Genomic DNA, 72,089 nt, shown 5'->3' on the forward strand with positions numbered 1-72,089 from the left:
TATTAATTGATTTAATATATATTTAACACATGAGATTAAAGAAAAAAAACCTTAGATTTAAAATATTATTTCTCATCTTTCTAAACGCTAATAAAATTGTCAATACGTATTGAATAAATTTTATTTTTTAACAGTTTTATTATGAGATCATAAGAATTAGGTTGAACTAAACTAATTTTTATTATATATGTTGGATTATTAAGTTTTAAATTATGTTTTTTATATATATTTTTCTTTTTAATGAAATTAAGTTAAATGGTAGTTAAAATGGATTGGATGGATCCAATCCAATCCAATAAAAAATCAGTCAATGCATCCAATGGTTGAAACCTATCTAATCCAATACATCCATTGAATCAGATTGGATCGGATGACTCAATTCGATTGGATTGGATCAAATGACAAAATTCAATATCCAATAAATAATTTGATTGGATCAGTTTGGTTGGGTTGGGTCCAAATCTATTGGATGTAATCCAATGATACCCTTGTGTCATTTAGCGATGAAGATGCGTCCCATGTTCATTATCCACATAACGACCCCTTGGTCGTCAAAGTACAAATAGTGAACATGACGGTGGCATGTACCATGATAGATAATGTAGCCTCCTCAAATATTTTTTTCAAGTCAACCTATGAAAAGATGAGCCTCCAGCTCAAGGATCTAGTTCCATGTGTGCATTTGATTTATGGCTTCTCTGGCCATAGCATCGCACCCTTGGGAGGTGTTCGTTTCCCCCTTACTATGGGGAAGGCAACTACCAACACCACAGTTATGGCACAATTAATTATAGATGTGCTATTAGCCTTCAACGGCATCATTGGCCAACTAGCACTGTACGACCTGAAAGTAGTAACATCTATATTCCACCCTCTATGTGAAATTTCCTACTAGGAATGGGGTAGGGTGCATAAAGGGGATCAACGAATAGCCTGCCAATGCTAAAACATTGCGCTAATAAAGGCAAAAAAAAGATCGGTTCGTCCAAAGCTCCAAGGCCAAATAAACTGAGAATAAATAGGGATCTGCCCAAGGCGGGGATGACAAGATGGGTCCTTGCTTTAGGGACGCTAGTGCAGGAATCGACCAATGGAAGAATTAGAAGAAGTATAGATTGACCCAAACATGCCAACCCGAATAATCAAGATGGAAGAGATTTGTTGCAAGAAATAAAATCTACTTTGATCTAATTTTTGAGAGCAAACCTCGATGTATTCGCATGGTCACATGATGACATGGTTGGAATTGATCCATTTGTAATTTTTCACGCCCTCAATATAGACCCCCACAACTTTTGTCTAGTACAAAAAAAGGAGATTATTGGACAAGGAAATAGCATGGGCACTCAAGAAGGAAGTAGAAAAGCTCTGAGCCAACAAGTTTATTATAGAGGCATTCTATCCTGTTTGGGTATCCAACCTAGTGCTAGTACTAAAGCCTAATGGAAAATAGGGAGTCTATATAGACTTCACTGACCTCAACAAACCATGCCCAAAGGACTGTTTTTCGCTTTTGAGGATCGACCAACTAGTAGATGCCACTGTTAAGCATGAGATCTTAAGTTTCATTGATGCATACTTTGGCACAACCAGATCAAAATGCATCCACCGGACCAAGAGCACGCAAGCTTCCAAAGGGATGTTAGTTTGTACTCCTACAAAGTTATACCATTTGGTTTAAAAAATGCTTGAGCAACCTACCAGCATTTGGTCAATCAGATGTTTAAAGACCAAATAAGGCATAACATGGAGGTATTATGTAGATCTCATTCTCGTCAAATCTAAAAGGGTTAGGGCATATAGGGGACCTAGATAATTATTTTAAGATACTTCAAAAGTACATCATGAAGCTCAACCCCCTCAAGTGTTCATTTGGGGTAGGCTCTGGAAAGTTCCTAGCTACATTGTCAATGCACGAGGAATTGAGGCCAATCCAAAAAAATACAAGCCTTTTTAGATATGAAGTCACCAACAAAGATCAAAGAAGTACAAAGTTTGATTGGTCAGATAGCAGCCCTCAACAGGTTTGTGTTAAAATCAACAAACAAGTGTATTCCTTTTTTCAATATCCTCTGAAGAAACAAGAAATTTGAATGGAGCGAGGAGTGTGAAGAAGCTTTTTAAGAGCTCAAGAAAAGACTTGCACAACCTCCCATCCTATTAAAACCTCTGGACGGAGAAGAATTGGAGATATACCTACCAATAACTGAATTTGCAGTTAGCGCTGTGCTAATTTGAGAAGAGGAAGGTGCCCAACATCCTATCTATTATGTCAGAAAAAAGCTCATCGATGCTAAAATTTATTATCCTCCAATCAAAATACTAACCTATTACCTTCTACTAGCCTCAAGAAAGTTGTGACCATACTTTCAGGCTCATCCTATCAAGGTTTACATCGACCAACCACTACGACAAGTATTGAAAAAATCCAAAGCCTCTGGTCGATTACTTAAATGGTCAATCGAGCTAGGACAGTATGAGATCACTGTTGGGAATATTTTGCTAGGATCTAGATTTACTAACAAGTATGTTGAATTAACATCCTAAATATGAATTCTCTAAAACAATGAAATAAACACATAAGGGTTTAAGAAAACTTTACATTGATCGCAACGGAATATAATGACTCCTTCCGTTCAAGATCTCTAGCCCTTGATTCCTTTCTGTAGCAGAGCATTATCAAGATCTGAACCTGGATCTCTTTCTCTCCTTCGGTTTTGGTTACCACCGTCTTACTCACTATGATTGAGTACTTGACTTGCTATGTCTGGGCATGTCACTCACTCACTATGGGTTCGAATATGGAAGAACAATGAAGGAGGTTTGAAATCACTAAGGAAGGAACTCTCACATCTAGGTTGAAGCCAATAGTCAAGATGAGATTAGTTGGATGAGTGAGAGTATCATGTTCATTTTATAGTGTTTCAACTAGGGCTTAGGGTTGAATTATATGGATTAAAAAAGAATAAAATATTGGACAAAAATAACTCTAAGGCCGTACACTTAAAGTGGATCAGTTTCTAGTTAGATTTTTGCCACTTTATTTCAACCACTTATTCTTCTTTCAATAATACCATATTTTCCAATTCAATCCTATAAATGCCAAAACTATTTATTTAATAATTATAATTAATTACTAAATAAAATTGCCATTTGCGTAATTTATTAATTAGACCATGCAAAGTCTCTTAATTAACAAAATGACCCCAAAACCTCTTTTTTCACAATTAAGCCCTTGCTTAGTGAGAATTCTTAAATAAGATATAGTCTAATTTTAGAATTATAATATTAATTAAAATTAATTGACTGAGTCTGCAAGCAATATTATCTCAACTAGTGAGGGGACCATGGGCCTATATAACTGAGCTTTCAATAAGTAGATCTAGAATTCACCAAGTAAATTCTCAACTTATTAATTCCGCCTTGCGCCACTATAGATTTGGAATTGAATAGCACTCTCTGTTATATAGAACGCTCTATATGTACCACGATATAGATACGTTATGATTATCCATTGTTACAATCTTAATAGTCAATGATCATCTATAAATGATCTACACTGAATAGGGACAAATTTACCGTTCTACCCTTCAATGTATTTTATCCTTAAAACACTTAACTACCTATAAATGATATTTCAATAAACTAATATAATTACTGAAATGAGATCTCAATCATTTATCTCTATTCAGCCAAGCTCAAAAGAAATTATCGTTTCACTTCTAAATACCTATAGAAGCTATAGATTCCATATCTATGATTAGCGCTCCCACTTAATTGAACTACCATGTTCCCAAGATGTAAGTATCCACCAGAACCAAAAGTTAGCTTCCACGAACAACTCTAAGAACATAAATAATACAACTAAGTTTAACCTAACCATATCAGGATTAAGATCTATAGATCTAAGATCAACCATTGATATTGACTTAGAAAGATATAATGGTAAATTTATGATATCTTCTCCAAGATCAATATCGGTCCCTTCCAATGTATACTCTATACATCCGATAATGGTAAACTTTGTCAATGCCCTGGAAAGGACATAACTCTTATCCAAGGTGTAAGTATACCTTATCGCTGATTATCATGTCAGTCTAAATCCAGTGAACTGACAAATCATGGAAATTAAACTTTTGAACATATAATCATGAACAAATATATACATATTTATATATGTTCTGGACTTAATAAAATTTATACATTAAACATAATCATGAAACAAATCATGTGAACCATGCAACATAAAAGTGATTTCTGATCTTTTATTTAGTAAATTTGATTATATTGAAATGAGTTTTATTTATAGCACAAAACCCAACAATCACTTACCAGCCAAGAGTACCAATAAAAGGTTAGGATCTCACTAACTTCGTGGCTGAATGTACTAACTGTTAGGTTGTCTGCCCTAAATAAAACTCATTTCAATATAATCAAATTTAATAATTAATAAAAGATCAAAAATTATTTTATGTTGCATGGTTCACATGATTTATTTCATCATTGTATTTAATGTATAAATTCTATTAAGTCCATAATATATATATTCATGATTATAGTGTCGTCAGCACAGTGGAATATAATCATGGTTATATGTTCAAAAGTTTAATTCCCATAATTTTTCAGTTCACTGGATTTAGACTGACATGATAATCGGCGATAAGGTATACTTACACCTTGAATAAGTGTTATGTCATTTATAGGACACTGGCAAAGTTTACCAGTATCGGGTGTATGGAGTATAAATTAGATTGGACCGCTATTGAACTTGGATAAGATATCATAAACTTACTGTTATATCTTTCTAAGTCAGTATCACTAGTTGATCTTAGGTCTATGGATCTTAATTCTGATATGGTTAAGTTCAACTTAGTTGTATTATTAAAGTTTTTCAAGTTGTTCGTGGAAGCCAACCAAATAGTTCTAGCAGATGTTTACATCTTATGAACATAGTAGTTCAATTGAGTGGGAGCGCTAATCATAGATTTGGAATCAATAGCTTCTATAAGTATTTAGAAGTAAAACAATGATTTTCTTCGAGATTGGCTGAATTAAGATAAATGATTGATGCCTCATTTTAGTAATTCTATTAGTTTACTAAAATATCATTTATAGGTAGCTAAGTGTTTTAAGGATAAAATACATTGAAGGGTAGAACGGTAAATTTGTCCCTATTCAGTGTAGATTATCTATAGAGGATTTTTGATTTAACAATGGATAATCACAACGTATTTATATCTTGGTACATAAGTTAGGGAATTTACTTAGTAAATTCTAGATCTACTTGTTGGAAGCTCGGTTATATAGGCAAATGGTCCCCTCACTAGTTGAGATAATACTGCTTGCAGACTCAGTCAATTGATTTTAATTAAACAATTTTAATTTTAAAATTACGCTATGTCTTATTTATGAATTTTCACTATGGAAGGGCTTATTTGTGAAGAAAATAGGTTTTGGAGTTAATTTGTTAATTAAGAGACTTTGCATGGTCTAATTAATAAATAATATAAATGGCAATTTTATTTGATAATTAATTATAATTATTAAATAACTAGTTTTGGCATTTATATGATTGAATTAGAAAATATGATATTATTGAAAGAAAAATAAGTAGTTGAAATAAAGTGGCAAAATTGTAACTAGAGAATGGTCTTTTAAGTGGCCGACCACTTTAGTGATTTTTTTCCCAATATTTTATTTTTTTTAATCCACATAATTCAACCCTAAGCCCTAGTTGAAACACTATAAAAGGAACATGATGCTTTCATCTCATCCAACTCTTTTAACCTGATGAGAGACACCTTCTATAGTGATTTGAACCCTCTTTCATTGTTCTTCATCCAGTTCACCCTTACTGATAGAGTGTCATGCCCACACATAGCAAGTCAAGTACTCAATCATAGTGCGAAAGACGATGGTAACCAACCCGAAGGAGAGAAAGAGATCCAGGCTCAGATCTTGATAATACTCTACGACAGAAAGGAATAAGGGTCCAATGTAAAATTTTCTAAACTCTTATGTGTTTAATGTCATTATTTTAGAGATATTCATATTTAGGATGTTAATCAACATACTTGTTAGTAAATCTAGATCCTGGTAAAATATTCCCAACATTAACAACCAAGAACCTGCTACTAGAACTAGTGTTGAGCCAGAGCAAGGACAAGAGCGAGAACAACTATAACAAAAGACAAAACAAGAACCAATATGGAAGCTACAAGTGGATGGGTCATCTATCGAGCAACTCTTTTGTGCAGGAATTACCCTAATCACACCAAGGAGACAACAAAGGCACGGAACTATAAAATTTGGGTTTCCAGCCTCGAATAATGAAGCAGATTATGAAGCACTCATTGTTGAACTAAAATTCACTCGAGAGATACCCGCTGAATACTTAGACATTTATAGTGATTCATAATTGGTCGTCAATCGTGTTTTGGGAGAATATATGGCTTGAGGGAAAAAATGTCAGCTTACCTCAGCAAGATTAAAGATCTATTAGCATAATTCAAGGGGTGCACAATAAAGCAAATCCCAAAGGAAGAAAATGCAATTGCAGACGCTTTGGCTCGACTAGGGTTGTAGCGTCCCCGCTTCAAGCCTCCATTGGGCCCTTACGCCCACAGACTAATGGCTCTTATACACGAGTACGCCACTCTAGTTGCTTCCTGGATTGATCACTCACACGCATCCTGGGAAAACTTCCCAGGAGGTCACCCATCCTTGAAATTGCTCCAAGTCAAGCACGCTTAACTGTGAAGTTCTTTCGTGATGGGCTACCGAAAAACAAGATGCACCTTGTTGATATAGGTAGTACCAATCAATCCATTTAAGCCCTCTTTAACTGTGTAGTCCCATACCTACACAGTCTCCGAATCATCCCACTTGACCTTCCCCAGGCGGTGTGGGATTGCACAGCTTACCCGATATTTCCCCTTACGGATCACGGGACTACTGACTGTCACAATCACCCCCCTTACGGGGTCCGACGTTCTCGTCGACCACACTTCCGGCTGGGTCAAGGCTCTGATACCATTTGTAGCGTCCCTGCTTCAAGCCTCCATTGGGCCCTTACGCCCACAGACTAATGGCTCTTATACACGAGTACGCCACTCTGGTTGCTTCCTGGATTGATGACTGACCCTACAGACCAACACAAGTGTTTCTAGCGTGCTTTGTCCTCACTCACACGCATCCTGGGAAAACTTCTCAGGAGGTCACCCATCCTTGAAATTGCTCCAAGTCAAGCACGCTTAACTGTGGAATTCTTTCGTGATGGACTACCGAAAAACAAGATGCACCTTGTTGATATAGGTAGTACCAATCAATCCATTTAAGCCCTCTTTAACCGTGTAGTCCCATACCTACACAGTCTCCGAATCATCCCACTTGACCTTCCCCAGGAGGTGTGGGATTGCACAGCTTACCCGATATTTCCCCTTACGGATCACGGGACTACTGACTGTCACAAGGGAGTTGTGCAATAGTTGACAAGGCAAACCTAGTCCCCGTTGAGTACCATGGAGAGCCTAGCATTGCTTGCCCTGATGGCATCAACATGCTAGACAATACTCTACTTGGATGACCCCAATCGCAACTTACCTCGAATCAAGAACATTACCAAGTGATATAGATTACAAATTTTATATTCAAATTTTTATGTTACAATATATATGTGTTTGACACATTATATCTCATAATATAACTTCTAAATATTTATATTACTTTTATAATAATACATTTGTGACAATATAATCTATCAATTATATTATCAAATAATATAACAATAAATACAACATCATAAAGTTAAATTTGAAAAGTAAATAGCTAAAATAAATATACAAAATATTAATAATTCAAGATTAATATATAGTAATATTTTATGAGAATAATAATTCATAAATTAAAATAACTATAGAGATGAGGTAAAAGAGAAAAATAAATGTGGACGTAGATAAAATCTAGTGATTCCACATCTCTCCTCAGAAAGAGGATATCCCAATTTTGAATACTCCATCCACCAATGTCAAAAAAAAAAATGATATATTATTATTATTATTTATTCAAATAATATTAAACTATTCAAAATAAGTAAAAAAGAAAAGCAAAAAATGGGATATTATTTTAGGGAAATTTGAATATCTATGCATTAATTGGGGGATAATTTTTTCCCTAATTGAATACATATGAAAATTGAAAATATGTGATAATTTTATCTAAAACCCAATACTACCCCTCTCATAACTCAACCCCATCTCTCTCTTCGTCTATCTCTCTCTCTCAACCGACCGAACCACAACCCCCAATCTCCCTCACCACCGCCCAAAACGCCGGCCCCTCACCACCATCCACAACACCGTAAACACAAACCAACACACAAAGACCACCGGAGAAGAAGAAGGTCCGATGCCGCGCACAAAGACCATTTTTTTTGGGTTTTTATGCCTCGCACAGAGATTGGGCTATTTCGAATCTGGGGAAGAAGAGGGTCTGATGGTCCGACTGTGTGGGTCCGATGGGTCCTGATGCATGGGTCCGATGGGCATTTTTTTTTGGGGTTTTCAAGTCGGGTCCGATGGGCCCAATGTCGTCCGATGGGTCCCGATGCATGGGTCCGATGGGCATTTTTTTTGGGGGTTTTGAAGTCGGGTCCGATGGACTCAATGCCCGTCCAATGGGGTCCGATGGGCCCATCGGACCCGACCATAAAACCCCAAAAAAATTTGTCTTCGTGCGCGGCATCGGACCTTCTTCTTCTCTGGTGGTCTTTGTGTGTCGGTGCGTGTTTACGGTATTGTGGACGGTTGTTACGAAAATTCTGTTTATTACGCAAGTGTACGTATCAAGTAGTATCTCACGCAAGTGAGGTCGAACCACAGGGAATTGGATTAAGTACTACTAAACTATACTTATGATTCTATTTGGTAAAATAATAAGTTTGCAATTTTAAAAGTAAATAACTCAGAAATTAAAGAGAAAATAAACGAAGATTAATCAAGATGAGAGATTAGGGAGGTGACTCCTGTTCATAAGTTACCTATGTTAATACCTAATTGCTATCCTTATCTCAATGTGAAAGACAGATTATAAATTAACCTAACTCTTTTCAGATCTTTTAGGTTCTAAATAATATGTTCTCTAATTAACTTCTTAACTAGATCAACACAAAATCAGCATTAAGCAATAATCTATTAGTCACTAAGGCTATGTAAATACTTTCGTTTTACATCAAAACCTAAACTATCCAAATTTTAGCATTCCCAATTCTCACTTTTCAGATTTCGAATTAGGATCATAGAACATGTAAAAGGTGATCAAGCTTGCACATGAAATTAAACACAAATAAAGATAGTATTCACACATAAGATGAAGGAATGGCAATTATTTATTAACTAGGCATAAACTTAAACAACAATCATCATCCTCCCTTATTGGAAAATTTAGTTCATAATAACTCTAAAAACATCCATGATTAATTCAGAAATAAAAACAAACATAAAGAAGAATAAAAAGGGTAAAAGAAAGAAACTAGAAGGTGGTATCGCTCCGGGTCTTCAAGATAGCTTCCTCTCCACTTGCCTCCACTATTAGGTCTGTTTTTGCTTAGTTCTGACCTTCAATGTCGTATTCCTTATATAGGGATGAGTGGTGAGCCTCCAATTGAGTGAAAAATCAAAATTAGGTCAAATCTGCGATTTCCGTACCTAGTCGCGACTAGCATTTAAGCTGGTCGCGACTACAGGCAAAACTCGAAAAACCGAGTTTCTGCCAAACTCACGAAGTCGCGACCAGGGTCGCGACCAGGAAAAAGGGTCGCGACCTGACTCTCTGGATGTCGCGACTACTGATGCTTCTGGAACCGAATTTTCCAATTTTTTCCAAGTTTGTCCCAGTTTTTCGCCATTTGACTGAATTCAAACTTTAACACCCCGGGAACCTGAAATAATGAAAATCAAGCGTAAAACTGCTCCAAAAGACACCAATAGAAGAGATAATGCTAACTTTAAAGACCCGAAATATAGGTTAATTATAACCTAACAACGGTGGTGAGGGGCCGGCATTTTGGGCGGTGGTGAGGGGTCGGCGCTTTGGGCGGTGGTGAGGGGGATTGTGGGTTGTGGTTCGGTCGGTTGAGTTGAGAGAGAGAGAGAGATAGACGAAGAGAGAGATGGGGAAGAGAGAGAGAGAGATGAGGTTGAGTTATGAGAGGGGTGGTATTGAGTTTTAGATAAAATTGTCACATATTTTCAATTTTCATATGTATTCAATTAGGGAAAAAATTATCCCCCAATTAATGCATAGATATTCAAATTTTCCATTATTTTATTAGTAATAGGGTAGAAGATTAGACGATATTTTCCCTTAAAAGGCATATAGAGAGGATATATTTCATATCATTGTTTTATTATTATTTATTTATTTGTAATAGATAATATTATATGGACACGATTTTGTCCCGTGATGTTCTTTCACGGAATATATTCCGTGATGTACGACAGCCGTTAGATGGATGAGTTATTTGATCTGAGGGCTGAGGTTAATCTAAGGATAATTAGGGTTAAAAAATAGTAATGCACCCTGAGACCCATCTAATGTACTTTGAGACTTATTTAATGTACCATAGAATACATTCCGTAAAAGTACATCACGAGATAAAATCGTGTCCCTAATATTATATCACCATAGTTTAATTTTAGAGCTTTGATGATTTCAATACTACACTAAGTTTAGTTTGCAACATAATAATTTGGACTTCCTTTAAGAAGAAATACAACGTATATACAGTGGCTTTGACTTTTAGGAAAGACATTTAAGTGTAAAACTGCAAGTTTGCACGTCATGATTAATTTCGTTAAGCCACTTATTTATAATTATTTTTTTATTTTAAGATTTTTTTTTTTTCGTAAAGTTAGGTTTTATTAACTTACATTGGGATGTATAATATAGTGTATAAACTTTTTACAACGTAATTAATATAATTTCATTATATTTTAATTAGTGGACGGTGTTATATTAAATCAATGTAAATTATATATTATAAATGGCAACACATGTTATTTTACTCTAAAGTTGTTGTTGTTCTATTATTTTATGCAATGAGAAATACTTTTTAGACATTTTTAATGTTAAAAAGAAAAAACTAATTATTTAAGCTTAACTTTTATATACAATACATCATTATAATTTCCAAATCAATTATAATTATTTTATTATTATTATTTGTTAGACATTATGATATTCTTATTTCTAATTCGTTTAAAAAGAATTTATTACACATATATATGTAGAGGTGTTCACAAAGTATCCGATCCAATCCAATCCGCACGATCCAATCCAATCCAATCCGCAAAATGCGGATATCCGCACTTGTGCAGATTGGATTGGATTGAAAAATCCAAAATCCGCACTTGTGCGGATTGGATGTTGTTTGACCTCAAAAAGTAACCGATCCAATCCGATCCGCACTTAATTATATATATTTTTAAAAAATTATAATATATAATATATATTAATCAAAACAAGACACAAACTTCTAATTTCTTAATCTTTTTTAGTAATATATTGAGTTGGTACATTTTATTTATTTTATAAAAAAAAACACAAGAAAAATAATTCTTATTCACATAGACACATACACATAAATTTAAATATATGTATACTAGCTTATTTATTTTAGTAAGAGATACATATATATTTTAGTGTAAATCTAAAGATAAGTACATATATATTGATATATAAATATATATATATGTATATTGGTTTGATTTGTATATAAATAGAGATAGAAATAGATTATTATTGGAGATTAAGAAACAATAGTCTTTTTTTAATTTTTTTCTATGAAATATTAAATAATTTATTATTAAAAAAATAACCGATCCAAAATAACCGATCCAATCCGCACTATTGCGGATTGGATTGGATTGAATTTAAACTCTTATGCGGATCGGATTGGATCCAAAATATGAAATCCGCACTTAGTGCGGATTGGATGTTGTTTGACCAAAAAAGTGCGGATTGGATCGGATGAACACCCCTATATATATATGTAATTAATTGCAAACATGGCATGTAGAACAAGTGTCTCTCGTTTAATAAAAGTCATTACATTATATAAAAAAAAGTGGCTGACTATTTATATAGTCACTTGGCTGGTGTGCCTTTATTTAAGATTTTTTATTTTATTTTTTACAAATTCAAAACAATTAATTTCATACACCACTTTTGATAATTATGCATATTTATTTTATTTGTATGGCAAATAAAAAAAAAAGGAGATTTTTTGAATATGGAGAAAGAGTCAAAGAAAGTGAAATTTTGATATAATATTGGTAAGGGTTTTTTTTATAAATATGGCTTTTTTGTAAGTGGTTTAGAAATATATGGAGAAATAAAGAAATTTTATAAAATCTGGAAAAATGAATAAAAAATTTAAAATATGGAAATAACTAATTAATATATATAATATCTCTCAACTAATGATTTGGCAAGTAGAAAACCCCTATTTTTTTCATTGTTTTCCTTAAGCCAAGATTTTCTCCTTTGTTTTTTTTTTTTTTCTTAGCAACAATCAAATTCTTTTTTATTGAAAAAATTAGTAATAGTCTAATTTATTGTTTGACACCCTATAACAAATTTCTAAAGTTTTTTATAACTTTTAATATTCTACACAAATATTTATGAAGTTTTGTCATTGATCTTAACTTTTTTTTTTTTTTTAAATTTGGATTTTAAGTTTGCTAGTGCCACACATAATGAAATAACCTATATATTTAGCTATTTACCCTAATTAATATGAAAAAAAAATAGAATGTTAATTTTCAATATATTAAAAAAAAAAAAAGTAACCTAGTAGTCATATAAGTGATACTTTTTAAGACCATATAGTTAATTTGGAACCTTAAAAAAAGCAATAACAAAAAAAAATCATAGTAAAAAAAAAGTAAAAAAAAAAAAATATCCTGATACTTTTTGGACACTATAGAAGTAACTGTAAAAGTAACTTGGAACAATTAATAAAGATAATGATAAAAGGAACCTACTTATTTTAACATTATTAAAGTAACCTAAATAATTACATGCATAACAAATAGTAACCTAGTACTTTTAAATGCCATAAAAATTAACATATGCTAGAGATAACATCACAAAGTAACCCGATATATTTTTAATACCACTACCATTACACAAGTAGTTTATTGGCAATATAAAAAAGTAACATAATATTTTTTAAACGCCACTACTATTACAAAGTAACTCGATGATTCTAAAGTAACCTGGTACCTAGAATATTGAATTTAGTTGTGTGCTACATGTTGACTGATTTTAATGCAAACATAACATTTTTTTTTTTCCTTTTTGTCTTTTATTATATTTTTGAAAGTAACTTGGTACTTGAAATATTAAATTTTCTTGTTATTCTATATTTCTTTTACACATGTAACCTATTAATAACATCAAAAAGTAAACTGATATTTTCTAAAGTAACTTGGTACCTGGAATATTGAATTTTGTTAGTAACATAATTTTCCATCTTTTGTCTTTTATTTTGCTTTCTAGAGTAATTTGGTACCTAAAATATGAAATTTTGTTGATGTGCTACATTTTTTACACATATGTAACCTATTCGCAACCTCAAAAAGTAACCCAATATTTTTTAAAATAATTCAATACCTGAAATATTAAATTTGGTTGATGTGTTATATTTCTTACACATGTAACCTATTGACAAATCAAAAGTAACCTGATGTTTGCTAAAGTAACCTGGAACCTTAAATATTAAATTAGGTTTAATGTGTTATATTTTGACTGATTTTAATGCAAAAGTAACATGTTTTTTTGTTTTTGTCTTTTTGTCTTTTATCCTGCTTTCTAAAGTAACTTGGTACCTAAGAATTTAAATAAAATATCATTGCATTCCTTTATAAAATATAATATCAAAATGTTAATTTATATTCAAATAAATAAAAAAAAATACTTTGTAATAATTAAGTCAAAAATAAAATAAACCTTCTACGTATATTAATAAATAGATTTCTTTAAAGAAAAAATAAAATAGAAATTTAAGCTAAGAAAGAATGATTATGTAGAGTTAAAATAAATAAAATAATTATAATATAAAAGTAATATAAATGTATATATATATTAATGATTTGCTTTAAAAAATATTAGAAATCTCTAAACATAGGTTAATAAAATGAAAATGTGGCTTTATTTAATAAAAACTTAAAAATATGGAAATCTTTTTCCATACAACTAACTTAAATTGTAAAAAAGCCATAAGTTAAGTAAATCTCTAATTTTTCCATATTTATGAAATTTAAGAAAAAAATGCCATATTCTACGTAATTTCCTCTATTGGTAATATCAATACTTTTACCCACAAGAGATTTAATGGTAATATTAATCTTTTTGTATTAGTTTTTCATATTTACAAAATAATTTTTCTCCATTTCAAAAAAAAAAAATTAGATTCCGAAAACAGAAAAAATAAAATCGGTTAATGACTGTTTCCAAAAATCCCTTTTATTTCTGAACTGCAGTTAGTTTTTCATTTCATTTTTCACTAATTAAAAATAAAAAAGAGTAATTTTTTATTTTATTTTTATGAAATCGAGAAAACATTTAATTAACCCTGTACGGACCAAATTACCAAACTAGATGAGAAGGTTTTACAGGTGAAGGTTGGTCAACGAGGAAGGGTATATTAGTCATTTCGTATTAAGTCTTTTGTTTTGTTTTTAATTTTTGGAAAAAAGAAAAAGGGAACCGAAGAAGAAAAAGATAAGGGACCCCGGGACCCTACCTACTCTCTGAGAGTCTTCAGAGAAAAAACTGACCTCTTCAGGCGCACACAATCAAACCAAACATAATACCCATAAGAACTTCCCTAATTTCTTCTCTTCTAATCATTCAAACCATCTTTTCCTCTTCAATCTTCTGGGATTCTTTTTCTATTGCAGGTTATACATAAATATACGTTTATGTAAGGTGAGACAAAGCTTTCTTTTTCTTCTGGGTTATTTTTTTTTTTAATTATTATTGTAAAGATGAAATTTATTTGATTTACTGAAATACCCATTTGTTGTTTTTTCACTTTTTATTTGGATTTGTGTTATATGTTTTAGTTGTTTGTATCTAATTTTTATTTTTTTAATGATAACCTATGTTTGTGAATTGATCAATTTGGTTATCAGTTCTTGATTTTGATCACAACCTTTTTCATGAATCGTTTGTTTGTGAGTGAATTTGATCATTTCAGTTTCTCTTATTTTTTGTTTTTATTACGGTTTCTGAAAGCTGACTTTTTTGTTTATATCTTTGATTTTGGATTGATTGACTAGATTTCCATCCAGTGGACCGACCTATGTATTGTTTTTGGGTTTATTGTCTGTCTCCAAAGGAAAAAAGGTTAACTGATTTCATGCTGAAAACTATTGCTCTTGATGAGCAGGCAAAAGATATTAAGATTGCCGGTTATCTTTTGTTTTAGCTGTTTTGGTTGTGTTTGACTCTTCTTTCTATAATTCACTTTAGTCAAAATATGACAATATATGCTGACACCATTTTTGCCTCTGTTGAAAATAAAGCTGTGAAATTTGTGGAAATGGCACATCTAGTAAGGGAAAAAGAGATGTGATTTGTTAAAGAAATTTTAACTAGTATTAAGGCTCTTGAGGTTGGTTGAATGACCAAAATTCTAATCTTAGGGAGAATTTAGGGATCATTCCTCTATAGATATTGTGTTAATTAGAACTAGTTTTGTCTTGATAACCACTTCATTAATTTTGTTATGATATTCAGGGAATGCTTTTAACAAAAGAAATTCAATTAAAGGTTTTCAATTAATTTTAGGAGTACTAGGATCTTTAGAAGCCTTTGTTGTATAAATGGTGGAATTGACTACTAGTTCATTGTTTGAACTTGAAGAATGATGCTATGCACTTCTTCCCTCCCCAAATCTGAATGTTGGATTATTGTTTCCTTCTAATCTAATATGGACTGAGCTAGAGTAGTTTTCGTTTATACTTAACTGGCATCTTGAAATATTCTTTGATTGAACAACATGAGTATCATGCCTTATGTATAATATTTTACCTGTTTATAGTCTACATCTCACTTACACTTAAAAACTTATATTATCTATTTATAACATGCAGCCTTATACGAAAGTGTTCTTTACTGGATCGAGGTATTGCTGTTTCTTCTTGTAACTAGCCGATCGCTTGGCTTGGTGTTTCTGATACATGTGCAAAACACAGGCCATGCTCTTGTCCATCTTATAGAAATTAGACCAGTCATGCCTTTCAACAGTTATAGCACTAGAAGGTTTCAACTGAAAATATCTGACATGGATGAGATTCAGTTGATTACCAACTGGGAAGATGTGATTTGTCCCATATGTTTGGATTTTCCTCACAATGGTGTACTTCTTCATTGCTCATCTTATGAGAAGGGATGCCGTCCTTTTGTTTGTGACACAAACCACTTGCACTCAAATTGTTTAGATCGTTTTAAAAGTGCATATGGGATGTCACCTTCGTCCACAATTGATACAGTTAACGAGGAAAACACTGAGCCTTTGGTTTCAGAGGAAAACTCCAAATCAAGCTGTCCCTTGTGTAGGGGTGATGTTACTGGTTGGATGGTCGTTGATGAGGTCCGTTCATATCTGGATGAGAAAAAGCGTTGCTGTGATGAGGAACGGTGTACTTTTACAGGCACGTACTCAGAACTCCAGAAACATGCTCAAAAGGAGCACCCTCATGCTCGACCGTCAAAAATTGATCCTGCAAGGCAGCTTGACTGGGAAAACTTCCAGCAGTCCTCTGAGATTATTGATGTTTTGAGCACCATTCATTCAGAAGTCCCACGGGGTGTGGTTCTAGGAGACTATGTGATAGAATATGGTGATGATGAAACTGGAGATGAGTTCGAGGACTTCCCCGGGAATAAAGGTAACTGGTGGACCTCCTGTATCTTGTATCAGGTGTTTGATAAGTTCAGGAATTCCAGAAATAAAAGAAGGTCAAGAGTTAGTGATGCAAGAAGAGGTAGTCGCAGATCAAGTTATGATACTTCAAATTCCGACGAGGGTTCTGTGGCATCTGTAGAATTTGCAGAGTACAGGGTAGACGAAACTGACGACGAGTTTGTAAGCTCAAATGCCCCCTCGAGGAGTGGCTCCACTCACCGAAGGTTGTAGTACTTAATCAATTCTGCATTTCTTTTCTTTTCTTTTCTTTCTTTCTTTTGATGTTATGCCTGATCGTGTTGATATCTTTAACTGCATGATCTTAGTTGGCAAAATTAAGGGATTTTGATAATCTGCACTTGTGATTTATTATGTTACTATATGTACTGTACTCCTAATCATTCTAGTATCTCAAGATTGTATATGCCTTATGTCCATGCAACATTTTTACTGAAATAACTCGGGAAATGTTCTCTTTTTGCTATAACAGTTCTCGAAGACATCGTTCCCGCTTCTACGACAATTAGGTATGGATTGCATTATATCTCTTTTTGATTTTGTAGGATTTACTTATTTATAATATGAAATTATATTTAATCCATTTTTTACATTCCTCCTCCTGGCTGGTATTGAACACACTCTACTCATTCTTTATTTAACTTGGCAGTGTTTGAAATTTGAATAGAAGCGAAAGCATGGGGGAATGATAGAAGATGCAAATGGAAGTAAAAAAACACTGGATTTGTTGCTATGGTTTCCTCATATGACATATAAAAAGCTGCATCTGGATCATGACTTGTTAAGTTTTAGTACAATGTCTTATGTCTATCCCCATGGATTTGGAACTTTCAATGACAATCCCATAGTTTGTTATTTTCTTTTATTTTCCGCTTAGTAAATTTTGGTATTGTTCATGGCTGCTGACATCCATTCTCTCATCGATACTTGATTAATCGTTCTTAATCCATCGGTGATAATGGATGATTATGCTGGGTCCTAATCTGTTTGTGATAATGTGATCGAACTCCATGGATGTATAGAAATCAGTTTTAGGCTTTTTTCATTATTTTTTTATCTCGTGATAATTCCTCATTGCTTGCTGCTGATGAAAAATGATATGTGTTTGCTCAATGTCATGTTTTAATGAAAAGCTTTTCTTAAACCATTTTCTTGCACAAGTGATCTTCAAGTCATTTAATTATGGTGCCGTTTGGTAACACTTTTGTTTTCTAATTTTTTAATCACAAAATGACAAAATGAAAGTAAAATTTTTGTTTTTAAAAATTTTGTTTTTGAAAAACAAAAATGCGTTCTGTAATTATTTTTATTTTTCAATTTTAAAAACAGAAAACAAAAGTGTGTTCTGTAAAAATTTTTCATTTTTATTTTTTGATTTTATTTAAGTCGGGTCTAGGTCTGGGGTCGGATTCGGGTTACGGTCAGAGGCCGGGTTCAGCGCCAGGGCCGTGGGGGAGGATTTGGGTTCGGGTCTCGTCGGAGTTTAAAATATTGATTAAGAAAAAAAGTTGTTTAAAAAAATATTGAAAGTGATTTTTTTTGTTTTTAAAATTTTGATTCTCAATTAAAAAATTAAAAAGTAAAAACAGTTTTATAGAACATGTTTTTAAAAAATATTTTCACTTTTCTAATTTTAAAAATAAAAAACTGATTAAAAATATGTTACCAAACAGCATTGTTTATCGAGGCATTTTTCTCTAGTCTTGCGAGACATAAACCTCTAGATGCTTTGAGTAAGAAGAAAAACTTTATAATATTGATTGTGAGAAAATTACAACTAAAGTGTAGAATCAAATCAACTAAAATTTAATTAACAAACAATTAGTAATAACAAGAATAACAAATCACACACAATAAACGAAGATTATAATAGGGATGAACAAAGTCTTATAACCATAAATAATAAAGCAATAAAACAATGAAATCAATAGCAAAATGCATACCTGGTTCGTCCTATAGGGTACAATAGAGTGTTTAATCTCACATTCTAACCTAAGAATCTTCTTCATCTACAGAATATTTTTCATACAAATCACAAACCAAATCTCTTTCTTTTCTCTGTACTTCTCAATCTTTCTCTCTCAAGATTACCTCTCTCAAAACTCTTTTGTTAATCACCTCTCTTCAAAATGATAAGTGTTAGTGGTATTTATAGATTAGGGATATGAATTCCAAAGTCGATGGCTGCAAGTGCTAAGTTGTTAAGTTTGTTACGACATAACAAACTTAACAAACTCCTTGTAACGAAATCTCCACGTCAGCTTAAGTTATAGTGTTCCCAAATGAAGCAAACACTTCCGGGACTATGAATTGAAGCACACGCTGAAGAGTTTCCCATATAGGAATAAAGACAGATGGAGTCGACTATACAGGACTCCCTTCTAGGAGAGAACAGCTAGCCATCGGGAACTCCTTTTCGGAGGATGACTAGCTTTCTTGAAGACTCCTTCCACGTGGATTAGACTTTCGAGAATGCCCTTTTAGATGTCATCTAACTTTCCATAATGAGAACAACTTTTGGAGATCTTTACATTTGGAGGAACTATACCACAATAACAAACAACATATAACTTTTGTTGAAAAAACAACATATTCCTAGTTCCGACTCAAAGGCTGAAGAAGTCATCTCGATCATCATTTAGTAATATTTTCTAAAGAATAAAATGAAATGGCTGGACCATAAGATAATCCTAGTTCGAACTCAAAGGTTGAAGAAATTATCACAATCATCATTTAGTAATATTTTTTAAAGAGTAAAATTGCATGGTTGGACCATAAGATAATCCTAGTTCCAACTCAAAGGTTGAAGAAGTTATGACGATCATCATTTAGTAATATTTTATAAAGAGTAAAATTGTATGGCTGGACCATAAGATAAACTCTGATAAAGGCTGAAGGAATGTCGTATGCCTACCTGATTTGGCTTCTACAATGCATCCCCTAAAAGGTCTACGGATGCACTCTTTATTTATTTCGGCATTTAAGAGAGTTTTTCAATCTAATTTTTTTCGTGGTCGTCTATGTTGTAGCTGTTTAATACATCTTGTAAAATTTTGAGAAATTAAAAAAAAAAATTAACACGTCGAAAATAGAGTTCAAACAGTCTGTTACACGCAGACTCTTTTATTTTACATGAAATAGACTGTTTGAATCCTATTTTCGGCGTCTTAAATTTTTCTAAATTTCTCAAAATTTTGCACAATATCTTAAATAACTAATGAGACTACCATGAAAAAAATTGAACTAAAAAATTCTCCCAAATACTGAAATAGATAAATAGTGCATCGGTAAATTTCTTTTAAGAGTGCATTGTAGAATTTTCTTTTGATGTATTAAAAAGAGAGAAAAAAAAGGATTCAAACTAAATGCGTCTACATCAATAGCAATAGTTGAGGCCTCGCTAGATGTTCTAGCCATAACGCTAGTGTTGTTTAAGGGAAAGGAATTCTCCTGTGATTTTCAATTTCTTTTCCTAGTTTAATGAACTCAGACGTTCTTAAAAAAAAAAAAAAGTTAGGCCTCGCTTCATATACGTTTTTGCACACTTATACTAATTTCTAAAACTTCAATTTCTTTTTTTAATTTAAATTTTGCAATGAAGTGTTAAATTTTATTTATAATATTTTATTTTAGAAAACAATAATTTTTTAATAGGTTTATGATACAATCCAATTGACATTGAATATAATACAAATTTTTAGAACTTCAATTTATTTTTAAATTTAAATTTTGTACTGTGCTAAATTTTATTTATAATTTTTTTATTTTTAGAAAATGAATTTTTTTAAATATGTTTATTATACAATCCAATTCTTTGGCATTAAATATATTTCTAAAACTTCAATTTATTATTTTAATTTAAATTTTGCAATGAAGTGCCAAATTTTATCTATAATTTTTTATTTTAGAAAATAAGAATTTTTTTAATAGGTTTATTATACAATCCAACATTAAACACACAAATAATAATTCTAAGAATGCATATACATACTCTCATAATTTATTATTAAAATGCTGTTTATGTATATATTTTTTATCTTAACTCTTGAATTGGATTAGATTAATATTATGTTAGTATTATATCAACAAATTGTTTAAATAAATAACCAAAATGCAACTGCAAAGGATATTTGTAATGATTTTTACAATTTAGGAGAAATTTTTGCAACAGAAAAAATTTAAGAACAAAACTTTAAAAGGGTTATAATTCAATAGAATAAATCATATTTATTCTTAAAATAACTATCATTTCCAATACTAGCTATAGGCTTCTAGCCAATCAAAAGATTAATCATAAAACTAAATATCATTAGTGAAACAAAATTAGTTATTATTATTAGACATTGCATATTCTCTTCGCCTTCAACCTTGCATATTTTCCATCAAGGCCGGAGTTCAGGAATAAAAATGATTCTTCTGTCTTGTGAATCAAAATTATTTTTTACTTCGCCTCCATCCTCCATATTTTCTATCATGGGTGAATTAGGAATCCTTGTTGAGGGAATAAAATATTTAAAGATAATTATGAGAAAATAGAGCAACTCTTCTTAAAATCTCAAAAAGTGTTGAGTTGTAATCTCGAGTGTTTCGTGGTTTAAAAATATTGAATCTCGTCTTAATCATCACTTTTCAAGACTATTGGAAGTAAACTCCTTGGCTTAAATAGTATATTTAGTTCATGTCGCTATTTCTGAGTCCAAATAAAAATACGTTCGATGGAATAATTTTGAACTCGAATGAAATTCATTTTTATTGAAATAGATTTATATTATATATAATTTTTTTAATAATACTCATATGCAAGAATTTTTAGTTCAAATTTGATTACGTAATTACATAAATACAAGGTTGGAATAACTAAATAAATAAAAACTTACTGTTGCGAAATATTAAATATGTATATTGTTAAAATAAAATTAAGTATTTTAGTGTAGCACCTTTTTAAAACTGATTACATTTTCTGTATTTGTTCGTGTTAAAAATTGTCTTAAAGTTAGTTATATTAAAAAATAATGTTGTTAAAAATTGAGCTCAGGGTCTTATTTTTACTATTTTTGAAAAATATAAGGTCCATTTTGTTATTTAACAAAATAGAGGATCCAATTAGTAACTTTTGCAAAACACATGGTCTAAAATAGTATTTACCCAAAAAAAAAACAAATACTAAATTTCATTTTTTTTTGTTTTTATATTTAAGTAAGGAATGAAAATTGAGGTGAGAGAAAGTTGGTAGAGAGTCGAGGTCTAGGGTTTGGGTAGGGTCTGAGTTTGGGTTCAGGGGCTGCGATGGAGGCTAAATCCGGTGTCGGGGTCTGGGATTCGAGGTTGAGATCTTGGTCAGTCACAGGATCGGAGTCCAAAACTTTAATAAAAGAAAATTCAAATAGACTAAAATAAAGAAATAAAAAATTGTTCAAATAAATTTTATAAGGGATTTTTTTTCAAAAATTTTATTTTTATTTTTAAAACTGAAAAGTAAAAATAATTTTATAGAATATGTTTTTTAAAAATATTTTCAATTTTTTTTTTAAAATAACAAAAAAAATAATTAAAAAAGTATTATCATACACACTTTTATTTTTTATTATTATTATTATTATGCTATTAGGTTGTCTATATTTGATTGAGTGCGGCTATACAAAATTCATTAAAAAAAGTGCTCTCTCTGAGTCTCTCAACAACCATTAGTGACAAAAAAAAAATGAGAGGAAAGATTACCACTACGAAAACACAGCAATTACTACTATCATACAAGCACCTATCATTATTTTTAATAATTGAAATTCAATTGAAAACTTGAAAACCAAAAAGAAAATGCTCACTTAGGGCGTGATGAGTTCATGGATTTCGAATTTTTTTTTTAACCTTCTATATATATATCATATAGAGATTTGGAACAATATTTAACGATAAACCCATTCAAACTTGTTTGTTTAGGGAAAAAAAAAACATGTCTAGCGTTGCTTAATCAAATGGTGCGATGAAAATTTAATTTTTAAGAAGAAAAAACATTATTAACCATGGATTTTAAAATGATTCGCGATGAAATTTGGTGAGGCATTTCGCGAGATTATCAATTTTAGGTCCTTTTTTTAAAAAAAAATTGTTTTGTTTTCTACATTTAGAATATGCAGAATATTATAATTGTTGTGTAGATCAACAAATTTTGATTCTTTTGAGCATGAGTCATTATGAATATTTATTAAATTTTATCGTAAACTATCGTTAAGCATCTATCTACTTACATTCTTCCTTAAAAGTTCAAATTTTCATAACATTATTGTTAAAGTATCGTTTCTTTTGGCCTAAACATCAAGTTTTCATGAGACCTTCGTAGTTGGAATATTTAAAATCTTATAGATAAAATTTTATGATTTCGATTCTCTGTTTTGAAAGCTTATGAATTTTAAAGTTAATATTTTTATCTAAGTTTCTACACATTTAAAACTAATTTTTCAAAAGAGACAATTGATTCTTGGTCAGGAGACAAGTTTCTAATAATCTAAGTTGGGATATTTAAAAATAGGAGTATTTTTTTTTTTTTGATAATGGGAGTATTAGATTGCTTAAAGTCAAATTTCCCTATCTATATTTTGAAACATTATAAAAACTAATCAAAAAAAAAAATAGCAAGAAAGAAGTTGATTGCATTGCAAGAAGTACATAATTGCTTCTTCTTTTTCATTTCATTTTTTTTTTTCCTTTAAAAAACCCAAGGTAAATCAAAAGATTTGCTAAAGTTCTGTCAAAGGCATCTTCCTAACATTAAATAAAACTAGATTTAAATTACTGTCATAATTTTATAAATGATGTCCATAAATAAACAAACTCAATCTCCACAAAATTTCAACAAACCAAAACATGTCGTACAATGATGAACTAATATGTGCAATTCTTAGGAAGATTCCTAATGACATTACTCTTCATTCCCATCTTACTTCGCATGGCCTCAACTCCTGTTCTATTCATTTCCTTCATCACTTTCATCCTCACCATACGTTCTCTTGATTGCACAGTCGCTAGTCCCATGCTCTTGTACCTGAAACTCAACATTCAAGAAATCTTCTATTAGTTTTCGGTTCACACAAGGAAGGCCATAGATAGGCAAGGTAGAAGAAAAAGGAAGCAAACCTTGAGGCCAGAGCGGCTGAGATGGCCTTGTCATGAATTGGTGATGGGCGAGGTTTCTGGCGATAATAACGCAAGAAATCCCGGGAACCAAGTGTTTTGGTTGAAACTCCATTGTTAGATCTCCTTGTTATAAGGAGCTCAGGTCCAGCAAGTTCCACAGCGTTGGTATGACCTGACACAACCATCTGTTTACCATCCTCATCCACATAGCTGTATCAAAAGATAAAAAGAGTATCTTGATTAGATACATTTTTACAAATCACATAAACATAAGATTCCACAGATACATAAGCAGAACCGGAGTTATGAGAAAGGAGGAAAAAACCTGCTGCTGTAATCATAGAACTCTTCTAGCTCAACTTCCTCATCATCACCGCCATCACCATAGTGTACTTTGCAATGGCTTTTCGCAATCATATGCTTCCGAACTGCTTCCAAACTGCTAAAGGGGTGGCATCTATCATTACAGTACAAGCACATGAAATCCCTTCTCACCTGAAAATATAAAAGGAATTAAAGTTAGAGCAAATCCCTATGAAGAGCAACAAAATAATCAGTATAGAAGGAAAGAGCTTTTTTAAGGATGTACCATTAGGCCAAGATAAGTAAGAAAGCCTTTAGGATCCTTCAAGTACTCAACATCAGGAATGAAGAATCCATGATGTTTGTGCATGTGAACAATGCAGCTCTCTAGGTTATCATGCTCTAAATCACACATAAAGCAGCAAGACGGATCCAAGTCATCAAAGTCTTCAACATCATCCTTTTCGTCCATGTCTTCATCAGAAGCATGCTCATCAACATTCAAGCCAGTCAAAGATTTTGCAGCTTCACCAATCAATTCTTCTTCAGGATCAACTTCCTCCCACTCACCTTCACTCTCTTCACTTTCTTCACTTTCTTCATTAGGAGCATCATTCTGCAGAGGAGCCTTATTCACAACACGGCGTGGCAGCGGCTTGATGATCGCCATGTCCTCATCTTGATTATTGACCCCTTGAGAAGCCTTCAGGATGTGATTTCGTGATTTGAGATGCTCAGCGTGAGCCTTGGAACTTCTATACCCTTTGCCACAAAGACCACAGCTGTAGAGCATTGGGGTTTCGCTTAACTTGTTTTTCTCCTGAGCAAGAGCAGCTTGTCTAGCCATAAATAATACTTCTGTAACCCCAGGGACCCCAGCTATCTGATACAGGTTTAGTAGCCATAAACATATAACTAGTTATACAATATTCAAGCCCATAAAAGATGAACGTAAACATAACTATGTAGTTCATTGAGAACACCACATTGAAAAACAACCGAGCAACCACACAGAAAGAAAATTCACTCGACCTTATCTAGTCAAACTAAATGATACAAAAAACCTAGTTTAGTTTATCATACAATCCATAATCTGCTAAAACAAAAGTTACCAAATCAGATGAGCTTAACTAATGGGCAAAAGACAAAACCTTCAACTAAAAAGCTCAAAAGTTTAATCTCTTCAACTTATATTTTGAAGTGAGAACCACCACCATCAATGGTTCCAATAGGTAAAGGGTATGCTTCATATAAATAAATATTGACTAATCGAAAACCCAATTAACAGGAAATCACTGCTGTAAGTAAGAGTATAATTTAAAACCCTAAAAAACAAAATTTGATGAAAATAAAGAAAAGGGTTTTATTGTATGTAGGGAGATGTTTTGGAAAGTACGAACCTTGCGCTTGAGATTGTAACGGTGCCATTCAGACTTGTAATGGAACTTTTGCTCAGAATCGTCGATGAATTCTTTGTTGCAAGCGTTGCAAGCTAACCCCGACATTATCAGCTAAGCTATAAGCTTCTGTCTGTGTTTTCTTCTGAAGATAGTGAAGAAAATAGAGAAACTTGGTGGTATGGATTAGGAAGAAGAAGAAGATTAGTGAAGGAAAAATCAGGTTTTGTAATAACAACGAGACCGACGGCTGGTCGGTGTAAGATTGGACTATTTATATGTAATCCACAAAATGGTTCTGCGCAAGCGCTCGCGTCATAAGTTTTCTTCTTTTTTCGTTTTAAGAAAATTACCTATTTTTTTAATCTTTTTACAAAAATACAATTTATAATATATCAATAGTAAATTACGTCATAAATACCTAATGTTTTAGATTTTATACACTTAAATACTTAATGTTTATTTTTAGAGGCAAAAATACCTAATATTACAATTCTCTTACACTGTTACCACCACTTCCGTTAACTCAATGGACACGTGGAGGGCTCAAATGCATTACATTTATTTATTTTATTTTAAAATCTAATATTCTTAATATCAAAAACTAAATACTACTTGTTTTTTTAAAAAAAATAAGAGAAATGCAATACTAAATTACCATAGCTGAGTGAACCAATGCAATATATAGAACATGATTATCGAATTAAAGTACCAATATCATGTGAAAATTGTTATGCATTTTCACATGATATTAAGAATATTAAGAATAATGAGTTTTAAAATAAAATAAAATAAATGTAATGCATTTGAACTTTCCACGTGTCCATATTTATGAGTTAACGGAAGTGGTAGTAACAGTGTAAGAGAATTGTAACATTAGGTATTTTTACCTCCAAAAATAAATATTAGGTATTTAAGTGTATAAAATCTTAAACATTAAGTATTTATGTCGCAATTTACTCTTATATTAAATGTAGTTATATAACAAAAGTATTTTTTCAAAAAAACATTACAATTTAAATTTAAACTCATTACATATATCTCTCTTATTTTTTATAGTATATAAGTGTATTTATATAACCTAAAGTTTTTTTTAATATTACAATTCAAATTTAAATTCATTGCACATTTTTTAAAAAATTATTTTTTGATTATTATTTTTTTACCAATAAAATAGAAAAAGTATGTGATATTCAAAAACAATAAAAAATATTATAAAATTAATAGTATTATAGTAATTAAACTAAAATTATAATTAATAACAAATTTTAAATATTATTATAATTTTTTATAAATAACAATTAAATTAAACTTTTTTTAATAAAAGTAATTTTGTTTATTAGATAACATCCATAAGAAAAATTAATTGTAAAACTAAAAACATATGACTAAAATAAAAACTAAAAATATAACTAACTATACGTGCATTACATATAATGTTAACCTATTATATATAAAATAAATAAATACAGTAGCAACAAAAAGCAATATTTGTTATTGTTCAAAGGAAACTTAAATGGGTGCACAAAAAAAGTCAGAAAATTTAACTTAACTAATATAATTTTTTTTTTTTAAGAAAAGCATGTTTTTATTAGCAAACCAAATCACAGTAGTACTAATAAATTTAGAACAAGTATCAATCCAAACATTAATTCCTATCGAACTATTAACACACTTTACCAGTGTGTAGGCTACACAATTTGCATCTCGCAAAATGGCATGATACAAACCACCGCCAACAGCAGCTAAAAGAGAAACAATCTCAAAAATAATCGGTTTGAAAGCTAAATTAGAGTTCGAGGAATTCACCCAATTTACAAACAATCATCAAATCTGTTTCAGACGCGTACACCTTATACCCCAGATTGGCTACCCAACGTAGCCCCACACGAAGAGCCAAGAGTTCTGCCACCTCAACTCTGAAGTCACCCACAGCTCTAATAGCCCAAGATGCCTAAACAGTTGCTGTGCGATCTCGAACCACGCCACCAAACCCAGCAAAACCACGCCCTGGGGTAACCGTTGCATCAATAGATAGAGTAAAATAACCCCACGCCTGGGGAGCCAGCATCTCACACCAGAACCCCCCCTCCTTACAAAATAGCAACAACCCCATCTCCCGCCCCACACCATCTGCCAAAACACCAACACCAGTAACATCCAACCTCACACCAGTCGCCACACCATCAAACCCAAACCAGCTATGCCCACCCCTACACCAACCATCAAACCAGCCACTCCCTCATCTCCACCAGTAGCTCCACCAAAAAACCCAAAACCATTAACAACCCAACCCCAGCAGAACCTCCCATCCCGGCCAAACTAGAAAAAGAACCAGTCGCCTGAAACTCATCCACCACAGCAGCAGCCAACTATTCTAACACATCCAACCTCGATTGTTTCTTCCCAAATAAAATCGAATTTCTATCAAACTAAATCCACCACCACACTATTGCCAATAAAGAGAATTCGTCACGAGATATCTTGTGAAAAAGTGCCACTAACAGCTCAGCCAAAAGCCCAAATCAAAGTTGTGATAGTATATTATAACACCCCACACAACGGGATTAAGGAGCCACAAAAGTAAGGCATGCTTTGGTGTTTCCTCAGCCTCTCCACATCTCTAGCATAAAGGATGAACGAGTATTTTCTGTTTAATAAGTTGTGTTGCCGCTAGTATAGCACGATAAAACATACGCCAAATGAATATTTTAACCTTTTCAGGCACTTTCAAACATCGTAAACCATTCCAGCACTTACTCAAATCTGGCGAAGGAGCAGCATGTCCATCATTCATTAAATTAAAAGGCAAATTGTACCCACTTTTAACCAAATAACAGCCATGCAAATCATAATGCCAACACCACGAATCCACCGAAGACCCAACTGCTAAAGGAACATCGAGAATAGCCTCAACATCCAAAGGGGAGAAGTTTTGTTCCAGCTTTCAACCTCCCCAATCGCTTCCCTTATTTTTGCAAGAAATACTTCCAAGAGTCGTGATTCTCACTGTCAACAATTGCAAAGGCAATTAGAAACAAACTGGTTGTTTGCATCGTACGCTACATCGACTAACATTGTGCCACCATACCTTGTCTTCAAGAACGTGTCATCGATACTAATCACAGGATGACAAAACTTAAATCCTCTTCTATAAGCATCAAGTGACCAAAAACAGAACTTGAACATGTTGTCCTCTATGACAATGTCCGTAATAGTACTTGGATTCTTCTGTTCCAGCATGTACAAGTAACCAGGTAACTTCGTATAAGATTGTGCTGGTGTACCCCTAACATACATAAATACCTTCTCCCTGTACCTCCATGCCTTTTCATAACTAATTTTGATTCCATAATCATCAAACATATCCATTTGTATATCTTTTGCCCCGTACTTAGTTCCATATGATGTGTACTTGTTCTTAATAAGGTGGCCAACAACCCACGGTGCTGCTTAATGATTATCAGCATGTCTAGAATCCAGGTTACATGTGTATTTGTTGTGGAACACAGTGACCTCAAACATGTCACAACATGCCTTCTTCCTCCCCTTCACTCTCCATTAACAATTTGAATCCTTACAAGTTGCATAAAATACATCAGTGCCAGACTACCTCACCATGAACTCAGAATTCATTTTCAATGTAAACCTTCCTACTACATTTTTCAATTTAGTCTAATTTGTGTACAGCTTGCCAACATGTATTTTTCATGAAGGTGTATCACTAAGAGAAGCTGTATAAATATTATTTTCATCTATGTCTTCCCTTGTTCACACAATAGGTTTGAATTTTGTACAAACTTCAAAATTTGATGGTACAATATTACGAGAAGGACCTGACCGACTGCTACTAGTGTCTGCCATTTGGTGATTTTCATTACGAAGGGTTCTTCTTTCTTGCTCTGTCCTATGGTTCCTTGGAGGCAGTGGAGGTAGTTCTAACCTCAAAGCAGGTACCTCTACAACTTCATCAACTTGCAACTCCACATCATTATTCTCGTTCAAATTTACCACAAGATCATTGTTGTAAAAGGGAGCATCAAACTCATCAAAATGGTGAAATGCATTGTCAACCTTGTCCTCATCTATATTAGTAGGGGCATGCTCATTCAAACATACGCTGGATCTGTTTATGGGAAAAATTCCCAACAACACTTATTGGGGGAACAGTTGGCAGAGTAGGCCCCAAAATCGCATGTCTCTTAACCTTAGTCACAAACAGTGACAACAAGTTCTCCGCACTTATTTTTGCTTTCATTCTTAAGAGCAATCTTACTTGACTATCTTTCATTAAAACCTCTGACGATATATATTGCCTTTCACGTACATGTAACACACCTCTACTTTCAGTTCATATACAAGAGGGTTTATATCCAACTCTTCATACAAAATTTCATGCATCTTCTGTAAAGTAGTGTCAACCTCAAACATTAACATCTTACTTTTTGGATTATTGAATATCCAATTGAGACCTTCAACTGCCCAAACCCCATCATACAATACAACCACAAGCACAATTGAATCTGCAAACAAAAATGAGAAAAAATTAATTCAGATCAAACAGATGTCAAGAAATATTGCCAACAGTATCGCAAAATATCGTGGAACATATCAACAATTATATCGCAACACATCGCTACTTGTAGCTAAAGGTCATTTCGGACTTCCCCAAACACTACGTCTAAATATATCGATACATATCACAAACAACAACGATTTGTAAAAATTATCAATAGAACACAAACCTACAGTATGTCGTGACATACATCGCTACAAATCGTTAAACTTTATCCCTTACCTTCAACACACTCTCGTATCACTAAATGTCGCTAACAACATCACTAAAGATCGCTAAACTCGCAAAAGAATTCAGAAAATGCAGAATCGCTGCAGTTTGTGTTTCAGTGACAAAGATGGTACATACAAACAAAGATATGTGTAGATCTATTCATATCAACTTAATACAACTAAATCCAACAATAATTATTAAAGAAATTATACACCCATTTTTTTTAAAGGAATTTCTTTTTTAAAAGTTTTGGTTTTAAGGTTGTCCAAACAACTCCACCGTTACGTAAGGTGGTTGAACGATAATAGCTCCATCGATAGGTGGTTCGTCTGGTAGAGTGTGGGTGTGGTGTGATTTTCCTAGAGAGAGAGAGAGAGACGAGAGAGATGGAAAGTTTGGGCGTGTGTTGGTTTTTTATTTTTTTAAGGAGTAAAATTGGATGAGAAATTTAATTATAACTTATTTTGAGGATTGGTAATCCTAATTTAAGAATTCATTATCAAATTTCCCAATAGGGGATTAGCTCACCTCCTCTATTCTTCATTCTACCTTAAAAACGAAGGTGAAAGCTCACTCAAACTGAGACTATATATAAATGTGGTAGTACTCTGAAATCGAGTAACTCAGTAAAAATAAAACTAAAAACATCACAAGAACACGAACAATGGAGCCCTTCCCATCCTCCTCCCAGATAGCCCAACAGACATGGGAGCTCGAGAACAACATCATCCCCATGGAGACTCCGGCTTCGAAGCCCGACCCTGCTTCCGACTCCATATTCTACTACGATGAGTCTGCTCAGAACAAATTCCAACAAGACAAACCCTGGTCCACTGACCCTCACTATTTCAAGCGTGTTAAGATCTCCGCCCTTGCCCTCCTCAAGATGGTAGTCCATGCCCGTTCCGGTGGCACTATCGAGGTCATGGGCCTCATGCAGGGAAAGACCGACGGTGACGCTATCATTGTCATGGATGCTTTTGCTTTACCTGTCGAAGGTACTGAAACTAGGGTTAATGCTCAAGCCGATGCTTACGAGTACATGGTCGACTACTCTCAGACCAACAAACAGGTTATTTTTCCTCTCTCTTTTTTTTTTCTTTTTCAATTTTATTCAATGAATTTGAGATTCTGAGTTAGAAACTGCAATTACTGTATCTTAGGGTTACCTTTTTTTTTTTCAATGAAAAACCCTAGGGTTTTACTTTAGGAACCAATTATGTAGTTAATAAATACTTTTTATTATGTACTTCGAAAGAAAGGCTGTAATGGTGGGTTGTTAACATTGTGATTTTTTCTTTCTTTCGGGGGGTGCAGGCTGGAAGGTTGGAAAATGTGGTTGGATGGTACCATTCTCACCCTGGTTACGGATGTTGGCTCTCGGGTATTGATGTTTCAACACAAATGTTGAACCAGCAATTTCAGGAACCATTTTTAGCTGTAGTGATAGATCCGACTAGGACTGTTTCTGCTGGTAAAGTTGAGATTGGTGCATTCAGGACATACCCAGATGGATATAAGCCTCCAGATGAGCCTGTCTCCGAGTACCAGACTATTCCTTTGAATAAAATTGAAGACTTTGGTGTGCATTGTAAACAGGTTATCATCTTTCCAAGTGTATACGAAACTTCGCACTCTTATCAATGTTGTGGTCCATTGTTATCTAAACGTTTATCATGTTGTGCTTTTGCAGTACTATTCTTTGGATATTACATATTTTAAGTCCTCTCTTGATAGCCATCTACTGGATCTGCTATGGAACAAGTACTGGGTGAATACACTTTCTTCTTCACCCCTACTGGGTAATGGAGATTATGTTGCAGGACAAATTTCAGACTTAGGTACCTAAATTGTTATGATACCAGATTTTTTTTTTAAATGCTCGTCTAGCTTTCTGTAATGTTTATCATGGTAATAAAATCATTAACTGTGTTGTACTTTTTATCATTTATGCAGCTGAAAAGTTGGAGCAAGCAGAGAACCAATTGTCACATTCCCGCTTTGGGCCATTAATAGCACCCCCACAAAGAAAGAAAGAAGTAAGATTTTTTGTTATATATTTATCTATATGCTAGCTCGAAATCACATGGAACTCTTTGGTTCTTCAACATTTGCTGTGTTTGCTTAGTCTGTTTTTGTGGTATATCCAGACTATTTCCTGCTGCCAGAGGGAAATGTCTCAAGAGGCCATTGCAGTACATTTTGCATTCTTCTTTGGGAATTATTCTCTCTGTTAGAAATAGAGTATGATGGGTAGAATTTCCCACTTGTCCTTGGCAGTTGTTCTCTCTGTTTTCAATATAACCTAGGCGGCGACTCTTTTTTTTTTTCGATGAATCAGAGATTTCATTACTTCTACAATCAATTAATACATCTTATAGCACCTTTTCTAATAAGGCCTGTGTATGCTCTATACAAGAAAAATAAAGCTAATAGAGCCTAATTACAATAAATCAAACCAATCTTTGTCTATTTGAGCAACTTGCTTAGGCATAACACATGTTATCCTTGTTTTGACTTGCCATTTCGTTTCTTGAACAATCACATTCGGACTCACAATGCTTGTTTTCCAGATCTTGTTATTTCTTGCTTTCCAGATTTGGTTAACCAAAGCTGCAATAGCAGCAGCTAGTATTTCCTTTTTGAACTTGCTTTTCTTGGACCTATTTATCCACTTGAGAATCCCATGCAAAGTTACTGCTGTAGCTTTCCATCCAAGCCAGCTTTTAATCTGGTTAAGACAGATTTGAGATAAAGGGCATTCAAAAACACATGAGAAACTGTTTCTTCAGGTCCATTGCAGAAAATACAATTCGGTTCTTCTGCAATGTTGAATCTGTACAGCTTTTCCCTGGTTTTTAACCTGTTTTGAACAGCAATCCATAGTATAAAACTATGCTTTGGAGTGTTTAACCTGGACCAGACTTCTTTGCACCAGTGATAGTGTTCTTGGGACGTGGTGAGCAGCTTGTAAACAGAGGAAATCTGACATTTTTCTGATGTGAATTGTATCGGGTCCATTACATGTCTCACTTCATCTTTGAGCTCAACTAGTTTCCTCCAATACCAGCTACTTTGTATTGGGGCTTTGTAACCCCACCAATCTTCATTTTTAATGTACACATTGTGCACCCACTTGACCCATAGATTATCTTTTTTATGTTGCAAGTGACCAAACATTTTTGATTACAGCAGCTCGGTTCCATTCATGGATGTTCATAAAGCCAATTCCACCCGATTTTTTAGGTTTGCATAGCTTGGCCCAAGCTACATTACCCGATCCAGTCATATTGCTCTGCCCCTTCCATAGAAAGCTTCTACAAATGCTTTCTATTTCTGTAATAATTCTTTTTGGAAAAATCGTGATTTGACTCTAATATGCATGGATAGTTAGGAGGACAGAATTGATCAAAACAGACCTTCCAGCATATGACAAATTCCTAGTACCCCAAATTTTGATTCGAGCTGTCATATTCTCAACAAGCAATCTACACTCTGCTGAAGAAATCCTCTTGGCACAAATGGGAATGCCAAGATATTTAAAAGGAATCTCATTCCTGCTGAAACCAGAAATATCTACTACTCTTTTGATTTCCTTTTCATCCATGCCGCTGCAATTAATGGCAGATTTCCTGCTGTTTGGTTGTAAACCAGAAGTATTTGAAAATAGCTTAAGGCCCTGCAACATGCGGTATATGCTTTTGAACCTAGGCGACTTTTTGTTAACAAAAAATAACCCCTCACTTTTGGGGTGGGCAGAGCAGCCAAACCCCTAAAAAAAAGGCCACATAAATCAGCAAACCAGAGGAAAATAAAGAACACTGATAAGAGACTCACCCAATTCTAGCTTTCATTTGCAACTAGTGCATTTAACAGTATTTAAACTAATGCCAGTAAAAGTAAAATTTGGAGCACTGTCCCACCAGAAAAATTCTTTAGATTTCAAACCTTAAGCCAGCTAGTAAATCAGCAACACTACTTTTATTGTCTTTTCTTTCTTCTTTCTAAAGATAGGTCCAAACCTAACATTATGGCATGGAGCATGGAGTGGCTAATGAAAGAAATGCCTTTGGGAGAATAACTTTTTTTTTTCTCTTTTCTTTTGAATTGGTTCAAAAAAGCATTTTCTTTTTTATCTTTTGTTTATGCCGTACCAGGATAGAAGGAATATTATACATGGTTTTGGTTTTTCAGTCTAGTGGACTCTGGTTTTATATATTTAGCTTTCTTATTTGTTTAATTGTGCTCTTAATTTGATTTTTTCTATGTACATGCTTATGGTAATTTGTTTACTTGTAACGAGTTTTATTTATTAGAAATCTAATCATTTACTTATGTTCGTTACTAATTATGTGATTATTAAGAATTTAGTGTGGCCTGACCCATCAAATGTTGCATATGATGTGTCCATATAATTGGCGAGAAAAGTTAATTGGACCATCCTTAGATAAGTATGTTAGAGTTGTCTTTGGGGAAAGAAAAACAAATTATTTTATTTTTTGAAATTGAAATTAAAAATGAAACTTTGAAGCTTGTTATGCTAAGTACTTTTTGTGTAAATCACTATTGCAACATATAAGAAAAGAAGATTTCTTTGTTGATACCACATATGGCATGACCTAAATATGACTATAATTTGCTCACTTGCTGAAAGCGTGGGTGGTTGGTAGCTCTCAACTTAAATAGATCAACTAGATTTGATATTTCCTTCATATTAAATTGATTTAAGTGAACAAAGTCATTACATGAAGAATGCGAATCTTGGTATAATTCCTAACTAATATAGTGACTTGTCATTAAATATTTAGTAGTAATAAGTAGTCCTTTAATAGAAATCTCTATTTTTATTATTGTTTGTGGGAAGCTAAATATGTGCTAGTTAAAATTTTAGGATGGAATGGGCCATCAAATATTGCATATGGGAGACTGTATAATTGGAGAGAAAAGTGAACTAGGCTATGATGTCTAAAAAGGTTTTTATGAGGCCCACCTTAGGGGGAGGCATTAAAAAAAAGGCCCCAGGCTCATGCCACGGCGAAGAGAAGAGAGGCTTACGTCTATCTATTTATGGCACCCAAATTAGGGGAGACTCAAGATTATCACAAGGCTAATGCCTCACTTATTATTCTTATTTCGGGCCTGTTTGAAGTGTTATGCCAAACAAAACTAACCTCATAACAATAGCATCATTAAGTTTGGTGCAAAAAAAGTCACTTCTTATTATTCTTATTTTGGGCCTGATTGAAGTGTTATGCCCAACAAAACTAACCTCATAACAATGGCATTATTAAGTTTGGTACAACAAAAGTCACTTTCCTAAGCAATAAGTTAATTACAATTTTGCATTAATTTTTACTGTTAATGATATATATTTGCGCACTAGGAATGTAACAAACCAAAGCAAAATGAAGCATTACAAACCCAAATACCAAGTTTTGAGAGCTTGGCTCTCTCCCAATGAGCAATAGCTCACTATGAAATAACACATTTTGTCTCCTCATTCACTCCTATAACATAACTAGCAAAAGCACCACTGGACCAACTCCACTAATTAGTAACACCAATAAACCCCTCTATTATTTGCACTGCCAATTGCCTACTCTTTACTGAATTCCTATCAAATACCTATTGCCCCAAGTTTCAGATTGTCCACAAGGTGGACAAGATAATTCATCCCCAAATGCCCTTGCTGTATCCAACGTCAAAGGACCATTCCAGTAACACTGCTTCCAATCGCATTAAATTAAATGCCCTTGAATTCTTTGCACTATATCTTGTGTTTGAACAAGCATGTTGCCATTAGGGGAGGTTGTTCGAGCCCCAATCTTTGATGATTCATTTGGAGAACTAATTTAAAGTGCTCATTTGTCATTCCACCGATCTCATATCTACGTTCAAAAAGCCACAACATCACTTTCTCATAAAGTTTAGCCTGCAAGGGATCCACAATCTGAGTGAAGGAACTAGAACACGACATCAAACTTGACAATATCATCATTATCGTTTCTTGTGGCAGCTTTATTTGGAGTGAATTTCTTCGTTAGTTGTGGCTGTAACAAGCGCTCTTCTTCGGCCTCTGCCAAGTGGTGTTGAATTGCTTCTCTAATGTTAGAAAGAGGAATGGGGGTCCACAACTTCTTCCACGTTTGCGCTGAGGTTCATATCTTCTTATCTCACCTTAGTGAGGAGATCTAGTGTGTTGCTGAGAACAATTTCGTCGTCCCCTTCTGCCTCCGGGAGTAGAAAAAAGGAAAAGAGAAGATCAAACTTCTCACGCAGTTGCCTTGTCAAGTCGTAACGACATTTCACAAGTAGATTTAGGGATGATTTGATCTATTATTAAAATGTTACAAATGTGAGCAAAGTCTTGACATTAACATTCTTAGCTAATTTAGGGATGTTGTTGAATATGCTGCATTGTGAATTTAAGAGGAACCATAGTCAATGATAATTTTTTTGTTACATATCAACACTAGGTACCGAGACTGCAGACTGCAGTGAAACAGCTGTTAATGTCTGCCATAGTCTTCTTCATTAAGTCTAAGGCTTTTTTGTAAGATTTGATGTAATTTTTTTTTCTGAATGTGTTTCATGACTTTTATTTGCTGTTTTGCAGCCAGAGAAGAGTTATTTATGCAGCTATTCCCTAATTTGAGATCTTGTCTTTGGTTGGTTTTTTAAAGTTATTTTCATTTGCTGATTGGTCATCTGTTTCTGTGATGTCTTTGTTTCCCACATTAGTTTCCATTGGAATTATGTGATAGGAAGATAATGTATTGTAGGTTGTATTGAGAGAGACAGCTCTTAACATAGTGTGCTCAATATTAGTTGGTTTAGTTTATAGTTCATCAATTAGCTTTTTTGAAGTTTTGATGTTATCCACAGGAATGCATCTGTATACTATGATTGTGTTTTCCTCAAATAATAGTCCAGCCATCAGTTGCGTCACCACACCACCTCTCTCATACTTTTTTTTTTACTGTTTATTAATTTCAATGCCTTAATGATAGCAGGAAGAATCACAATTAGCAAAAATTACTCGGGATAGTGCAAAAATAACTGTTGAGCAGGTGCATGGTCTAATGTCACAGGTACTATCTGTTCAGTGTGTCTGGATATCTCTTTACTTGTTTTGAAATTTATCCTACCCGCAAAGAGTCTACTGTGACTCTACTGAACTATGCGGTTACATTTTCCTTCAGGTCATCAAGGACATCTTGTTCAACTCTGTTCGCCAATCCAACAAGTCGTCAGGTGCAGAGCCATCTGGCCCGGAACCAATGATTGAGAGTTGATCTTTGCCTTCTTGATGACGAGGTCTTGGTTTCACAGTTCCCATAATTTGATCAGGGTATTTCTGAATTTTCCATCACTTTGCATGCCGATGTAAATCCTCCCAGCAATTGTTTTTGAACTTCATTTGAAATCTGGTTTTGCTTTCTAAAGTCTTCATACTTCTTATTTCTAGTCTTCATAATCAAGTGGCCATTGTTACAGCTAATATTTTGATATCTCCATTTCTACCTGAGCCCCCTTGGTTTGAAATTGGGAGGCCTTTTTGCAGTAGTGGCTTTATCTATAGAATTAAGAATATAAGACATAATTTTGGAGAGGTTAATTAGGGAGCTCAAGGTTTATGCATGTATTTCTCTTGTTGGTATCCCTATCATTCTCTCGTTTTTTTTTAAGTGGAAAAGAAGAATTCCATTAACATGGAGCGAAGTCCAATCTAGGTATTAAATTTTCAAAAAGCTAATACACATATAACTGGGAGATGACTAACAATGGTGAATCAAGCCGTTTACAAAGTAGGACAACAAGAGGTATAACACTTTAGAAGGTACTAATCTAATCTCTACACAAGTAATACTTATTACTTAGTGACCTTCCTTTCAAAGATCAAAGCAAAATTAGTTGAATCGGCAAACCGAGAAGGTAAGACACTTGCGAGTACAATGGAAATATTAGATCAAAAAATGGCCTATGCCAAAGTCCTCAACAAATCCAAACTCTCTAAACGCAAGAGTAAAATAACAAACCAAAAGAGGAAATGAGAAGGCAACAAAATTACTAAAGCATTGACAACCTAATCGACCTGAACAGGCAAAGACAAGCTAAGGGGAACACGACACCATCAACATCCACCTTCCGAGAGATCACCACTGACTAAAAGGAGGTCGAGGGAACACACAATAACCTATTGGGAAACATCGTTGCCCAAAATCCGAGTGCAATTTAACGACTAGCGAAACTAGCCACTTTTAGTCACCATGGAAATCTGGTCATGCCAAAAAAGCCAACAAGCCACTTAGCTAGACCCAAAACCAGATTAGTGAGCGCCACAAACCAATAATGACTAATATAGGAGGCACTCGGCCAAAGCACCACCGACGCACTACCACACGTTGACAACACTCCAATTAACGAGGGCAATGCAAGTTTAGGATTTTCTCAGAAGTAGAGTAAGTGAGAGAGTCAAAGTTGGTGTATTTTTTAAATTTTGTGTTTTTCCCTCTTAACAATTATGCTTTCTTACCATTGGATGCTCATAAACCATTAGGAATTACTTTTGAAATGAAATTGAATACCAAGTAGGCAAGTTGGACAATCATTGTAATGAAATATGAAGCATGAAATTAAATTTGATGGCCCAAGTTCTATTTGAATAGCCAACTTGAGCATGTAGCTAAACATGTCAAGCTAAGTTGACATCTTTGGCAGATAATTCTCAGGTCTCATAAAGGTAGAACAGAAGCATGATATACAAGGACATAGTCGGCACCACCATTTTTAATCGAAAATGACCAACGAAGAATTCATCTTCTGTGGTTGAAAATAGGTTTATCCAGTTAGATTGGATGAATGAACTCTTTTGAGGATGTTTATAAAGGTCAAAAAAGACCACAATATTTTTTCAAATAATCTAAAATAGCATTTAAATTTGATAGAGGGTTTTGTTTTAGAGCAATGTTATGTATCATAAATATTCGTTACAAATGTACATTTGTTATGTGTTGTTCTTAATTTATTAAAGAGCATATTAGAATTTTTTATTTTTTCCTGAAAAAAAAAGAGAAAAGAAGAAAAAGAAAAAAGAACATCACTAGTGCTATCACATGCAAAGAAGCAAAATCCTCGTGGGTCTTTTTCTTTTATAGGTATTATACAGATTATAATGATGTAGATGCTGAAAAGTGTCATTTTTCATTACCATCCATCAATCTTCTTCTCTCCCCTATCTATCCCCCCCCACTAAAGAAAAAGAAGACAACAGGTAAAGGCTAAACTAGTCTCTACCACTTTCTGCCCGAAAAATAAAAATTAAATAAATAAAAGAAGAACAAATCTCTTCCCAAAAAAAAAAAAAAAATTGAAAACAAAAAATCTTTAGTGGGTTTTGTGTGGACTCTTTAAGAAATCATGCCTCTCATGACTTGCCCCTATCTTCAACTTCTCTCTCTTTCTCCCTTCCCATCATTTTGTTTCGATTAGATTCTTAGAAGATAATAACAAAAAGTAATATTTATCACAGGCTAACATATAATCTTTGAGGTACTTTTTCTTTCCTTCTTTTCTTAATTTCACGTATGAAAGAGCCTCCTCCACTAGTCTCTCTCTCTCTCTCTCTCTCTCTCTCTCTCTCTCTCTCTCTCTCTCTCTCTCTCTCTCTCTCTCTCTACTTGTAGACATTTGATAACATTTCTAGAGTAAAAAGGACCTATTTTTCTTCTACATAGAAAAAGTAAATAAATAAATGACTAAAACATTTTGTTATGACTTTAATTGTATTACATTTGATTCATGTGACCTTTCCTATAATGAATTTAAGCATCCGTTTTAATTAGTCCAACTTTTAATCTTTTCTCACCATGTCTCTCTTTTTTTTACTCTCTATAAACACTTTTAGGGCCTTCAAATTAAAAGAATATGTTAGTACTATTTAAGTAGGTAGCTATTTGTTTATAATTAATGTGTTTCTTCTAGTAAATAATATCATGTTATGTGTGTACCTAAACACTATACGATAATTACATTCAAACCCGTTTAATCAACATTTATTTAAGACCTATTACGTAATATATTATATTACATTATTACTCTATTTTTGTTGTTTTTTGTTTTTAAGATTGATGTTTTGTGCTCATAGTGGAGTGCCTAGGGTTCCAAAAAAGCGAGCTAGTAATAATGATAACAAAATTTAGCTTCAAGCTCTAATAGCAATTATCCAACTTTAATTTTTGATGTTATATGCACTTTTTTTTACAAGTCATTATCAATAACACAATATTTTTCAATAAGTTAATAAGGAATGTATTTATTTTATTTTTAAAAAAAGAATGTATTATGAAGTTGCCATGAAATGAAATCGATCCATTTTCTATTACAAGGTCAAAATCCAAGGACATGTTCTATTCAGAGGTTTGGCCTAATTAAGGCTCAATAGGTTAGTAGGAGATTTATTGAACCTATCTTTCCTACCACAATAATTATAAATAATAAATTTATTAATAAATAAATAAAATAAAAATGTATTTTATATACATATAAGGTCAATTTTAGTTGATTTTTCTCTTTAAGAAATGAACCAAAAAAAAGTAGGCTCAATTCTTTGAGATGGTTTAATAGGGCATAGTTATTAAAATCTTATAAATAATTAACAATTTTTTTAAAATAATTATTAAATTAAAATATGTAATATTCAATACTTAATTATATTAATTATATCGGTAACTATATAACATTTTGTATCTTGTGATAGTATTGTACATCACCGGTACATCACCGGTGTGTTATTTAACATTTTTCATTTTAGTATGATCAATTGAAAGGAGAGAGACAAAAATGATCAACCCACTTACCCTAGTGGATGGTCTACTTTTCAATATATTAACAAATTATATAATAATAATAATAATAATAATAAAAAGGAGATGGATTGTCTACTCCCCCATCAACACCAAAGTTGAAAAGAATAAAATTATTATTCTCCTTCAATGTTTTTAGCCACACCTAACATGAAAATATATTATTATAGAGAACTTTTTAAATGTTTAGTGTTTTCTCTTTAATTTCTTATCAATTATATGGTTTTTACTTCTTCAAACTCACACTATGTTTGGGATAGAGGAAAAAAAAATCAAGAGGGAAGAAAAAAAATATTAGAAAGAAAGATCAAAATGAGAAGGAAATAAATTAAACTACTATTTTCTTTCTATATTTTAAATTATTAAATATAATGAGGGTAGTTGGGTAATTTACTATAATATTTCATTCCCCTCTATTTTCTCTCTATTTTTGGAAGGTTAACATCAATTTATTATTATTTTTTACTTATTTATTTTTTCTTTTTTCTATGTGGCCAACCGAACACACATCTTTTCTTTCTTAATTTTTTCTACCCTCTCACTTTTCTACTATACCAAACATCGGCTCAGGTTAGGGTTTAGCCATATTGATAACCATGCAAGCACATCAATATTATTGCAAGAGAATTTAGGCAACTTAATTCCATATATATAAATATGCCTTTTCTTTCCTCCAAAGAATCTCTTTCTTATGATGTATACAATGTGTGTGTGTATAAATATATAAAAAATATATATTCACCTTAAGCAATATCAATGATTATTCCTAGGGCATCTTTGTTCTCTACCCTTCTTTCTTCCTTTGGTATACTTTACACTTCCATGTATGTTCATTCATTTTTATTTTTTTTGATTTCTTTTTAGGTTTACCCTTTTTGGGTCAAAAGGGTCATTTCATTAAAATGAAGTAGGGTGGGCCAAGTGGAATCAAAATCATGGACCATTTCCTCATACATTTGTGTGATATGATTAAAGTCTCTCTGCCTATGTAAATGGAAGGGCTTTATTTATATAGTGGAAGTTATTTCAAGGAGTCATCATCAATTTACAATAAAAAATAATCAATCTTAATTCTTAGAAAGATAGACCATTAATTCCATTATATTGTAACTACTCTAAATATTATTAAAATATGTACTAATAAAAATTCCAATGAAAAATAAAAATTGTCCAAATTCTACCATAAATTGTAATTAAAATCAAAGGTATAGCCGCCTCTCTCTCTCAATAAAATTTATTATGTGGATATAATTAATATTTAATTATACACCAATCAATTCTAAAGTTGTGTTAGACATCTTGATGATCACCTCCTATAACAATGCTTATAAATTTTTATTTTTTGTTTTGTCAAAATTTCAAATTAAATTGATTTTAATGTCAAAATATAACAAACAAACAACCTTTCACAAAAAAAAAAGTCAAACACACCTAATCCTTCATTAATACATATAGTTACTCTGATAACCAAACATTGACCAAACTAAATGATCAAAGAGATTTTTTTTTGGTAAATATATATTTAACTGGTTTTACCAAATCATCTACTTGATTATATTTAGAGTAATATTTTTTATTATCTACTATAATAGGCCAGATAAAAATTTTATTTTTAAACTCAAATTAACGATGTACTTAAAATAAATTAATTTTTTAATTAACATATTTAATGATATATTTCTTACCATTAATATTTATAAATACTTTTTTATTCATAAGCAAATAAGTTATAAGTAATTTATTAATTATTTTTATTTAATTTCTAAATTAATTACACCTGCTTAACAATCATTTAACGATTAAAGGTAAATGTAATATTATGGTTATGAAAAACCAAAAAAATAAAAAGCAAGATCTAAAATGGATAGAACAATTGTGAAAATGAGATAGCATTGTTGTAATATAGATGAAAACAATAAATTTTCAGGTCATTTTTTATATGGTGCTGCTAGTTTTGTATTGCCTATTATGGTTGTTTTGGTTAGTAATACATATCCTGATTCATAAAAAAAATATTGTGGTTATGTAACCATTAAAACTTCAATAATTATTATATTAACCAAAATAAAATTAGAGAGGGCCATTTAAAGGTCTCTAATAATTGCTCTTAAAATTAGTATCTATATATATATAGATATAAGGCGATGAGTTAATCGTCTAAAATTTCTTTAAATAACTCAGATCTATCTGTGTTTTTTTAATTTTTTTTCTTTTTTATTTTACTTTATTTATTTAAAGATGATTAATTAATTATTTTTTTTGTTTTATTTTATTTAATTAGAGATTATTAATTTTTTTTAAAAAAATTAAAGATTATTAATTAATTAATAAATAAATAAATTATATAACCGTATATATAATAACTAATGATTCACTTAATTAATTTATAATATGATGATTCACTTATATGTATACAAGTTAGTACTTACTGATCATGGTTTGATTTATTTTACATATAGAGTAAATTTATTGAGAATGATATTAATGGTTACAAGTGAAGTACTGTGGTGACATCAACTTTAAATGTAGTAATAACTATAAGTAAGTTACGGTGATGACAATTGTTTTAAAGATATATCTTTGCGTATTTTCTTTTTTTATATAAAAGAAATTATATGATTATTTTTTAAAATTCTTTTGTGTTCTCTATATAATTATTTTTAAAATTATACATAAAAATATATTTAAAATTATTTGATATAATTTTATTATTTAATTAATATTTATATATATATAATTAAATTTTCTATAACTAAAATGCGGCCTATTTACTAATTATATAAAAATTGAATATCTCATCTCAAAAAAAAAAAAAAAAAAAATTGAATATCTTTTTTAACCCTCCTATCATGTAAGAGAAAGAAACCAATTTTAGTTCCAACTCAAAATGACTATATATATACATATATATATATTGATGTCATCATATGTAAGATTACACAATTATTGAAGTTTTGGTCGTTACTCTTTCCCTTGTTCATTATGATCCAATTAAAGAAAATTCCTATATACTCCTAAAATTGTTGTATTATTTTGACTGATCAAATCAAAATTGTATTATGTATATATTAAAGTGCCTTGATGATAATGTGTCACCAAAACTTGAGATACCCACAAATGATTTTTTTTTTGTAAGAACATAATAATAAAATATAATATGTTTTTGTTTTGTTGATAATTAATATTTGTGGCCTGATTTTTGGTCCTAACAGCATTAATTAACATACCTCTTGGATCAGAATGTGACTTCTTTTTCCCCTCTTTAATAAATAAGAATGGGACTTTTAACCCATTAGGTTAAGGCACTGTCCAAGTTAAGAACTAACAAGTCAGCAACTTCTAAAATTAATGCTATAGTAGTATGTTAATGTCACATTACAAAAAATTATTACTTTTAGTGATAATTTTTTAGTCACAACATAAATTTTTTGTGACTGAATATGACTTTTAGTCACAACAAAATGTTACTTGTGACTAAAACATAGTATTTAATTACAAGTTGTCATTAATTTAGTTTTAGTTACAACAAGTATTTTAACTAAAAATACATTTAGTCACAACAAATTGTAATATTTGTGACTAATATTTTTATTCACAGACTTTTTAGTCACAACATATGAATCATAATTTATAATTAGTCACAATTTTTTTTGTTTTGAATCACAATTTTGTTGTGGCTAAAAATAAATTTTTTTGTAGTATCAGTTTGTTATTTTATGTTATTTTTATTTAGTAAATTAATAATCCTATTTGTTGGTTTATAAATTAGTTGATTCTATATTCATCTTAATTTCTTTCCTACTTCTAAATAACAGTTTACAAATTTTTCCATTATTAAAAGTTTTTTTTTATCAAATTTTTTTAGTCCGTATCTTTTTTTTTTTTTTAAGTAATTCATTTATTTATTTTTAAATTATCTCATTACTTCCAAAAATTGTTAAAAAGAAACTAATTAATACATAAGTGAAATATTTTTGGAGTGGGCTAACTAATGATTTTTTTTTATTATTTATTAATATTTTACGAAGATATTTAGGTTCATTTACGAAAATAATTAATTTAGTTTAAAAAAAAAAGAGGAAAGTAAAAAGACGAATATCAATAGTCACACTCTTATAAATTGTGTTTAATTATCAAATTCTCCACGCAGTGTTATTATCAATAAAAACATAAAAATTTACAAAATTATTATACCTTTCTTCCAATATCATTGCAAATTTGAGTATTAATTTGTAAAATTAACACAAAAACATATACAATAATAAAATGAAATATGTAAGATAGCCAGATAGTAATTTCATAACTAATTAAGTCTCTATTTATCTTGCCAATGATTTCATACAAAACAAAACTAAAAAAAAAGATATATAAGTCATCATCATTATGATCCTTTTCATCGATCCCTTTATTTTTTTTATTCCGATAATTATATAAAACACCCATTTTTGTAAATTTTTATATTTTAACATTTAAAGTTTTTTTTTTTTTTTTACATTTTTAAACAAAAAAATACATGAAAGTAACAACAAAATAACATCAAAATAACATAAAAAATAATATACAAATAATAAAAAATCAACAACAAAATAATAATAGTACATAAAAAGATTGTTTTTTATGTAAATAAAATCTACTAAACCGTAAAAATATCAAAAATTCCATACAAACTGCATTTTTGTAATTTTTTTTTTTGTTATTTTTGTATTTTTTTTAAATTATCCCCTCTAAATTTCTATTAATAATCAATCCACCCTAAAACAAATAATGCCGCTATAATAATAATAATAATAATAATAATAATAATAATAATAATAATAATAATAATAATAGGAGGCACCATCTTATATATATACTAGTCCTATATGATCCAAAATAATAATGGAATAATAATTTTCATTACAAATTAATGAAGAAAGAAATAAATAAATATAATAGCTGCCAAAAGGTTTGAGTTTCAGAAGAGAATAAGAATATGGGGAATAGATGAATGCAGAAAGGGTGTTCATGATCAAAATTACCAACAAGAGAGGGACACATATTCGAGTGATGAGATTCTTGTGAAAGATGATAAATTAAATAAATAAATTTTAAAACATATATGTGTCATTATAGGTGTCCAAGATTTTTGGAGATTATACATAGCACCAAAATATTTTTTTAAAATATATTATTTTTGTTTAAAAATTTTCCAAATAAGTTGTTAGTGACGACATGTCATCACTATAGAAAGTTCAAATTTTGGATAATTTTACATCCAAAATTTAACAAAACTCAAAAGATGTTTTAAGATTTTGATTTTAACAACCTATAGCAACAAGACTGTTATAGCTAGCTATAGATGAATTAAACAAATATTTTTCTAATGATTCAATTAATAAAACAAAAATCTTGTTAATTTTCTCATTTTTATTTTATTTTTTCAACTTAAACTTCAATGAAAATGTTATCATTGCGTATCTATATATAGTGATGATAGTTTTTTTTAATGAATTTTATTAATGACAATTAACTAAAATAATAGCATGTAATCTAATCAAGATATCTCCTCGTTGGAGACACGACCAGATATAGAATTAGAAAAGTGAGTCAAATAATCAACCGCCTAATTCTTAAATTATTTGACAAAAAAATTAAAATAAAATCAGATGAAAAATATTGCAGCATCACAATTAACCTTAAGAACACCTCTTTTCTGTTTCATCCATCGCTTAGAAGACACAACAATAGAAATTGTTGTAGGAGGTTCATTATTCAACCTCGTAGCTTGAGCACTAAACTATTGTGTAAAGTACATAACTTCACTACTAATAACCCCTTTAGTTGGAAAGAACTTGTTATTCTCATTCACTAACAATGAGTTGATGATGAGCCATCAAAGAACAAAGAAGAACCAACAATAAAACAAAACAAACAAAACTATGTCACATAGACAAGACTAAAACACTCAAAACTTTGTTACAAAAACAAGACAAAAACGCTCAAAACTATATCAGACGATACTAAAACACTCAAAACCATGTCATAGAAACAAGACTAATCGCAATATGAAAGATCAAATTGCAGTTGCAAAATACAATCCCGACCAAGCCACACCTAAGCCCAAGGAAAGCCAACGGGCCTGACCAGAGAAAAAAGACAACCTCCGATAGTTATAGATTTAGAAACGTGAAACTTTAATTTTTCTCCTCTTATTAACCCTTGAGTAGAGAGAGTTTGATACAAATATGATAATATCCTTTAATTTAATATTATCGTACAAATTTAGTGACGATAGTTTTACTTCATGGGGAATAATATTTTATGCAACGACAATATTATGGCGTAAAATAATATTATCACGACTATATTGTCGTTATAGGATTGCGAATATAACTTATTCGCAACCCATATTCTTCCTCATTCAACCAATTTTCCCATTTCTTGCTCATCTCTCTCTACTTCCATGGCCAATAGAGCTCACTTCTTTAAAAGTAGGAATAACTCAAGAGTAAAGATCATATGTATCCAATCTTACAACTTTTCTCAACTCACTTAGTTTTTTAGCCTCAACTTTCTTAATAGTATTATTATGTTAGCAAACAAGGTCTAAAGCACTTGAATTATGAAAGGAAGAACGTCATTTCAAGTGAAAGGAAGAAGCCTTCCCACCTACCTATCAATTTTTTTTTTTTTTTTTTTTTTTTTTTTTTTTAAATGGGTTATATAGAGAAAGAGAGCTTCGATCCCACGTGCCTTCCAACCTTTCTTTTTTCTCTTTTGCATGCTTTCATCTATCACCTTCATTTCAACAATAATAATCTAAAAAGATATCATATGTAACTCTTTTTCTTAAAAAAAAAAATATAAAATGCATATATATATATAACTATATGACCTTTTACTCTCTTTTATTCTCACGTTAGATCTCAAAGTTTTTATGGAATGAATCTCTTTTATTTTGGTTGTAACCCTAGTTTTCGAACTTTTTTACTCTTGATTAGGAGAGCACTCCAAATGACTTTCTTATTCTATTTATTTAGAATAAATGAGAGCATTTCCAATAAAATACTAAAATATTAATGAAGGGTGTGTTTATTACACTGTATTGTATAGTATTGCATTGTACAATATTATTTTATACAATATTATGTTTAGTATTAACTTATATTAATAAATTGAGTTAAATTATACTATGTTTGGTGCACAATTATATTGCATTGTATTATAATAATTATTTTTTTTTTTAAAAAATAAATAAAATATATATCACTACTACAAAAAGCGCTATTCTTATGGATTAGATTTTCTTTTTCAAGGACCGCTGCCAATAAAATTTAGTGAGTGTTTAACCGACGTCTATAGTTAAGAATTCCTATCGATTTTAAATAGTCGTTGAATATGGGCGACAGTTTAAAATTGCTACTAAATTAAAACATTAAAATTTTAAAATAGCATCCCCAACGGTAGACTATAGGCGACGGTTAAAATTATTGGGGATTCGAACCCTTGATATAAAACCCCAAAATTTTCACAGCAGATTCATTTAATTCTTTTTTGCTCAACTCACACTCTCTCTCTCAAATTCTCACTCTCTCGGATCACCTCCAACCACCCACCACCTCCTCTCTCTCTCTCTCTCTCTCTCTCTCTCTCTCTCTCTCTCTCTCTCTCTCTCTCTCTCTCTCTCTCTCTCTCTCGACGACCACATCGCCGCCACCTCTCATCCTCCCTCTCGTTGAAGAACCCTACCGTCACCACCGTCTCCTCTCCCTCTCGTCGAAGACCCACACCGAACTCAAATTTTCAAGAGATCTTGCACACAACGGTACACTTCTTCTATTCTCATTCTCAAGCTCTCTCTCATCTCCTCCTTTCTTTTTTTCTCAGGTGGTGGTAGCAGAGGTGGACAACGGTGCTTCGAGGATCTTGAGATCTGATTTTTTTTCTTCATAAATTCTAGTTGTGTTTGTGTTATCGTGATTGTTTATTTATGTTTAGAATATCAAATTAATATTATATTTTGAGTTTGTAGATTGTTTTTGATTATATTTTTTTTTATTATTTGTAGATTGTTTGGTATTTTAAATTTGGTCAGAGTTGTTTTGTTCTGACCAGATCTATATTTTTTAATGTGACAATTTAAAATCGTCGAGTGGCTCACTATAGCCAATGATATTAAACTGTTGGGAATAGACATATTCAAGTATTTTCCAACGATGCCTATTCCACCCAGTTCTGCGAAGGTTGAATAGGCATTGATTATAGATACCGATAACAATATATTACCTAAATGTTTTAAACAATTGAGAAATCCATTTCCTAAACTTGGGTGTTAGCCCCAACACTTACCTCGTACCCTGACACCGAATCTCAAACTTGGGTGTATGTGAGCCATGTACGTGGTGGAAGCTGATCGGGTGTTCTTGCATGCTGTTCGGACATTCAACTCCTCACTATGAGCATTAGATCTCTCTGCACGGTTCCTTGTGAGAAAAATCTATTGCCCAAGTCACAAAATCTAGCCCATGTGTCACCCAAATGGATACGATGTGACCTTGTATAGAAATTTGGATAACATTAGCCCCCCAGTCTGCACGGGAGCTTCTTGGTTGCACGTGGACTTATTCAGTCATGATCTGATCAAATGGGTGACACATGTCTGACTTTTACCCTTGATTCGATGTGACTGATTGAACGTCCCTTTGCTGTCCGGAGCATCAAATACCTTGCTTTGAAAGTGTTGGAGATTATTTTACCAGCATCTAAATTTACTACCATGTATGTTGTTTAACATCCTAAATATGAATTTCTAAAACAATAGAATTTAAACACATATAAAGTTTAAGAAACCTTACATTGGTTGCAGCGGAATTAAATGACTCCTTCCACCCAGATCTCTAACCCTTGTTCCTTTTTGTCGCAGTGTATTATCAAGATCTAAGCCCGATTCTCTTTCAGGTGTTGGATTCTTCACAGTCTTACACATTATGATTGAGTACTTACTTCCTATGTGTGGACATATACTCAATCACTAAGAGGCTCAAAAATTTCTGAAGAACACTCAAGAGATTTCGAAATAGAAGAAGAAGAAAGAATGAGGTCTCAAAACTCTCTAGTTGTTTAACAAATAGTAAACGAGGTTATGAGTCGTTAGTTGGATAATGAGACCATCTTATTCTTTTTATACTATTTCACTTAGGGTTAGATTTAAATTATATGGCATTAAAAAATGATAAAAATTGAGAAAAATTCACCTAAAGTGGCCAACCACTTAGTGGGTCCCACTAAATTGGAATTTTTGCCATTTTACTCACTTATTTATCTTATTCTTTCACAAATGCCATATTTTCTAATTTCAATCCTTTAAATGTCAAAACTATTTATTTGATAATTAAAATTAATTATCAAATAAAATTTCCATTTAATTTATTTATTAATTAAACTTAATAATGTCTCTTAATTTACAAATAGACCCTAAAATCTCTTTTCTTCACAATTAAGCCCTAACTTAGTGAAAATTTATAAATAAGACGTAATCTAATTTTAGAATTATAATTGATTAATTAAAATAAATTAACTGAGTCTTATAGACAGTATTGTCTCAACTAGTATGGGGACCATGAGCCTATATAACCGAGCTTCCAATAAGAAGATCTAGAATTTACCAAGTAAATTTTTTAACTTATTAATTCCTTCTTGCACTACTATAAATTTAGAATTGCACTCTCAATTATATAGAACGCTCTATATGTTCCACGATATAGATACGCTATAAAATTTAACTATCGTTCTAATCCCAATAATCAAAGATCCTCTATAGATGATTTACATCGAGTAGGGACAAATTTATTGTTTCACCCCTCAATGTATGTTATTCTTAAAACACTTAACTTCCTATAAATAATATTTCAGTAAACTAATATAATTACTGAAATAAGAGTTCTTCCATTTATCTCTATTAAGCCTAGCTCGAAGGAAATCATCATTTCACTTCTATGTCTAGAAAGAAGCTATAGATTTCATATCTATGATTAGCGCTCCCACTCAATTGTACAATATTTCCAAGATGTACGTCTGACCCAAACCAAATGGTAGGCTTTAACTAACAACTTTAAGAACACAAAGAACACCATTGAGATCGAACCTAACTATATCAGGATTAAGATCTTTTGATCTAAGATCAACCAGTGATATTGACTTAGAAAGATACAATGGTAAGATTATAATATCTTTACCAAGATTAATATCGGTCCCAGTCCAATGTCTAACATCAAATATTTTATGTATATTTATTAAAAAAATATATTATAAGGGATATTGGCGGCTGAACCACCTGAACTTTACAGTTTGTAACAGTTAACCACAAAAACCGAAATTTTGGTGGCATAACTACCCAAACCCTGGTTCCATTTTGCTCTGTACCCCTCCGTCCAAAATCACAGTTAAGTGCGACGGTGGACTGTCCCGTGTACACATTTATACACGTAGCGAATTTTTAGTGGTCCACTTAATATTAATTTTAAAAAATAATTACAAATATTTAAAAAAAATAAAAAAAAAATTAGAAAATCTTTTTTTCTTATTCTATTCTTCTTCTTCTTCTTCTTCTTCTTTTTCAATACCCTAAAATTAATTGTTATTCTTACATTTTTTTTCTTCTTCCTTCTTCAACCTTATCACTGTAACAACCATTATCACCTTAACCACTATATCACCACCATTAACACCACCACCACATCACCACCATTAACACCACCACCATCACACCACAACCACCACTACCACCACACTACCAATACTACCACCATTATCACCACCACTCTATCATTACCACCACCATTAACATTTTCCCTAATTAAAAAAAGCACACAGATCCAAATCTAAAAAATAGAGAAAGTGGTGCTAATCGTTTGGGTTTTAAGAACTATTTTAATACATCAATACTATTACTATACAAGACTTGTTAGATCTTCAAAATCCCCAATTTGCAACTTTGGCGCCTCTATTGCGACGACAGAGACACCATAAAAATATCTTTCGCTCTGTTCTTATCTCGGCGAAGACGCTATCAACCTAGTGGATATCGAGGTTAACTCTTTCGTCCTCAACGACGAGTTCAATGGCAACCGACTTCAACGATTGAAGGGCTGAGATGGGGCCTTTTGGCTCAATTCCCTTTTCCATCAGAGAGAGAGAGAGAGAGAGAGAGAGAGAGAGAGAACCGAGAGAGGAAGATAGATTTATGGGTTTTGGGTTTTTAAGGTCAGGAAACCGGATCTTAAAGTTTGTTTGGATTGAAGGTGGCCGGATGCGACCTTGCTGGTGCTGGGTGAAAAGGAGAGAGAGAGAGAGAGAGAGAGAGAGAGAGAGAGAGAGAGAGAGAGAGAGAGAGAGAGAGAGAGAGAGAGAGAGAGAGAGAGAGAGAGAGGGAGGAGAGAACCGAGAGAGGAAGATAGATTTATGGGTTTTGGGTTTGTAAGGTCAGGAAACCGGATCTTAAAGTTTGTTTGGATTGAAGGTGGCCGGATGCGACCTTGCTGGTGCTGGGATAAAAGGAGAGAGAGAGAGAGAGAGAGAGAGAGAGAGAGAGAGAGAGAGAGAGAGAGAGAGAGAGAGAGAGAGAGAGAGAGAGAGAGAGAGAGAGAGAGAGAGAGAGAGAGAGAGAGAGAGAGAGAGAGGCTGGGGAAATTAGGGTTACAACTGGGAAAAAAAGAAAAGAAAGAAAAGAAAAGAAAAAGAAAAAAGAAAAAAAAATAAATTTTATTTAATATTTTTAATTATTTTTATTTTTTATAATATTTGAATTATTAATATATGTGGACCACTAAAAACGTGTCACGTGTACACTTATGTACACGTGGGCAGTCCATCATGGCAGTTAACAGAGAATTTTGGATGGAAAGGGTAAATAGCTAACAGAAAGGGGGTTTGGGTAGTTATGCCGCCAAAAATATTAGTTTTTGTAGTTAACTATTACAAACTGTAAAGTTCAGATGGTTTTGCCGCCAATATCCCTATATTATAATTATTAAATGATTTTGCTAAAATATTTAATAAAATAAATTAATTACTAAATAAAAAAAGCTATATTATAAAATGATAAAAAGTTAAAAAATATAAGAATAATTATATAAAACACTAATTTTATAAAAAAATTTATATTTATACATTTAATTTTTTTTTTATATTTTTACGGTATTCTATAAAAATACAAGAAAATAACAAAAAAAAATCACATGAAAGTAATGCGAAAATAACATCAAAACAACATACAAAGTAATATACAAATAACAAAAAATCAACAATAAAATAACAGGAGTACAACATAAAAATATATAAAAAGACTGTATTTTATGTAAATAAAATCTAAAAACTGTAAAAGTATTTAAAATTCCGTACATAACATATTTTTGTAATTTTTTTTTATTGTCTTTGTATTTTTTTGAAATTATTCTAAAAATACATAGCCAAATGTAAAATTATTTATAGTTAAAATTACATGAAATATAGAATTTATAAAAAAAGTTACAAAAATATGGTATTTATAGGTTTGCCACTCTTCTATGGTATTTTTTCACATTTAAGATTTTTTATGGTATTTGATATGACAGATTTTTGTAAACCTAATATCCAAACTCGTATTTCATGTTTTTGTTTCTAGCTTAATTAGTTTTATTTTTTTCTTTAGTTTATTTTATATTTACATTGTAGGATTTCTTTCTATTTGTGACATTTATACCAAATACTAATTTTTTTTTCAAACATTACATTTATAATTTGACAAGAAAATTTTTACATTTATAATTACAATACTTATTTTGATTTTTGTATTTTTTTGAGCACCTCTATTTTACTGTTTCATTTTTTTTTTCTTATTGTTGTGTTTTGTCTTTTTTTTTTAATTTTAAATTTTGTCATATTATCTTTTTATAGAGTCAAAACTATATTTATAGGTTTTTATGAGTTCTATTTGCATCCCATAAAATGATAAGTACACCCTATTAGAAAAATAATTATATAATTTTAAAACTTACTCTTTAATATATTTTTAAAATTTTTTGCTCGCATTATTTTATGTTAATTTCAATACTTATTTTAATTTTAATTTCATATTTTTTTCTTCTAAATTATGTATATATATATATATATTTTTTTTTTTTCTAAGAAAATTTTATATAATTTTTTGTTATAATATTTAAAATATAATTTAGTTTTATTTGAATATGTATATTTTTTAAGAATATGAATTAAAAAAGTTAAAAAAATTTAGTACAATTAAATATATAAATTTTATATAAAATGGGGTGTCTTTAGAAGTTTTTAGGGTGTAGATAAAATTTCTTTTTTTATAGGGTCGAGACTGGTTTCATAGATCATATATGATTTTTTTGTAGGATCGAAACTGGTTTCATAGGTTTTGAAGGTTTTGTAATGAGATTGTTTCATTTTATGATTTTTTTTTATTTTAAGTTTCTTTATATTATTTTTTTTTTCTAAATTTGAAACTGATTTTCACATTTATATTATGTTCTTAAATTATTGTTATGTATTGTTTTTGATTAGTATTTTTTTTGTATTTTTGTGTGTGTTTTTCTTTTTTTCTTTTTCATTTGATTGTTTTATGAAACTAGTTTCAGTTAACTTTATTATTTAACATTTATTATTTTTATGATTTTTTATAGCGTCAAAACTGGTTTCACAGGTTTTAACTGTTCTGTAATGGGATTGCTCTATTTTTATGATGTTATTGTGTATTTTTTAGTTTGTATGAAATCAGTTTTATTATTGTATGATATTTGAACAACAATTTTGTTTTATTTTAAATAATCAATTTCTGACAAACATATTATTTTATTATTTTCATAATTTGTTTTTTTAAGTAACTAGTTTTTGTAAGTAATTTTTTTTATTGTTATTCATAATTGAGTTTTAATTTTCAATTTTTTTTGTTTGATTATTTCAGGAAACTAGTTTTTATTTGTTTTTTTTTTTATTTTGGTTATTTTACTAATTGGTTTCTCACATTCCACTATTTTTTTTTGTTATTGTTTTTATTGTATTTTTGTTTCTGTAATTTTCTTTAATTTTCTTTGTTTTTCTTTGATTTTAATTTTTTATTTTCTTTGTTATTGTATGCATAAATCAACTCTGATTTTTGAGCAAGTAAATAAAAAACTAAATGTCAAAATAAAGAATGAAGTTAAAAGTTTGGTTATTAGGTATTGATATAAAAATTTTATGTTCAAAACTAGTTTTTAAATTTAGTATCATTTGTAAAAGTTTAGTTATTAGACTTTGTGTATTTTTCATTATGGTATTGATGAAACTGTTTTTTTTTTTTGTTTCTTTTAATGAAATAATTAGTATTTTTTAATATTGATGAAACTGTTTTTTTAAAGTTTATATCGTTTTTAGATTATATTTTTTTATTATCTTGTTGATGAAACTATTTTTTATTCTTTTAATGAAATTATTAGTTTCTTTCAATGTTGATGAAAATGATTTTTAAAGTTTGTATTATTTTTAGATTATAAATTTTTATATTATTTTCTTTTTAAGGATGATGTAGATGAAACTGATTTTTATTTCTGCTTTCAATGAAATAATTAGTTTTCAACAACAAAAAAAAACAAACAGTAGTTTAAATAAAAAAAAACAGGTTTAATTTCTGTGAAAAAAAACATCTACAGTTGAGATTATTTTTTATTTATTTTAGTGTTTTATTTTTTAAAAAAGAAAAAAAAATACAAATTTAAAGTTTTTTATGACATTCCTCATGTTTTTTTTTTCCATATTCGTAAGTTTTTTTTTTTTTTTTAAAAAAAATATCATATTAGTGTAATTAAATTTTTATGCTATATATATATCAAAATTTATTTTTATTTTCTAATATTTTTATAAATAGCCCTTATTTATAAAATATAAATATGGATAAAAATATTTACGACAAAACAGCTCTCGTCCTACTACATGCAAATGTATGTTAACGTGTTAGTAAATACATTAAAAATTATTCAATAATTATTTATTTATAAATAATAACATTTCGTAATTATAGGCAATAACACTTATCTTCACAATGACATACGAATAATGTGATCGACACTCCTTAATTACTTCTAATTACATAATTATTATATAATTACGTAAATAAAAATATCTTAAATCCAATAATTAGTCCAATTATATTCAAATTCATTTACAAAGTAGTTTTTCAAAAGGGTAAAGTATATCAAACATAATATTTTTTTTGACGCGGTGAATAAAATCATACATGATAAACAAAACATCAATCTACAATCGGCGATGACACTTTCTCGAGCCAGGATAGCTCATCGTCTAATCGAAGGGCATGCTTTGCCAAACCATGCGCTGCAGAATTCTTATCCTGAGCCACATGGGACAAAACTGCTCCCGAAAATTTAAATAATAAAGCTAATACCACAATCAAACAATACCCTATCACATTGAAAAGATACCTTCCCAATATAAAGTTATCGTTAGAGATAATAAAACTGAAAAACATCACAACACCAAACCAAAAAAATATAATTATATTAGAATGAGATTCTTCAAAATAAAATTAAAAATAAACATAATTATGTTATATCAAACATAATTACTTACATTTAGAATGCAAAAATATTGTTGGGTTTATCTTTTATGAGAATATTACCTTGCAAAGCATTACATTTGAATGGAAGGAAGAAAATTGGTATGAAAAAGAGAAGGGTCCACACACGTGTAAGAGGGTAGAAGAGTCATATATGGCAAATGGAAAGAGGTCCCACCATTTTGAGAGGTCAAAAACTCAAACTCAAAAATATTAAAAATCAACCACAACCAATGCTTTCAGTTTTACACCTCAAAATCCTACTCATCATCACAAACATTTGTTTATTATTCTATTCTATTATTCAAAACCAGTATCTCTTCATATCTATATTAGGGACCATCCATCCATCCTTCTAAAATATTGTTATAAAAAGCCCTTCATAAAAAATTTGGATGACTTCAAATTTCAAATTATCACAACAAAAACTTGACAAGGTCAAAAGTTTGAAAAGTTTTTCTTTCTTTTTTTCTTCCTTATACTTTTTCTAACCAAAATAAATAATTGAACAGAATACTAGGTCGAAATCTGTACAGAAAATTCAGACCATATCCCCAATATGTTTACCTTTTTATTTGCAAAGAAGAAAAAAAAAGTTACAGTGACTTATTTTGGAAGTGTTTTGGTGTGAATTTGACCCTAAAGTACTAGTACGGTTGAAGTCAGAGAAATTAGGCATTTAATTCAACTTATTTTATTCTATTCAAATATGGTAATTGGAAAATGGAAAGTAGATTTAAAGTTTTTGTTTAATATATATATCTTCTCACATGTCAAATAAAATAATAAGGAGTGAAATCTCGTTTTAACATGTTTTATTTTTATATGAAAATAAAAGTAAATGACTTGTTTCCATCAAAAAAGAATGTTTATACAAATTTGTTTGAGAAACCTTCTTTGTTCATCTTATGTTTATACTATTAAAAAATATATATCAAGCAAGTCAATTGCAAAAAATATATATATATATATATATATATATATATCTATATACACTGATCGTGTCAAATTATTTAAATGGCAAAAATTCTTAAGACCTATTTGACATTATTTTTTATTTTCTATTTTTAAAATTGTATTTTCAAAAATAATTAAAATAATTATTTTTGAAGTTTTAAAACACAAAATATGTTAAGTTAACTACTACAAAAATTAAAATTCGCGACAGTCTTAAAAACATATTTTTTGGGGACCGTCGCTAAAAAAATTAAGTAACTGTTTAAAACCGTCAAGAAAAATTAGTATTCTCGACGGTTTATAACAGTAATTACAGGAATAGGCAACGATTTTAATTGAAATTCGTAAATTTTATTGGACCCGTATAGGCGATGGTTTAAAACCGTCGGGTATAAGAGCCTAATAAAAAATCGTTACCTACTTCTCGCTACATTTTCCACGTGCCCACCTACTTTTTTTCTATTTCCGACATGCCCACTATTTTTTCTCACCTATTTCTTCTCCATTTTCCACACCCTAAAACGAAAATCTTAACTCTCTGAAACCTCACCCACGCATCCGCACCATTGCCCTTCTCTCTCGCCATCTTCCTCCCTCTCTCGATCTCCCTTTCTTCTCATCTCTCTCGTCCATCGATCTCTACCCACCCCTCCTCCCTTCGGTCTCCCTCTCCTCTCCGTCGCATACGTCGAACTACCACCACCTCCCGTCGGTGTCCCGATCTCCGTCTCATACGTCGGACCACCACCGCCTCCCGTCCGTCTCCCTCTCTCTCCGAGCTCGGTATAAATATATTTATTTATTTATATATTTTTTTATTATATATATTTATTTTGTTGTTGTATAAATTTAATGTGTTTTAAAGTTAGTTGTTATTGTAATAAAATTAATTAGTTATTTTATATTAATATAGGTAAAATTATAAAACTAATGCAGGAAAAAAATGGGAGTTAATACAGATTTTTTTGCCATTAAAATATAGATTTATTGGCGAAAAAATCTATATTTTTTCTCTTTTTTTTTTCATTCTCGACGGTTTGAAACTGTCGCCTATAACAGGGTACAGGCGACGGTTTTAAACCGTACCCTGTACTATAGGCGACGGGAAGTCCACATTAGCGACGGTTTTTAACCGTCGCCTATTTTGCTTATTTTATGATGGTCGTATAGGCGACGCTAGATACCAGCGGGAATACTTTAAATGACTATTTAAAAACGTCAAGAAAAACTATTTTTGTAGTAGTGTTTCTAAAACAATAGTTATTATTATTATTATTATTATTATTATTATTATTATTATTATTATTATTCTTTTAAAAATATATATTTAATACTTTGAGACCTCGATATAAACCCGTGTCGATATTTAGGGTTTATATATCGTAAGCATAAAGATTGGATCAAGTTTTTCTTTAAAAAAAATTGTTTTGAATCTAATATGAACCATAAACTCAAGATTTCAACACACTTAACATAAGTTAAATCTAACTACATGAAAAATAATTTTACCTCTTGATGTCTATAAAGGGATCCTTATTTCTTTTCTTATACAAATTCGATCATCAATTCTAAAGCAATAATAGACTTGTTGAAGGCTTATAGATTTAATATGACGAACAAATTTTTCTGTTACAGTGTGTAATCTATTCATGAGACACTGCAACTTAAGATGGAGGAAACACACCAAACTCTAAACCTAAGCCCTACTTGTGTGAGTCATATTTTAAAGCTAGAAATTGATTTCTCAATTTGTCACAAATAAGATTTTTTATTTATTCTGCAATAAATAATAATTGATTAATTCTCATTAATCTCTTATTTTACTAGGACTAAATAAATATTATTTTACACTAAAATAATATATTTCTCTCTTTAAATATTATTTAAGAATAATATTATATTTAACAAATTAATATATTTATACCAAATAAAATTAAATAGTTAAATATTATTTTAATTATTCAATTCAAAATTGATATAATTATTTAAAATAACAATGTATAAAAAATTACTATTTTACCCTCAAGAACTCGTGATGATAAAATAAGCGATAGCATAGAAGGGACATCGATTACCAGGCTATTTTTGTTTTGAAATTTGTTTCTCTATCTTTTCCCTTTGCTTGTCATAAGGTTCTTTATAAACTAGCTTCGTTAAAGCCTAGAGTTAGTGGGGATCAAATCGTGTTTTCCCAACTTTGGAGAAGTGCACAAGACTCTACAGTCACGAGCTTTGAGGGGCAAAGCACTAATAGTGTCCGTAGCTTCTAACTTCTCTCCAGTAAGTTTTGTTCGAGCTGGCCTCCCTGTGAAGTTGGAAAAGGTTAGAAACTTGTTATAAAAAATATATGCAAGTATAAAATAAGCGACCTATATGGACAACGATGAAAATCTATACTAATTCCTGGTATTCGAAAGGCAAAGAACCATTTCGATTTCTAATCGCCCATATTGGAAACTGCGCCTTCAACTCTATTTATATTTGCGTTTGCCCACTTGTTAGAGCAAAAGAAACCGTTATCGTTACTAACATTTTTGATGTCGTAGAAAAAGCTAAAATCCTCGACTGTTGGATTCGCATATCCCTTACTTTATATAGTACGAAGAATCTAAGGACGATTATGTAGCTATTTGGGGTTATTTGAAAGGGTGCGATGTCGTAGTAATTGAGGATAGATTTGAAAAAAAGGTGGAAGGGGAGAATTACTCCGCAACGAAGAATAGAAATTGACATGACCACGACTTCTATCTTGTTGATCTCAGGGTTGGTGAGGGAAGGTGGAAAGCTATATGGGCACATGCCTTATGCAACCAATACAAATAAGTCTTAATTTCTCGAAATAAGTCTAACTGCCTCGTCTTGGAGATGAGATTCACACAGAAAAAAGGCTCGTTTAAGGGTGTGTCCTCTCCATCAGAAGCACCCACTTCTTCATCCTCGTCTGCGATATCGTCTCCATAGATAGGCAATTTGAAGTATTAATTGACTTTTTTCACTTCACCCTTTAATAAAGCTTTCAGATTAATGAAACTGCCCCAGGTCAATATGGTCGATTCACTTCCCCGCAACTTTATTTCCACCAGTTCTTCTAAATTCCTAATCATGCGAGTTATGTCCTCCATGGATATTGAATCCTGACGCTCTAGAATATCTTCATTTGACATTAATGTAGGAATGAAGTTATTGCTATTATGGGGTTCTTCCGTGGATGCTCCCCCTTGAGAATGGTACTCCTAGCTATCTGAAAGACCGTTCATCTGAAAGATAGAAGATCTTTTCAGTATGATGTGCATGCAATTTAACAAAAAGAGTGTCCTCACTCCTGCGATCACAGTGTAATTGTAAAAAAAATATTCTTAAGTAATGTACGCAAAATTTGAGTAAAAGTGCAATTATTCAAATTGTTCTTTATTTTTTAAGTGAAACTTACATACATGTGCGAGAATTCAGAGTGTTCTAAGGAGAAATGTAACGTCCTGATGCTTAGTCGCGCTACCGTGATTTTTTAATTGTTAAACTTTATAAACTTTTATACATTTATTTGCAAAAGTCGGGTCCCATATTTAAACTTTTACAATATTATCAAAATATTTTAGCCTGGTCGCACAACAAGTACAAAAATAAAATTCCAAATGTCCCGAGACCGAACACTCCAGGTCGCGTCGCCATGACATGTACAACACCATCCTCGCTCAGAGCTCACTCTTGTTCAACCTTCCCTTTCCCTTTACCTACACATGGAAGTAGCAACTGTGAGTCGACAGACTCAGTGAGAAAAGCATATAACAAATCATATAATATCGACTTGTATCTAGGCGCCCATACACCTATTTACAAGGCTTAACAAATGAGTAAGAACATTCTTTACTAGGGTACAACCACTGTACCACATACACTACATACTGACATTGTACGAGTGTTGGTAGAGTTTGTTTCGTACCTTGAGTACCACTATGTAACGTCCCCGCTTTAAGCCTCCATTAGGCCCTTACATCCACGAAATACTGGCTCTTATACACGAGTATGCCACTCTGGCTGCTTCATGGATTAACGATTGGCCCTACAGACCAACACGAGTGTTTCCAGCGTGCTTTGTTCTCACTCGCACGCTTTCTAGGAAAACTTTCGAGGAGGTCACCCATCCTAAAATTACCCCAAGTCAAGCACGCTTAATCGTGGAGATCTTTCGTGATGGGTTACCAAAAAACGAGATGCACCTTGTTGATATGGGTAGTACCAATCAATCTATTTAAGCTCTCTTCAACTGGGTAGTCCCATATCTACACAGTCTCAGAATCATCCCACTTGACCTTCCCCAGGCGATGTGGGATTGCACAACTTACCTGGTATTTCCCCTTACGGATTACGGGACTACTGACTGTCACAATCACCCCCCTTATGGGGTCTGACGTCCTCATCGACCATACTTTTGGCTGGGTTAAGGCTCTGATACCATTTTTAACGTCCTTGCTTCAAGCCTCCATTGGGCCTTTACACCTACAGAATAATGACTCTTATACACGAGTATGCCACTTTGGCTACTTCATAGACTGATGACTGGCCCTACAGACTAACACGAATGATTCCAGTGTGCTTTGTCCTTACTCGCACGCTTCTTGGGAAAACTTCCCAGGAGGTCACCCATCCTAAAATTAGCCCAGGTCAAGCATGCTTAACCGTGGAATTTTTTCGTGATGGGCTACCGAAAAATAAGATCCACCTTGTTGATATAGGTAGTATCAATCAATCCATTTAAGCTCTCTTCAACTGGATAGTCCCATACCTACACAGTCTTAGAATCATCCCAGTTGACCTTCCCCAGGTGATGTGGGATTACACAGCTTACCACGTATTTCCTCTTACGGATCATAGGACTACTAACTGTCACACACTAAGTGTTGTACCACACACACCCTGTACCTTTCCGTACTTGTGTTGGTAACACTGTAATGTACTCTTTAAACATTGTACGCTATACCAATACACTCTGTACCACTTCTGTATAAGTGTTGGTTGTGTACTAACCATAACAAGCATGCATATATATATATATATTACACATACATATATTTGCATATATATATATATATCATATGTTCTACGCTATTCTTACCTCATTTTTGAATTCAAGTGAGTTGGCTGACCTGAACGGAAAACTTTGTGTTGGATGGATGCCCTAATCACATAACATAAACACGTAAACGACACGCCCAAAACCCTAATTCGGGAACTCCAAACCTCCAACTATACACTACAAGAAATTTCACTTTTTCCAGCACATTTTTGTGCTGGCAAAAGTTGGTATTGCGCTGGTAAAATAGAATTTACTTGTGATGTGTTGGCAAAAGGGGGTTCGCAAATCAATGTTGGTATTAGAACTTTTGTCAGCATAAAATGAAAAGCGCTGGTAAAAGTTAGATTTTAGCTACTATAAATGTATGCTGGTAAAACTTTGACCTCTTTGCCAGCGTAGTTTGCGAAATGCGCTGGTAAAAGTTACTTTTACCTTTTACCAGCGCAGTAGCGAACTGTGCTAGTAAAAGTGACATTTCTTGCAGTGAAAGGTTCTGCTATAGACGACTGAAACTACAATACCCTAAGTAACAAGGAATCACCCAACCAAGGCTCTGAAACTAACACAAATCAACGAATTGGATTGCTCGGGAAACCTGTCCCAAAACCAGTTAACCGGTCTTACAGGACCTGGCAAACCGGTTCACCAGTTTGCACCAGGTTTCCCCAAGCAATCCAAAACCTTATCAAAACATGTCCAAACTTCACCAAAACCTTCATAACACCTATATTGACCTCAAATAATATAATTCAAGCAATAGAATCCAGAAAACATCCAAAATTAAAATATGCCATGGATGAACCAAGCTTGAGTTTTCAAACTCAAACTTGTGCATCCACCACAACAAACCCCTAAACCAGCTGCAAGAACTCAATTCTAACTTAAATAGATCCAAGAAACTGACCAATAACCCTAACAGCCACAATAACACAAAATTACAAGATAAAATCCCATGTAAAGCTTAAATAACACAAAACCTATATTTTTAGGGTTTACCTTCACTAAATACTCTTGAATCTTTGCTAAAACTCTAGAAAATAAGATGAATTAAGGTTTCTCCTGATGGTTGTGTGGTGGTCGAGCACAAGAGAGAGAAAGGGTGATGAGTTTCTTAATTTCCTTTGATTTTTTTTTCTCTATTTTTCTTCTAAGTGAACAAAGCTTAATTTTTAAATTAATCATATGCTGAAAATAAACTAGCTAGGTGTCACACAACCCACCAACCACCTATCCCCTTACCAAATGACTAAAATGCCCTTGGTGCTTAAACTTAAGATAATTCAAGCCTAGGGGTAAAATGTTCAAAAACCATAATCCCGCTCAAACTTGGTATTCTATTTATCTCCAATATTTATCCCACTAAGAAAAAGGTTCTAGACTTACCCATGTGACTCAATTGGCCATCCATCACATTTTCCCTCGTCACCGAGCAAAAATCATAAAAATTGCATATTTCATATATAATACAAATAATACCTCTAGAGTTTAATAAAATCTTCAGAATTGAGAAATTATAAGTCTAATGCCCATTTCTACATATGGGATCCACAACATAATATATTCATGCATAATTATAAAAATATCAATAATTAACGCTAATTGCCTTTACTAATCCATAAGGTCATGACAATTATCCCCCCGTTAAAAAGATTTTGTCTTCAAATTCTAACTTGAATAGCTCTGGATATTGAATTCTCATGTCAGACTCTAATTCCCAGGTGGCTTCCTCCACCTTGCTGTTCTTCCAGAGTACTTTGAGCAAAACTATGGTCTTATTTCGAAGAACCTTCTCCTTCCCATCGAGGATTTGAACTGGCTGTTCCTCGTAGGATAAGTCTGACTACAGTTCAAGGGCTTCATAACTCAAGACATGACTCGGATCTGAAACATATTTCCTCAACATTGAAATATGGAATACATTATGAACAGCCGATAGTGCTGGTGATAAGGCTAGTCAATACGCTACCTGCCTGACCTTCTTGAGTATCTGAAATGGCCCCATGAACCTAGGGCTTAACTTGCCACTCTTTCTAAAGCGTCTAATGCCCTTTACTGGAGAAACTCACAGAAAAATATGTTCCCCTACCTGAAATGTAATGTCTCTGCGCTTCGGATCAACATAACTTTTCTACAAGCTTTATGAAGCAAGCATCTGTGCCTTGATCTTATCTATAGCTTCATTGGTCTTCTGAACTAATTCCAGACCCAATTACTTCCTTTCTCCAGTTTCATCCCAATGGATTGGGGAACGACACTTCCTACCATACAACATCTCATAAGGAGCCATTCCTATTGTACTATGGTAGCTGTTGTTGTAGGAGAACTCAATCAAAGGCAAGTACTTACTCCATGAACCCTTGAAGTCCATAACACAGGCTCGTAATAAGTCTTCTAGTATCTGAATGGTTTTCTCCGACTTCCCATCAGTCTGACGGTGAAAAGTTGTACTGAACTTTAGCTTTGTGCCCATAGCTCTCTGAAGACTTACCTAGAACTTTGATGTAAACTTTGGATCTCTGTCTGAAATAATGGATTTAGGAGCTCCATGGAGACAAACTATCTTCTTCACATACAATTCAGCATACTAATCCACTGTATAGGTAATCTTTACTGGCAGAAAATGAGCTAACTTCGTAAAATGGTCCATTATGACCCATACTGAATCATACATTCCTATGGTTCTAGGCAAACTAACCACGAAGTCCATTGTAATATCCTTCCACTTCCACTCAGGAACGGCTAATGGTTGCAACAACCCTGCCGGCTTCTAATGTTCAACTTTGATTTGTTGGCTGGTTAAACACTTAAATACATACTCTACTGCATCTCTTTTCATCTCATACCACCAAAAATAGGGTTTTAGAGCCTGATACATTTTGGTGGTTCCCGGATGCAACGAATAAGGTGTAGTGTGGGCTTCATCAAGGATTTCCTTCTTAAGTTCACCATTATGAGGAACACAAACTCGAGCTTTATATAGTAACATTCTGTTATTCGAGATTGAAAAGTCCTTAGGCCGACTAACCAATACTTCATCTCGAATTTCGACTAGCTCATGATCTTCCAACTGCACCATTCTGATTCTTTCTAACAAATCTTATTGAAGTGTCATGTTGTGTAGCTTTCCAACCACAAATTCAATTTCAGCCTTAACTATTTTTGAAGCCAGTTGAGGAGCTATCATCACGGTGCTGAAAACTTGCCTAGGACCTCTTCTACTTAAAGCATCTACCACAACATTAGCTTTTCCAGGGTGATACAAAATCTTGCAATTGTAATCTTTAACCAATTCCAACCACCATCTCTGCCTCATATTTTAATCTTTCTGAGTGAAGATGTACTTGAGGCTCTTATGATCTGTGTAAATCTCGCATTTTTCACCATAAAGGTAATGTCGCCATATTTTTAGAGCAAATACTACAACAACAATCTCTAAATCATGCGTTGGATAGCGTTGCTCATAATCCTTCAGTTGACGGGAGGCATAGGCCATAACTCTATCAGCTTCCATCAAACACATCCTAGACCCTATTTGTATGCATCACAATAAATAACGAACTTTTCTCGATCTGATGGTAAAGCTAGAACTAGTGCTATCATCAGTCGTTGTTTCAACTCCTGAAAACTTGCTTCACATTTATCTGACCATATGAACCATTGATTCTTCTTAGTTAGCTCAGTTAGTGGCACAAAAATCTTAGAGAATCCTTCGACAAAACGTCGATAATACCCTGCTAATCTAAGAATAAACAATGTCCATGTAACAAATGTGAAATAAGATATTTATTACTCATATAATTAAATTATTACTTAACTAACCAACTAAATTTTAAAAATTTAGGGTTGTCGAAATAACCTTAAATATCTTTTCAAAAATTTAAAATTAAAAAATAAATTTAATTTAAAATATCTAGCTTTATTTGAATTATTTTATGAAATTAAATTAAATATCTAATAAGATAAATAATTTAAAAATAACCAAATAGATATTTTCAATATCATTTTTTAATCTTATAATTTAATAACATTAAAATAATAAAATAAACTAATTTTTAAAATATATGTGGTTAGGAAATTATTATTTTAAGAATAAATTAATAGACAAATAATAATTATCCTAATTATATGTCAAAATATCTCAAATTAAGCCTTTTTCAAATTTCTACAAAAATATCTAGGTTATTTAAATATTTAAAATACTATTTATAAATATCTAATAAGTAAAATGATATAAAATATTATTTTTCTACCTTATAATTTATAAATAATTAAATATTTAACAAAATAACCAATTTTGAATTTGAAAAAAAAAATTATGGTTAGAATATCTATAAAAATATCTAGGTTAATTTCAAATGTATTAATTATTTAATTTGTCATATAAGATAATTTTAATATAATATTTTAAATTAAAAGGATAAAGTTATCTTTTAATTTAACGTATGGCTAATATTAAAAGATCTGATCTTATAATTAAATAATATATAAATATTAAATAGGTTAACAAACTTTTAAAATCTGACCAAAAATAAAAGAAAAATAAAATAATCAATTTTTAAATTTAAACTTCGAAATATCAAAAATTAATAATGATCTATTTAAAAATTAAATATTATTAATTTAAAATTGATATTTAAGTTTTAATATATTAAAAATAATATTTAATTTGAATTTTTAGGGTTTGAAATAGGGAAAATTCGAAAAAATTAAAAAAATCCCACAAAAATTGGGTTAGGGGTGTTGTTACTCAGGAGGGCTGCACGTAGCCCATGTGCGCGCGCGGGAGGGGGCTTTAGCAGGGTATCACGCCGAGAAAATTTGGCACCTGCAGCCTGGGACACGGGCGCTTGCAGGGTCACGTGGGCGGCATCAGCGACTTCAGACAAGCTTTGTCCTAGGCACGTGCGCGCGCACGAGCACCTTGTCTTAGTGACTGGTGCATGCGACGTGCATCCCTCGACACAATTTCAACCTGAAATTTCAAACAACTATAACTTTCTCAATTTTTATCGGAATTGAGTTCCGTAAAAATTAAAATTGCTTAATTTTTCACAAGGAATCCAAATAAATTATCGTTAGAATGAAAATAAAATTATTTTAATGGAAAAATTTCTTAATTCACATACATTCATCAAATAACATATAAATCAACATGAACACATCCAAATCAACACACAAACAATATTCATCATTTTATACATTCATCAAATAACATATAAATCAACATGAACACATCCAAATCAACACACAATTAATATTCATCATTTTAAATCCATATTACATGAAAGTAAATCATTACCATGGCTTTGAGGCCAGTTGTTGGGAATATTTTACCAGGATCTAAATTAACTAACAAGTATGTTAATTAACATCCTATATATGAATTCTCTAAAATAATAAAATAAACACATAAGGGATTAGAAAACCTTACATTGATTGCAGTAGAATAAAATGACTCATTCCGTTCAAGATCTCTAGCCCTTGATTTCTTTCTGTAGCAGAACATTATCAAGATCTGAACCTGGATCTCTTTCTCTCCTTCGGGTTTGGTTACCACCGTCTTACTCACTATGATTGAGTACTTGACTTGCTATGTGTGGGCATGACACTCATTCACTATAAGTTTCGAATGTGAAGAATAATGAAGGAGGGGGCTGAAATCACTAAGGAAGGAACTCTGTCATCTAGGTTGGTTGAATAGTCAAGTTGACATTAATTGGATGAGTAAGAGCATCATGTTCCTTTTATAGTGTTTCAACTAGGGCTTATGGCTGAATTATATGGATTAAAAAAAGAATAAAATATTAGGCAAAATTCACTTCTTGGTCGTGCACTTAATAAGACCAATTTCTAGTTATATTTTTGCCACTTTATTTCAACCACTTATTCTTCTTTTCAATAATATTATATTTTCTAATTCAATCCTATAAATGTAAAAACTATTTATTTAATAATTATAATTAATTAATAAATAAAATTGTCATTTATGTAATTTATTAATTAGACCATGCAAAGTCTCTTAATTAACAAATTGACCTTAAAACCTCTTTTCTTCACAATTAAGCCCTTGCTTACTGAAAATTCTTAAATAAGTATTATCTCAACTAGTGAGGGGACCATGAGCCTATATACCTGAGCTTTCAATAAGTAGATCTAGAATTCACCAAGTAAATTCTCAACTTATTAATTTTGCCTTGCGCCACTATAGATTTGGCATTGAATAGCACTCTTAGTTATATAGAACGCTCTATATGTACCACGATATAGGTACGTTATGATTATCCATTGTTACAATCCTAATAGTCAAAGTGTTGGGTTTTATGCCCTAAATAAAACTCATTTCAATATAATCAGATTTACTTATTAATATAGATCAGAAATAACATTTAATGTTGCATGGTTCACATGATTTATTTCATGATTATATGTACATAATGTATGAATTCTATTTAAGTCCAGAACATATCAATTTGTTAATGATTATAGTGTTGTCAACACAGTGGAATATAATCTTAATTATATGTTCGAAAGTTTATTCCCTGATTTGTCTGAACACTGGATTTAGACTGACATGGTATAATCAGCGATAGGTATTCTTACACCTTGGATAAGTGTTATGTCCTTTCCAGGATATTGGCAAAGTTTACCAGCATCGGATGTATGGAGTATACATCGGAAGGGACCGATATTGAACTTTGATTAGATAAATTAGAATTTACCGTAATATCTATTCAATTCAATATCACCTGTTGATCCTAGATCAAATGATCTTAATCCTGATATGATTAGGTTCAATCTCAAGAGTGTTATTCGTGTTCTTTGATTTGTTAGTTAAGCCTACTTTTGGGTCAGGGTGATACGTATATTTTGGAAACACGATAGTGCAATTGAGTGGGAGCGCTAACATAAATATGGAATCTATAGCTTCTATCTGGCGAATAGAAAGTAAAGGATGATTTCCTTCGAGCTTAACCAAACGAAAATAAATGGTGGAGATCTCATTTCACTTAGCTGAAATATCATTTATACAGGGTTAAGTGTTTTAAGGATAAAATACATTGTAGGGTGTTACGGTAATTTAATCCCTTTACAGTGTAAATCATCTATATAGAGGATCATTGATCACATTAGGGTTATAACAATGGATAACTAATGACGTGTCTATATCGTGGAACATATAGAGCGTTCTATATACTGAAAGTGCAATTCTAAGTTCTATGCGTGGATTCAACGAAGAATTAATAAGTCAGTGAATTTAAGATATAAATTCTTGATCTACTTATTGGAAGCTCGGATATATAGACCCATGGTCCCAATACTAGTTGAGACCATACTGCTTGTAAGACTCAGTTAATTGATTTTGATTAATCAATTATAATTCTAAAGTTAGACTATGTCTACTTTATGAATTTTCACTAAGCAAGGGCGAAATTGTAAAGAAAAGAGATTCTAGGTTTATTTATTAATTAAGAGACTTTATATGTCTAATTAATAAATATATTAAATGACAATATTATTTAATAATTAATTTTTAGTTATTAAATAATTAGAATTGTCATTTAAATGATTGAATTTGAAAATTGGCGTTTTTGAGAAAATCGGATGCAAGAATGATAAAACAGCAAACTTGCATAAGTGAGGCCCATTATCCAAGGCCCATGGCCGGCCACACTTATAGGGTTTTATCATTAATTTTTCATTATTTTAATGCCAAATAATTCTAACTTAAACCTAGGTGGTTACCTATAAATAGATAGTGATGGCTCTCATTCAAACTTAACTTTGTCAGATGAAATTGAGCTTCTTATTCTCTATAGCCGAAACCACCTTCTCTCTTCTTTTCTTCTCTAAATTTTGAAATCCTTGAGTGAATGAGTGAGTGCCCACACACATCAAGTGGTATCTCAATCATAGTGTGTAAGACTGTGGAAAATCAACCAACAAGAAGGAGATTCAGCATCAAAGGAAGGAGAGAAAGAGATCCAGGTTCAGATATTGATAATGCTCTGCTACAGAAAGGAATCAAGGGCTAGATATCTGAACGGAATGAGTCATTATATTCCGCTGTACCCAATGTAAGGTTTTCTTAAACTCTTATGTGTTTATTTCATTGTTTTAGAATTCATATTAGGATGTTAATGAAACATACTTGTTAGTAAATCTAGATCCTGGTAAAATATATCCAACACAAAGATCCTCTATAGATGATCTACACTAAATAGGGACAAATTTACCGTTCTACCCTTCAATGTATTTTATCCTTAAAACACTTAGCAACCTATAAATGATACTTCAGTAAACTAATATAATTACTGAAATGAGGCATCAATCATTTATCTTTATTCAGCCAAGCTCGAAGGAAATCATCATTTCACTTCTAAATACTTATAGAAGCTATAGATTCCATATCTATGATCAGCGCACCCACTCAATTAAACTACCATGTCCTTAATCTTTATGTCACGAGAAGATCTAATTGGTTGACTTTAACGAACAAATTGAAGAACATAAATAATACAACTAAGTTAAACCTAACCATATCAGGATTAAGATCGATAGACCTAAGATCAACCATTGATATTGACTTAGAAAGATATAACGGTAAGTTTATGATATCTTATCCAAGATCAATATCGGTCTCTTCCAATGTATACTCCATACATCTGATACTAGTAAACTTTGCCAATGCCCTGGAAAGGACATAACACTTATCCAAGGTGTAAGTATACCTTATCGCTGATTATCATGTCAGTCGAAATCCAGTGAACTAACAAATCATGAGAATTAAACTTTTGAACATATAATCAGGATTATATTCGACTGTGCTGACGACACTATAATCATGAATAAATATATACATATTTACATATGTTCTGGACTTAATAGAATTTATACATTAAGTATAATCATGAAATAAATCATGTAAACCATGCAACATAAAACAATTTTTGATCTTTTATTAATTAGTAAATCTGATTATATTAAAAT

At 31.8% G+C, this 72,089-nt stretch overlaps 3 protein-coding genes across 7 annotated transcripts; 2 read left to right on the forward strand and 1 right to left on the reverse strand.

Annotated features, from left to right (window-relative positions):
• Nucleotides 1-14,741: 14,741 nt before the first annotated feature.
• Nucleotides 14,742-18,041, forward strand: LOC115700038 (uncharacterized). Of its 4 annotated transcripts, none has more exons than XM_030627591.2 (4): nt 14,742-14,991; nt 16,161-17,202; nt 17,466-17,502; nt 17,643-18,041. In XM_030627591.2, the coding sequence occupies exons 2-3, from the start codon at nt 16,301-16,303 to the stop codon at nt 17,500-17,502; spliced, it is 939 nt and encodes a 312-aa protein (XP_030483451.1). In that variant the 5' UTR covers nt 14,742-14,991; nt 16,161-16,300; the 3' UTR covers nt 17,643-18,041. The 4 variants fall into 4 exon arrangements, with proteins under 4 accessions (XP_030483451.1, XP_030483455.1, XP_030483459.1 ...); XM_030627595.2 differs by having other exon boundaries at nt 14,743-14,991; nt 17,661-18,041; XM_030627599.2 differs by having other exon boundaries at nt 14,743-14,991; nt 16,161-17,199.
• A 5,692-nt stretch (nt 18,042-23,733) lies between these two features.
• On the reverse strand, nt 23,734-26,185 carry LOC115700054 (cytoplasmic 60S subunit biogenesis factor REI1 homolog 2). The gene is made up of 5 exons (XM_030627609.2): nt 25,828-26,185; nt 24,714-25,310; nt 24,450-24,619; nt 24,125-24,334; nt 23,734-24,032 (listed from the first exon to the last, which is right to left on the reverse strand). Exons 1-5 carry the CDS (start codon nt 25,930-25,932, stop codon nt 23,873-23,875), a joined length of 1,242 nt encoding a protein of 413 aa, XP_030483469.1. The 5' UTR covers nt 25,933-26,185; the 3' UTR covers nt 23,734-23,872.
• Nucleotides 26,186-30,949: 4,764 nt separating this feature from the next.
• LOC115700060 (COP9 signalosome complex subunit 5b) lies at nt 30,950-38,176 on the forward strand. 2 transcript variants are annotated; one of them, XM_030627619.2, is made up of 6 exons: nt 30,950-31,685; nt 31,931-32,212; nt 32,307-32,454; nt 32,570-32,652; nt 37,627-37,704; nt 37,816-38,176. In XM_030627619.2, exons 1-6 carry the CDS (start codon nt 31,278-31,280, stop codon nt 37,906-37,908), a joined length of 1,092 nt encoding a protein of 363 aa, XP_030483479.1. In that variant the 5' UTR covers nt 30,950-31,277; the 3' UTR covers nt 37,909-38,176. The 2 variants fall into 2 exon arrangements, with proteins under 2 accessions (XP_030483479.1, XP_030483476.1); XM_030627616.2 differs by having other exon boundaries at nt 31,069-31,685; nt 37,624-37,704.
• Nucleotides 38,177-72,089: the final 33,913 nt, after the last annotated feature.

The sequence above is a fragment of the Cannabis sativa genome, chromosome X, assembly GCF_029168945.1.
Source record: "Cannabis sativa cultivar Pink pepper isolate KNU-18-1 chromosome X, ASM2916894v1, whole genome shotgun sequence".
Lineage (NCBI taxonomy): Eukaryota > Viridiplantae > Streptophyta > Magnoliopsida > Rosales > Cannabaceae > Cannabis > Cannabis sativa.

Bases quoted from the DNA above. Each gene is read 5' to 3' on its own strand.
- LOC115700038 (XM_030627591.2), top strand. From the start codon at position 16,301: ATGCCTTTCAACAGTTATAGCACTAGAAGGTTTCAACTGAAAATATCT. The intron at 17,203-17,465 runs GTAGTACTTAAT...TTGCTATAACAG, and splicing joins GGCTCCACTCACCGAAGGTT to TTCTCGAAGACATCGTTCCC.
- LOC115700054 (XM_030627609.2), bottom strand. From the start codon at position 25,932: ATGTCGGGGTTAGCTTGCAACGCTTGCAACAAAGAATTCATCGACGAT. The intron at 24,335-24,449 runs GTTTTTTCCTCC...CTTTTGATACAG, and splicing joins TTCTATGATTACAGCAGCAG to CTATGTGGATGAGGATGGTA. The intron at 24,033-24,124 runs GTTTGCTTCCTT...GTTGAGTTTCAG, and splicing joins TCAGCCGCTCTGGCCTCAAG to GTACAAGAGCATGGGACTAG.
- LOC115700060 (XM_030627616.2), top strand. From the start codon at position 31,278: ATGGAGCCCTTCCCATCCTCCTCCCAGATAGCCCAACAGACATGGGAG. The intron at 32,213-32,306 runs GTTATCATCTTT...GTGCTTTTGCAG, and splicing joins TTGGTGTGCATTGTAAACAG to TACTATTCTTTGGATATTAC. The intron at 37,705-37,815 runs GTACTATCTGTT...ATTTTCCTTCAG, and splicing joins TGCATGGTCTAATGTCACAG to GTCATCAAGGACATCTTGTT.